The sequence below is a fragment of the Mesoplodon mirus genome, assembly GCF_964341445.2.
Source record: "Mesoplodon mirus genome assembly, chromosome: 7".
Taxonomy (NCBI): domain Eukaryota; kingdom Metazoa; phylum Chordata; class Mammalia; order Artiodactyla; family Ziphiidae; genus Mesoplodon; species Mesoplodon mirus.
This window is the reverse complement of record NC_138983.1, coordinates 90,667,005-90,739,093: the sequence shown is the minus strand read 5'-3', so window position 1 is coordinate 90,739,093 and position 72,089 is coordinate 90,667,005. Positions and strand designations below refer to the sequence as shown.

Genomic DNA, 72,089 nt, shown 5'->3' with positions numbered 1-72,089 from the left:
CAAAGATAACACTAAAAAAAGCAAGTAAGAAGAGAAAACATAGCAGAATACTCTATGAGGTTTAAGAACACTTAAAAATGTAGCCTAAGTAGAAAGACATCCATGCAGTGATGGAGACCAAGTTCAGAAGAGTGGTCACCCAGGGTCAGCTGGGGAGTGGCTGTGTTTGGGCAAGTGGTCACAGCAGGCTCTTCAACAGGAATGGTCATGTTTCAGTTCACACGCTGGCTGGAGGACGGAGGAGTGTCTGCGATGTTATAATGTGAGCACGCTGCATGTGAAAGCCATTGCTGACCACATCTAGGGGATCTGATACGCGGGAGCTGGTAGTGGGTGGAGGCATCCAGCAGGTGGTGGTAGAAGAGGAACGTTGTATGCATAACGCCTAAGGCCTCACCAGAGGACGACCACTGTTCTAGAAACTGGACACAAATCCAACTTCTACGGCCAATGTTAAAAGACAAACTGAGGCATGTTTAAAAGAAGACTTTACGTGAGCAAAACTAGATTCAATTCAGGCACCGCCAAAGCGGAAGTGGTGAGGAGCACTCCAGCCACAGGAGCTGCAGAGATTTTTAGTTTCAAAGGGCAGAAGCAAAGCAAGGAAGTGACTGACTTGCTATCGCTTTAAAGCCTAGTTGGTGGTTTGTGACTGGTTGTCCTCAGCGGTGTGCGTCACCCTGAGGCGTTGACAGGCTTAGATTTCGGTTGCTTTACGTAGGCGGCCACATCACTAGAGCCACCGCAGGCTAACGGCCTCCTTGCAGGGTTCATTTACTAACACCAATTGTCTGAGTCCTTACTCTTACTCGGTCACTTCACTTCCTACGCCTCACTTTCTCTTCTGTAAAGTGGATATTCAGTAGTAAATTCTCTGTGGAGTTGTCAGTACAAAACAAAGTGATTATTAGTAACCACGATCATGTCCTGAATGCATGGAACACGTCACCATTTGCCAACTACCGTGTCAAGTTAGCAGAAACGACAGAAATTAAGAGCTCTCCGCATAAATTCACACACCCGTGCACCAGGTAAGGGACCACAGGCAGACGTTCACTCAGCCTTTCGTGTGTCCCTCACGGAATACACGCTCTCTCCTGGGCGGGGGGAGCACAGACACTTACGGGAGTTTACTTTTCAAATGCGTTGATACAACCAGGTCTCACTTTTGTTTGGATGAGTCAGCAAACGCTTTTTGGAAACCCCAAAGTCTCCACACCTCCAACGTTTCGCGCTGCCTTAGTCTCAGAGCTCAAGCCCCTACTCTTCAGGCCGCGTCACCATGGGAGACAGGCTGCATGCGGACGCGACGCACGGCGAGCGTGCTGACGTCCTCGAGCCCCGCCCCCACGGTCCCGCCCGCTGACTTAAACAGCAGCCCCGCGGCGTGGAGGGCGTAGATGCGTGCGCCAGCACCAGGCCCTGCGGGGTGTCCGGAGCGCGGCATGGGGGGGGGTTTGGCGTAGATGGGGCCCGTGGCCCTATGTCTTCTGGCTGCGACGCCGGTCCTGCGCACGCTGCGGGGCCGCAGCCGCCGGGCGGTGGGCGCCCGAGGGGCCGGGAGGCGAGCCGGGGCCCCCAGGCGGGTGTGGGCATCGTGTCCGCAGCCAGCGTCCCCGAGGCCGCGCTCGGGCCATGATCCCTTGGTGAAGCTGCGCCGGGACAGCGTGGCCGATATCTTTCCGCGCTCTGAGGACCTGTGCGCGCTGCAGGACTCGGTGCCTCTGCCCTCCGTGCGCGCTTCCCTACAGGAGGGCCTGCTGGACTTAAGGCCGACCGCCTCCGCGGGGTGCACTGGGCGCCGCTCCTGAGCACCCGCTGCCCCTGATCTGTATCCAGAGCTTCTTCCAGCCACGGCTTGTCGAGACAGGTTTGTACTTCCCGCTTCCAGGGCCCCTCGTGTGGGCGCTGAGAAGCGGGGTTTTAAATGGTGCAAGGTGGAGGGTGGGCACTAGAACCAGTGCCCAGTGACCGGGTGTGCGTGCACTAGACGGGGCGTGCGGCCTAGGACTCCTGCCAGCTCGGTGACCCCGGCCGAGTGCCTTAAGGCTTCAAGGTCTCAGTGTTCTCATCTGTAGCGTGGGCTTAACAGGACCCCATCTCTGTGGCGGTTACAAGGATGCACTGTGTTAATGCTTCTAGACTCTACAAAGTAGAACACTTAGCACAGTTTGGAGCATCGTTAATTGTTGCACAGATGTTACCTGGTCTGTTGAATGACTTTGCCTGGTACACACCAAAGCGATTAGGAAATGGATATATCCCAGCTTCATTTCCTTTCCATTAAAACAAGGCTCAGGGAAAAAAAAATCTGTTTTTCAGTACTCGTATCATATAGTGGAAAGGGCACTGGTGTGAAGGCAGCCTAGGGTTTGAATTCCAGGGCTTATGCTGTCTGTGGCCTGGGCAGGTTACTTTTGCACTACAATCCCCACACTTGTAAAATGACATTAAAAACCACTCTTTCTGTGGGTTCTTAGAATTAATTAAGCAGGTTATGTGTGTAAAGTAGCCTGGCACTTGAATGAGTTGTCAGAACCAAGGGCTGCTGGAGACGATGCTTCTGCCCTAGGTAATCTTCCCTTCTACTGGGCGGTAGGTAAACACAAGCACAGTAGTCAGTGCTCTGGAAGAAGTGAGTTCTGGTGCTATAGAGCACAGAATATCTTTTTTCTTTAATTTTTATTTTATATTGGAGGATAGTTGATTTACAATATTGTGTTAGTTTCGGGTGTACAGTAAAGTGATTCCATTATACATATATCCATTCCTTTTCAGATTCTTTTCCCGCACAGTTTGTTCCAGGCTATGGAGTAGAGTTCCCTGTGCTCTGCAGTAGGTCCTTGTTGATGATCTATTTGATATAGAGTCGTGTGTCTATGTTAACGCCAAAGTCCTAATGTATCCCTCCCCCTCCCACCTTTCCCCTTTGCAGAGCACAGAATCTTGGAAGGGGAAGTTCAGGGTAGGATTCTTGGAGGAGGTGCCATCCTTTCTAAGGATATGTAGAAGCTCCTGGGGTGGCAGGAGAGAGCAGTGTGTGTTGAAGTTTGAGAAATATAAGAAAATATGGCAAAACTACTGTACAGGACTGGAACTCAGGGTTTGGGAAAGAAATGAGAGTTGATACTGGAAACTTAGTGGGGCCCAAGAGAAGGGGGCCTTGTTTGTCCTGTCAGAAGTTTGGATGTTTATCCTGAAGGCTGTGGGAAACACCAAAGAACAGTGAGATGAACTTGTGGTTTAGAGGCTCACTCGGACCTCCATGTTGGGAGGCAGTTGATCTGGTGCAGGGTGAATTGTAATCTGAGGGTCCCACTGAAGTTATGAAAGGTGGGACTGGGTTTTGCAGATCTGAGAGAGAATGGGTAGGGCCTGGTGACCAGTTAGAAAAGGGAGGGCAGCAAGCGTGGGTGACAGTTTACAGCTGCATCTTTTTGAGAGATACAGAGCCCAGTAGGAAGGGATTGGGGGTGGCGAGAGGATCTTACTTCATCTTCAGTGCTTTAGAGGGGCCTGGTAGATGGGTCTGGACCCAAGGTACAGATCTGGGCTTTTTGGGAGGACAGGTGTTTGAAGGCATGGTAGAGACTTAGGTTATCCACAAGAAGATCCAAAGAATCATAGGTCTGAGAGATTTTTAAGTGGGTGTATTTGAGGATGTTTATAAGCTGTGAGAAAGTAGCCAGCAGAGGAAGGGTGTAAAGATCTAGGACAGGAAATGATTGTTCATTTGATTTTGAAAAGCTGAATACTTATCGTGTGCCTGGCCCTTTTCTAGGATCTGGGGTTCACACCATCTGTTATCTCTTCTGCAAGGATAGTTCAACTCCTCCCCTGGTGAAGAGAAGTCAGATTATTCTTTGCGTCCCATTCAGGTATAAGAACTGTTCTGTACCTCTGAAGGGACTTGACTTAACCAGAGTAATAAGTTAGAAATCAAAAGAAATTAGAGCTGGAAGGGACCTTAAAGGCCACTGTACTTAATTTTGCCTGATATTTGACATTGAATGTAAGAAAAATTTATTGTAGAGCCCATTCTCTTCAGAGTTCCTTCACTGAACTTTCTTTATGTCTTGCATCCAGTGGGTCTAGCTTGTAAATTTTGGCCTCCTCCTAAATTTGCTTCTTCATCCATATTACATTTTGCCCAGGCTATGGCAGAAACTCCTGGGTGGTTTCACGGCCCCTGGGTTCAGTTCCTCTAAGTTCATCTGCCTCCTCGGGTTAAGTGATCTTCTAACAGAAAAAGATGTGCTTAAAATAATGCTGCTAATGGCTTTCCCACACAGAGTTAGTGCATACTAGCCGCCCAGCATGTGCTCTGCACGGAGGCGAGTAGTATGAACTGTGCTCGGCCAAGCCTTATAGGGCTCTTTGCCCTGAGGAAGGGGAGCTTTTTGTGATCACTCCCTTTATCTAGTCGGTCCTTCAGCAGCGGGGAGCCTTTTTCTAATCAGCAGAGAGCCTTTTTCTTACTCAGCTAGTGGTAGCCCCAGGTCTCACCACCTGTGGGATACAAGCCATGCTCTCTCCCAGGCTTGCTTGGACCAACATCTCTATTTTCATTTCTGTCTCTTCTCACACTTGGACCCCTGGCCTTTAGTCATCCCCACCTGCAGCATTTACAGTGCCCAGCAGGAGTCAGGCTTGAGTGTCTTTTCACACATGTTCCCTCTGCAGCTAATGCACCTCCTACTCCACCTCTGCATAGCCTCATCTTTCCAGACTGTACTTCAGGGTTATCATGAAGCCGTCACTTAGATATAACTTTTTGCCTCCATAGGAAGCTCTGTGCATAAAGGTTACGTTTATTTATCTCATGTGATTGAAATTTTGAGTTTATACATCTTCCTCCTTAATGAAGGCTTTAAGAGCAGGAGTCGTTTCTAATCCTTAGCCCAGAGCAGATGCTTTTGTTTTTATTTAGATACTTTTTAATGATGATAAAATGTATGGTTTAAATCACTCATTTTACAATAATTTTGCTTTAGGTTGTGACAGAAAAAGAGTTTACAGAAGTCGTGTTCCTGCGATAAGAAATAAAAATGTGACCTTTCAGTTGTGTAAAGCTCATAAATGCTGTGTATGTGCGTCGGGTGCTCTAAGGAACATGGAGCTAAGTGGGCTAGTTGTGTGAGAGAGAGACTTCACTATGTTAACAAACGTGAGCCTTCATTGTGTCCTGCCAACATTTGATAGTTGCTTTTGGGGCTAACTAAGCCAGTAAAAGTTTAAACTGTTCCTCCCCATTAAAGGGATTGAATAATTGGCTTCTTTGGTGCACCTGTGTCTTGTGAATTGTCCAGTTGGGGATGGAGGTTTAGAAAGTGGGTTTCAGTCTTGTTTAAGTGTCTTCCCATCAGACTGGTCTCGTGATTTCCTACACACCATGTCTGTCTACCTTTTCCTGTCTACCTTTTGTTGGTAGTGTTCATGCCTGGATTGTCTCCTGTACCTGCTCAAACCTTGGTCCATTCTCATTTGTACCACGGAAGTTTGTCATGCTGGATACTGTCAGAATTAATCTTACTTAAGTTTGTGTTAAGCCACAAACTACATGTTTTGTATATTTTCTGTTTTCTCTGTTTGTTTATATTTTTATGGTTTCTCTTCAAGAAGTATTATGGGAAGGGAAATAGCAAGATGAAGAGCAAAAAAGTCATCATTCTCTTTCAATTGTTAGAACATCTATCTGCAGTCATAATTATGATGCACCGTGGTATGTGTTAAAATAAGAAATATATGTAACGTCCCGTAGGAGCAGCAAACTCAGTGGTGTTGGTGAGGGTGTGTCATGGAAGTAATCACAAAGCAGGTGACTCTTGATTAGGGTCCTGAAAGATTAGTGTGCCTTCCCTGTGTCCAGTAGTGGTCTGGAGGGGTCAGGAAGCCTGCCTTTCAATCTGAGGGAACAGAGAGTTTGAGGTCCTCTCTCTTCTATTGCTCTAGTATACTGCATAGCAGCTAATAAAATACTGGGTTTATAGTTGACATTTAAATCGCTGATTGATCATCAAGATTGGCATGTATCATTGGAAATGAAAATCGGAGGAGTCTTATGCTTTTTAGGTTTTTCTTTTTTTTTCCTTTGTCTCAAAAGTATGTAGTACTTTACTGAGTGGTTGGGAATAAAGTTTGCAGTATTCAGTGTATTCAGTTTTCGTACCTAAATAGAATTAAACTGTTGCTGTAAACTGGAATAACACTTTGTTACTGATGAGTTTTAGGATGCATCAGTTCATCAATTACCTGTTTGGGAAGATTGTAGTTAATGATTTTAAGAATGTGGCTATAAACCTCCAATTGACTCAAGAAAAGCAAATAAGTCAAGATTGACAAATGTATAGGCTCTTCATCTTATTGTGTGTGTGTGTTTTTTTTCCTTTTAGTTACTTGTCAAGGTATAAAGAACTCTATCACTGTTAAGACAGTAAACTTCACAGGGTATAATCTGACATGGCAGGGAACAGATCACATGGTCAAGATCTTAAAGGTGATTTGATGTTTAAACTTTCATGAAAACATATGTGATTGAAGCACAGTAACATATTGATACAGATGGCAGTTAATTTTTGTCTTTTCATACATGTGAGTGCAGCTTTTGTTTTGTAGAAAGAATATGACCAAATGGTGATGTGAATTGCTGTTGCCTAAACTATAGTGTTGAATCCCCAGTGTTTGCACTTGAGTTTAACAACTCTGTGGTTTCCTATCTTCTTCCTGAGACACTTAATCTCAGGTCCATCCTCGTTACACAGCGTGGTAAATTAGAGAACAATTAATACCACCATTTAAAGAAGTGAGACTGAAATCTCAACCATCCTGAACATAGGAACTGAAGGGGGCTCTCAGCCGTTCAGAGAGTTATTACCAAGCCAGTCGGCTTAATGCTGTTCAGTTTTCTCCATAGCAGAGCCTTCCAGGTCCTTCTTTTGAGCTTATTTATTTTTATACACAATTCTGTATGGATACTGTACATAATACTAAATAGTTGTATTAACTGGGTTTAACTGGTGATGTATTTACATGAAGATCTAACTTCGTCTTGTTGATATCTTTTTAGGGGCTTTCCATTCATCAAAGCTTGTGATGTATGTAATCAGTTGCTGGTGTGTAGCTATCACATTTATGATATATAGGGCTTGAATTGGGAAAGGTGGATGGTCATTCTTCTTGCTTTTTAAACTGACAGAGCCTTACATGAAGCATTTCCCTCTCTGAAATAAATCCATGTAAAACATGTTTGGTCGCTCTCCCAATGCAACTGTGTAGTTGTGTGGATTTGGCACACAACGGGCAGCCTTGTGGTGATGTCTGTAAACAAGGAAGCCTGTTTTCCAGTCCGCAAATCAGCTGTTACCCAGTGAGACGAACTTGACTGCCATTTCTGACCCCTCACATGGAGCTGTCATACTCAAGAATGTTCACATGTTTTCAAGAAACGTTGTTTGAGGGCTGTATGTACAAATTCCTGATCTGAAAGCCAATATAAAGCAACATCTCCCAAACCTCTGCTCTCTCGCCAAGGCCACACACATTCCCTCGCTTATGGCCTCGTGGCAAGTGAATACTGTCAGTATCAGATTCTCCTTCCCAGTGGTCTTGGGAGACTGCATAGTTGCTCTGTGAAAGGCACCACTGCTGAGGTTGAGAGAAGAGCATCTTGGGTGTCAGTCCTGGCCTTGCGTTCCCGGAGAGAGGGGTGTGCACCTCGTTCTCCTTTAGGGTTTTCCTAGGCTGCAGGGTTTGCTGCTTGTTGTCAACATGATGTCCTAGTGACTTGTCTTCTGCGTGGTTATATAATCCCAGCACAGCTCTTTATGATGTGTAGACTTTTATGGGGTTGTGGCCAGGTCAGTTTTAAATGTTTGGAAATGTCCTCTTGAACAACACTGCAGTGGCAGTGAAGCTTGCTGGGAGAATTGTTGCCCTGGTTTTGGCTTAAGGGTGGTGAGAAGATGAAGTTTTTGATGGGTCAGTTTTAGTTGTGTGTGTGTATGTGATTTATCTTTTAAAATTCTAATGTCTATTATTCACAGCTTAGATATGTTGACTTTCTGATTATTCATCAGTCCCTTTACTGATGTATTTTCCTCTGAAAAACTACATTTTCTTCCAGACTGTTTTTTTTTGCCTTATTTTATTTTATTTTATTTATTTTTTTAATTAGTTTCTGCTTTATAACAAAGTGAATCAGTCATACATATACATCTGTTCCCACATCCCTTCCCTCTTGCGTCTCCCTCCCTCCCACCCTCCCTATCCCACCCCTCCAGGCGGTCACAAAGCACCGAGCTGATCTCCCTGTGCTCTGCGGCTGCTTCCCACTATCTATCTACCTTACGTTTGGTAGTGTATACATGTCCATGCCTCTCTTTCGCTTTGTCACAGCTTACCCTTCGCCCTCCCCATATCCTCAAGTCCATTCTCAAGTAGGTCTGTGTCTTTATTCCTGTTTTACCCCTATGTTCTTCATGACATTTTTTTTTAATTCCATATATATGTGTTAGCATACGGTATTTGTCTTTCTCTTTCTGACTTACTTCACACCGTATGACAGACTCTAGGTCTATCCACCTCATTACAAATAGCTCAGTTTCGTTTCTTTTTATGGCTGAGTAATATTCCATTGTATATATGTGCCACATCTTCTTTATCCATTCATCCGATGATGGACACTTAGGTTGTTTCCATCTCCGGGCTATTGTGAATAGAGCTGCAATAAACATTTTGGTACATGTCTCTTTTTGAATTATGGTTTTCTCAGGGTATATGCCTAGTAGTGGGATTGCTGGGTCATATGGTAGTTCTATTTGTAGTTTTTTAAGGAACCTCCACACTGTTCTCCATAGTGGCTGTACCAATTCGCATTCCCGCCAGCAGTGCAACTTAATAAAATAATATGGGCAATTCCCATTACTAATCCTAACCACGTACAACAGAGGTCTGTACAGTAACATAGCAAAAATAAGTTCCTGTACTTTTACTTAGTCATTGCCTGTTTTAGACTAAGGAGCAGTGAGAGACATTTATAAATAATGATACCGCAGATCACTTTTGTTAAATGCCCTTTCATATTTGCATATTTGGATCTGGCTTGTGTTATCTATTTTACAATCTTGTCTTCTTTCTTTGCACTTTAGTGTAACAACTCTGTGATTTCGTATCTTCTTCCTCAGACACTCAGGTGCATCAGAATTTCCTGTGACTGTGGCAGTAGAGAGTCCTTCCTCCTCAGAAATCGAAGAGGTCGATGATTCCTCAGAACGTGTTCAGGAGGAGCCAGAGAAAATCCGTTTGAAACAAGAAGCATTGCAGGTACAAAGTTATCACTTTAAAGCTATAGAGAAGATTATTTTTCAAACGGAAGGCTGATCGCAACACAGCACAGCTTGTGTGAGGGTTCTGTTTTCTCCTCCCACCTGCATTGTATCCCCTTGAATGGTTCCTTAAGCTTAGACCAAGGTGAATGGTGGACATTTGAACTCTAAGAAACGGAAATCAAAACATGTCGTTAGTAATATATTTTCCTTTCCTTAGAACCTTAGTATATTAGATTTAGGGAGAAGCTTAGTGATCATAAGATAAGGAAATTGAGTTCTGAATGAATACAGTCAGCTGATTCAGTGCTCTTGTTTTACAGATGAGAAAATTGACAGTTCTAGTTGAACTCTCTTTTTTTTTTTTTTTTTTTTTTTCTTTTTGCGGTATGCGGGCCTCTCACTGTTGTGGCCTCTCCCGTTGCGGAGCACAGGCTCCGGATGCGCAGGCCCAGCGGCCATGGCTCACGGGCCCAGCCGCTCCGCGGCATATGGGATCCTCCCAGACCGGGGCACGAACCCGTATCCCCTGCATCGGCAGGCGGACTCTCAACCACTGCGCCACCAGGGAGGCCCTGAACTCTCTTTTTGTAAGAGGAAAATATGGCCTCATTTTAAATAAAAGTAAAGTTGAAAAACGTTTTGATGTTGATATTCTCCTTTCCTAAAATCAAAAATATCAAGAAGCTACATTCTTTTTTTTTTTTTTTTATAAAGGTGTCACATTTTATTTATTATCTTCGGCTGTGTTGGGTCTTTGTTTCTGTGTGAGGGCTTTCTCTAGTTGTGGCGAGTGGGGTCCACTCTTCATCGCAGTGTGCAGGCCTCTCAGTGTTGTGGCCTCTCCTGTTGCGGAGCACAGGCTCCAGATGCACAGGCTCAGCAGTTGTGGCTCACGGGTCCAGTCGCTCCGTGGCATGTGGGATCTTCCCAGACCAGGGCTCGAACCTGCGTCCCCTGCATTAGCAGGCAGACTCTCAACCGCTGCACCACCAGGGAAGCCCCAAGAAGCTACATTCTATTACCAAATAAACCTGACCTCTAATGTCATTCCATACTTTTGTTTGTATAGACAGAAAAGAAAAATGGATTTTCATAAGAAATTTTTGCACCTCAAAATTAATATATTTATTTTATTTCAACTTCAATGCAGAGCTGAACACTTCTAGTAAATAAAGCAATACCATTTGGGGGGACCCTGTCTTTGTGCTACAAAGTCCATGTTTAATTTTTAAAAATTATTTAAATTTAATTATTTAAATTTAAAAATTATTTAATGTGATTTTCTTTTCATATGAAACATGAAACTTGACAGGTTTCAGAACTAATTATCCCATTATTGTAGGACTATGGGAATTACTCTTTGATTTTCAAAAGAGAAAGTTAGATTTTTATTTTTTTATTTTATTTAATTTTTTTTTGCAGTACACGGGCCTCTCATTGTTGTGGCCTCTCCCGTTGCGGAGCACAGGCTCCGGACACACAGGCTCAGCAGCCATGGCTCATGGGCCCAGCCGCTCAACCGCATGTGGGATCCTCCTGGACCAGGGCACGAACCCGTGTCCCGTGCATTGGCAGGCAGACTCTCAACCACTGTGCCACCAGGGAAGCCCGATTTTTATTTTTTTAATGAAAATTAATGATAATATAGAGAAATTTTAAGAAAAGAACTTAGAAAATTATGATTTAGAGCAGGAGAAATCTTTAGTTCATGTAGAGTTACCCCCTTTCGTTTTATAAATGAGCACCTACAATTTGTAGCACGTAAGTGGTTTATTAGTAAATGGCAGAGTACGACGAGACCCTAGAGCATGTAACCCGCATTCCTTGTCATTTTAGATGTGGTGTATTCATTTCCTTCACGAGTAGACCAGGAGATTGTATTTCTAAAAGCAATGATAGACACTGGGGAAGACCAAGAAGTTTAAACACTGGGACCACAGAATAGCAGATTCAGAATGCACTGAGAACCCTTTTAGCTCTTCTCCATTTTGACAAGACACAAAAATGATGGTATCAAAGTGTTTAAGTATATAAGCCCACAACAATCAAGAGATTTCAAAATAGTTTGGAAAGACGGAAGACAGGTGGAAGAGGGTGAAACTGAAGCAGTAGAACAGAGGAAAAGCATCACCTAGAATATGCACAGGGACCACGTGCAACTGAGGAGGATTCTGACCCCACCTGCAGAAGTATCTCCGTGCTTTGATGCGCATGTATGAGAGAGGGTGGAGTTAGTTAAAAGTGTGACTGAAATAGGGGAGCTCATTGAAGGGTTGTGTTTGGAGGAGTGGACACCCAGCCCCGCCCTCACCCTCCTGAAATGAGATGATTTCATTTTGAAAACAGTGAAACTGGCGAGATCTAGGGCAGCTAGTGTGAGTTTTTACAGCCGAGAAAATTGTGTTTGGGGGGGATCCTGTTACAGTTACTCCCCGCTTCTTCCTGCATAAGAAGCCAATCAATCGTTGACTTCAGGGAGCTTTCTGCACTCATTCTTTTTTTTTTTTTTTTGCTGTACGGGGGCTTCTCACTGCTGTGGCCTCTCCCTTCGCGGAGCACAGGCTCCGGATGCGCAGGCTCAGCGGCCATGGCGCACGGACCCAGCCGCTCCGCGGCATGTGGGATCCTCCCAGACCGGGGAACGAACCCGTGTCCCCTGCATCGGCAGGCGGACTCTCAACCACTGCGCCACCAGGGAAGCTCTCTGCACTCATTCTTAAATAGAAAATAACTGTCATTTGCCTGATAGCTGAGTAAAGCTTACAACATCAGAGAGGGGGAAAAAGAGTGAAAACATATCCTAGTAGGACCAGGGACAATTTAGGGAACAAAATAATTTAAGGAAAAACCTTAATTAATATCCTGAGAGAGGTTTAAAAACAGCTAGAAACTATAAAATAAGACTAGGGAGTTAATTAAAAAGAGAATGGTCAGAAATCAAGAGAGGTCTCCTGGAAATGAAAATATGGTTGCTGAAATAAATTCAGTAGGAATTTAAAAAATTTCTCAGTGTATAAAAAAGAAAGACACAATGGAAAATGTGATAGAAATATGTTAGAGAGGCTGCATCTGGGAGATCCCACATGTTACTATTAGAAACTCCAGACCCAGAAAAAAACTGGAGGGAAGCTATCAAAGGGCAACAAAATTCCCCACAGCTGAAAGTAGACATCAGGCCTCAGACTGAAAATAGTTATACAAGACGAGCAAGAATAGCCTCATACCTAGGCACCCTTCCTTGTGAAACTTTAAAATACTGAAAAAATAAATTAAAATAGAATAAAATACTGAGAGGATACATCCATTCCAGAGAGAAAAATACTGGCCACCTAAAAAGAAAATTTAAAATCTGACTTTATCATACTTGTCATGAGCACCATGGATCCTGGAAGGCATTAGAAAGATACCTCCAAAGTTTTTCAGGCACATACTTTTCACCCTAGGGGTTTGTATCCAGCCAAACTATGAGTCATAAGTGGAGGCTGAAGAAGATATTTTGTACAGAAAGAAATTTGAAAAATTGACCTCCTGTGCTACACCTTAAGCTATTAATAGAAATAATCCAGCAAAATGAGGCAATAAACCAAGAAGGAAGGTAATAGGGGATTCAGTGCAGATTGCAGCTAGTCTAGAGTGGAGAGGCTTCTATTGATTGTGTGATTGAGAGCATAGAAACACCTTGAGGCATATTGTACTTACTAGGTATTAGGCACTGTTGGAAGGGAGGAGGGAGAGGAAGAGGAGAAGGAACTTGAACTCCAGAGGAGAAAAGGCTATACGGACATAAACATAAAGCCAACTAAACTATGGTTGATTTTTAACCTAGTATTGGTGAGGAAAGGAAGAATCCACTTCCACGTGACACTATAGATGTCCCCCTTTTCAGTGACACACAGGGGTAATGACCACGTATCTAATTTGTTGTCCAAACCAGAACTTGTCCAAACTCCTTACACTTCAATAGTGTAAGGAGGCACTCTAATGCTGTAACATCAGGACAACAGGTATAAACTGGAACAGCCCAAGGCGGCTTGGGGTATGTGGTCACCCTGCACAAGGGCAGTGACACTGGCACAGTATGGAACGAGGTGTAGTCTATACACAGAGACACAGTACATCTGCAGTGGGCAATATTAATTTCATTGTAATAATGGCAATACTGTCTTGGTTTGCAGCTTTTATTGTCAATTTGCATGTAAACACAAATAACTAAAGTAAACTGTACTTAGTATGTATGAGTATTAACTTGGTATGTACTGAAATGTATTGTATACTGGTATGTACTTAGTATATATTAGGCTCTAAGTGTTTTTGCATATATTAACTCATTTAATTCTCTGAATTGCCTTATGAGGTTGGTGCTAATATCATTCCCACTTTTGAGAACAGGAAGCTAAGTCAGGGAAGGAACTTGCCCAGGCTGTACCTAATTTAAGGTTGGATCGAGCCTTTGAGTTCAGGCTCTCCGCCTGTTCTCTTAAACCTTACTCCGTACTGACTCTCAAATAACAGAAGACTTAATTGCACATAGAACAGAATATAAATTTCAACTTTGACAACTAGGTTTGGAAGGTAGACAGGAGGTCGAAAAAAGGGAAGATGGTATGAATGTCCTCATTTTACAAAGTGTGACGTTGAGAGAGTTTCTAGTTGATCAACAATGTAGGTTTTTAAGTATATGACTACAAGTCAAAGAGATCATGAGCAGTGGAATAACTCACGATGACATAACTTTACTGAGCAGTGTGGACATAGGAAAGAGTGTAAAGGAACTAAACCCTTACTTATTAGTAAGTTAGAAAATGAAGAGATAATGCCTCCAATTTAGTGAGAAAATAGTCATGTAAGAGTATTACTTGGAAATGGAGAAGAATTCAAAATAACAATAGTTGGACTTCCCTGGTGACGCAGTGGTTAAGAAACTGCCTGCCAAGGCAGGGGACATGGGTTCGAGTCCTGGTCCAGAAAGATCCCTCATGCCGCGGAGCAGCGAAGCCCATGCTCCACAACTACGGACCCGGCGCTCTAGAGCCTGCGAACCACAACTACTGAGCGCACGTGCCACAAGTACTGAAGCCCGTGCGCCTAGATCCTGTGCTCCCTAACAAGAGAAGCAACCTCAATGAAGAGTAGCCCTCGCTCGCCGCAACTAGAGAAAGCCTGCACGCAACAACGAAGACTCAACACAGCCACAAATAAATAAATAATAAAATAATAAAAATAATAAAAATAATAATAAAAAATAACAATAGTTGATGTAAACCTCATAAAAAAGGAAATCCAAACAGCCAGTAAACAGAGAAAAGCGTACGACTTCGTTAAGTAATAAGAGACAAGTGAGTCAAAACCAAGGAAACTACATGCCAATGAGATGGACAAATACATACAATCTGGTAGTATCAGGTATTGTAGACCTCGAGTACTATGGGAATCTTCTACCCTACTTATACTGGAGTATAAATCGACACAACTACTTCGGAAAGCATTTAGCCCTCTCCATCAACTGAAGGTATATAAATAGCCTGTGAGCCAGCAGCCCTCACCCCTGCCCTGTGTAAATGCACCAGAATAACCGGTACAGCAGGATTCCTGTCCATGATTTGCATTAGCACAAACTGAAAACAAACGAAATGTCCATTAAGAGTCAAAAATTAAAGATGATACAAATAGATGGAGAGATATACCATGTTCTTGGATTGGAAGAATCAACACTGTGGAAATGACTGTACTACCCAAAGCTATCTGCAGATTCAGTGCAATCCCTATCAAACTACCACTGGCATTTTTCACAGAACTAGAACAAAAAATTTCACAATTTGTATGGAAACACAAAAGACCCCGAATAGCCGAATCAATCTTGAGAACGAAAAATGGAGCTGGAGGAATCAGGCTCCCTGACTTTAGACTATACTACAAAGCTACAGTAATCAAGACAGTATTGTACTGGCACAAAAACAGAAAGATAGGTCAATGGAACAGAATAGAAAGCCCAGAGATAAACCAACACACATATGGTCACCTTTTCTTTGATAAAGGGGGCAGGAATGTACAGTGGAGAAAGGACAGTCTCTTCAATAATTGGTGCTGGGAAAACTGGACAGGTACATGCATGTAAAAGTATGAGATTAGATCATTCCCTAACACCATACACAAAACTAAGCTCAAAATGGATTAAAGACCTAAATGTAAGGCCAGGAACTATCAAACTCTTAGAGGAAAACATAGGCAGAACACTCTATGACATAAATCTCAGCAAGATCCTTTTGGACCCACCTCCTACAGAAATGGAAATCAAAACAAAAATGAACACATGGGACCTAATGAAACTTCAAAGCTTTTGCACAGCAAAGGAAACCATAAATAAGACCAAAAGACAACCCTCAGAATGGGAGAAAATATTTGCAAATGAAGCAACTGACAGAGGATTAATCTACAAAATTTACAAGCAGCTCATGGAGCTCAATACCAAAAAAACAAACAACCCAATCCAAAAATGGGCAGAAGACCTAAATAGACATTTCTCCACAGAAGATATACAGACTTCCAACAAACACATGAAAGAATGCTCCACATCTTTAATCATTAGAGAAATGCAAATCAAAACTACAATGAGATATCATCTGACACCAGTCAGAATGGCCATCATCAAAAAATCTAGAAACAATAAATGCTGGAGAGGGTGTGGAGAAAAGGGAACACTCTTGCACTGCTGGTGGGAATGTGAATTGGTACAGCCACTATGGAGAGCAGTATGGAGGTTCCTTAAAAAACTACAAATAGAACTACCATATGACCCAGCAACCCCACTATTGGGCATATACCATAAACCATAATTCAAAAACCATAAATTCAAAAAGAGTCATGTACCTAAATGTTCATTGCAGCTCTATTTACAATAGCCAGGAGATGGAAACAACCTAAGTTTCCATCATCGGATGAATGGATAAAGAAGATGTGACACATATATACAATGGAATATTACTCCGCCATAAAGAGAAACGAAATTGAATTGTTTGTAGTGAGGCGGATGGACCTAGAGTCTGTCATGCAGAGTGAAGTAAGTCAGAAAGACAAATACCGTATGCTAACAGATATATATGGAATCTAAGAAAAAAAATGTCATGAAGAACCTAGGGGTAAGACAGGAATAAAGACACAGACCTACTAGAGAATGGACTTGAGGATATGGGGAGGGGGAAGGGTAAGCTGTGACAAGGTGAGAGAGTGGCATGGACATATATACATTACCAAACGTAAAATAGAAGCTAGTGGGAAGCAGCCGCATAGCACAGGGAGATCAGCTCGGTGCTTTGGGACCACCTAGAGGGGTGGGATAGGGAGGGTGGGAGGGAGGGAGGGAGGGAGACACAAGAGGGAAGAGATATTGGAACATATGTATATGTATAACTGATTCACTTTGTTATAAAGCAGAAACTAACACCAAATTGTAAAGCAATTATACTCCAATAAAGATGTAAAAATAAAAAGTGTAAGCTGTTTTTATTATTGGATGCAAGCTAGTGATGCTGTAAAAGCTTTCAGCAAGTATGTGTTTCTTTCTTATATAAAGAACTGCCATTAAGGCTGCCCTAATATTTTTTAGATTACATTTACCTATAGATTACTTACAGGTTCAAATCTACAGTGGAAATAACTTTTTTTTTTTTTTACTAGTTTTGGAATGATGTTTTTAAACCAGTTCCTTAGAAGACTCCTATGTGACCCACACTAGTAAAATATACCTTCAGGTGCCTCCTCTGTCTGTAGGGAACAGCAGTGTAAAATATGTAAACAAATGAGTGTCCTTGTTTGCTAAAATTTAGTCTGTTGATCATGTTGTATTATTGCTCTTCCCCAAATTCTTTCTCTCCATCAGGTAACATTCCTTATTATTAGGAAGAGGAAGTTCCTTAACATGTTATTTCGACAGCATAATTTACCCAGATGATGGTCATTATGATGATGCTTCATTTGTTTTTGATTTATTTTACTTTTTTTGATGATGCTTTAGATTCATTTAGAGTCCACCATTCAGAGAGGAAGAATAGCTGGCCTACATTATTTCTCATACTTATTAAAAATTGCTGCATTCCCATTTGTGAGTTTGTTGAACGACTGGGTAGCATACCTCTTTATAAAGCTAAAATGGAGAGTAATAAATGAAAACACTCCCTAGCTATACTATTGATTTAATTGTTTATTAAAATAACCTCATATTGGACTTGTATTTTCCTCTTAGAAAATTGGCAAAGTGCTAATCTATTTAGTTTAACTGGACCAAGTACATGTCTTATTTAACTTTGATTCCCCAGCACAAACTCATTTATTAAGAATAACTGCTTGGGACTTCCCTGGTGGTGCTGTGGTTAAGAATCCACCTGCCAGTGCAGGGACACGGGTTTGAGCCCTGGTCTGGAAAGATCCCACATGCCGCGAAGCTGCTAAGCCTGGGCGCCACACTACTGAGCCTGCGCTCTAGAGCCCGTGAGTCACAATTGCTGAAGCTCACACACCTTAGAGCCCGTGCACCGCAACTACTGAGCCCACATGCTGCAACTAATGAAGCCCGTTCCCTCTAGGGCCCATGTGCTGCAACTACTGAAGCCCACATGCATAGAGCCCCTGCTCTGCAACGAGAAGCCACCACAATGAGAAGCCTGCACAGTGCAACGAAGAGTAGCCCCCGCTCGCCACCACTAGAGAAAGCCCATGCGCAACAATGAAGACCCAACGCAGCCAATAAATAAATAAAATAAAATAAAATAGAATAAACAGTCGAGAATATTGGACTTTATTTTAAAAAAAAGAGTGAATGCCTGTTGAATCGAATTAATCAGCCAAACAGTAGACAAATGAAAGTTGTGGTTAATAAGATGGGCCAGACTGAAATAGTATTCTTGTTGAGAAGCTTGCTTTAATCACCTTCTTATTTTCCAGCCTTATATAATCATGTATTAATGTGATAGAATATTTCTCATATTGAGAAAATAATAGTTTTGTATTACGCTGAATCTGCCTGGGAATAAAATAGACACCTTATCAAATTCAGTGGAGGTGTCATGAGAATTGATACCTAAGGGTTGTTGTGGGAACACATTTAAATTTTAAAAATATACAAGATTTTTGATATTGTCTCATGCCCACTATATTGTTTGGGAATCATGCAGTTTCAATTTATAGACTTGCATCATGTATTTTAGGGCTGGAGAGAAACTTGATAAGTCCTGCATTGAACCTAAAGAGGAATGCATTGCCATAAGGTGCTCATTCAAAAATCAAATAATGATGTGAATAATGTTGATCATCTCTGCTGGAGGAAAAACATGCTACACATTAAAGACATTACTTGTTATATATTTATTTAACAATCTTGGACTTTATTACTACAGTGTTTTGTAGTATGTATGCCTTATTTCTTTTCTTATAGTTAAATGTCTGAATTCTGAGAAATTTCAGCATGCTTTGGTGAGAGGAACAGTCATCTTATTTTCAAAAAGATTCAGGCACAGACTGTTTTTGACCAAAAGGTGTATTACTGACCAAAATTCAGCCATCTAGTCTGGAAAATAAATGAAGAATTCTGCTGCTGGTGAGATGAATGCATAGGTAGAGGGAGGTGAAGAATATAAACTACTTAGCAGCCTTAAAGTTTCTCTTGACTTTGATATAAGTGCTGGAGAAACATCAATGTTATCATTCCCAGAGACCATTCATTTAGAAATGGAAATTATGGAAAAAATGGAAAAATACAGTGTTGGGAGTTACCTATCAGGAAACAAAATGGATGTGTGTGATATCTACCCACTGTCATGGTGAGGGCCCTGCATTACACTTACTGTCTAAAGCTTACTGTGCTGAAACCTTCACAGCAAAGGTTCCCGTTCCTCATAATGACCTCTAAGTGAAAGTGAATGAGGTTTAGCTACCAGGTGTGTGCTTCTGGAACAACACACGAAGGGCCCTATTTTTTTATTTTATTTTATTTTTATATTATTTTATTTTTTGGCTGCGTTGGGACTTTGTTGCTGCATGCGGGCTTTCTCCAGTTGCGGCAAGTGGGGGCTATTCTTCATTGTGGTGCATGGGCTTTTCATTTCGCTGGCTTCTCTTGTTGCGGATCATGGGCTCTAGGTGCACAGGCTTCAGTAGTTGTGGCTTGCGGGCTCTAGAGCACAGGCTCAGTAGTGTGGCACATGGGCTTAGTTGCTCCGCGGCATGTGGGATCTTCCCAGATCAAGGATCAAACCCATGTCCCCTGCATTGGCAGATGGATTCTTAACCGCTGCGCCACCAGAGAAGCCCACAGTGGGACCTTTTAACGTTGTTCCAAAGCTATTTTCTTTGGAATACTGTTCTGTGAGATTTGGTAGAAAAAGAATCCCATGATCAGAATGTTTGGGAAACACTGAATATTTTATCCCCACGTTATACATTCAAAATGTATATTTTTTACATCAGACCTAAAATTCCTAGAATAAACAAAAACTGAAAAAACAAACCAAAAAATCCTGCTAATTCGATTAATACAAGTTTTCCACTGAACACTTGTGAATGTTTTTGAGGCACTGGCTGATACTGAACACAGTCTTGGGAAGGTTGATCTAAGGAATTAAAATTCTGTAAATTATGAGGAAAACACTTTTAGGTGAGAAGAGATGCATATGGTAGCAGGCTTCAGTATTCTGTATTTCCATTCGGGAAATTGTTCTTATTTGATCCCTTCCACCCTTGATCCTTTTTCCTTTCAGTGGACTCTGTAGTAGGGATAAAGGGGAGAATGTCATTTACTACCCTAGAAGAGCTATTTACTCTAGTGTAAATACAGTGGAGGCTGGTAAAAGTGTGTTGATAATAAGACATATTAGCTTAGGTTCTCTTGGTAGCAAAGAACAAAAACTAAATCAAAGTTGGATATGTGAAACCCAAGGGCAGAAATACAGCCAGGCTCAGGAAAGGTCTAGGAAGCAGCTATATCATTTCCAGTAATGTGATCGCCGAACTGCTTTTCAACAAAGGGCGTCTTCCTAATGAACTTCAAAATGAGCTCTGCTGCTTGTTGGAGTTAAAATATATATATATATATCTATATATATATGTTTATACATATATATACGTATACACACACACACACAAGCATGCATATATACATATGATACAAAGAAAGAAAACATATATAAGTGGATGTTTTGTTATTACAACATGCATGCCAGGCATTGGTGACCATGGGAGGTCACCTCCGTGTTTCTGAGCAAGACAGCCTAACACTCATTTTTCCATTATCACTGTTGCCCAGAGTGAACTTGTCAAAGAGATACTCCACCATTCAGACTTCCAAACCCCTCCACCCCCCATCTTGCTACTCATACTTAACCATTAGTATTTGCATAATTAATGCACATAAACATTTCAGGTGAAACTGCAGACACCCTTTATTTTAATCCCTGCCCAATCCCATTCCCTTCACTTGTTCCCCGGAGGCAACTGCAATCATGATTTTCAGGCTATGGTTCTATACTTTCACTATGCACATGCACCCACGTTCACCAGGTACCCCTACCTCACCCCACCCCACCCCAGTCTACCCCCATATACCTACATTATTTATAAGGGGAAGACTGATTTTGTGTTTTCCAGGGCCCCATGGAACACCTTCTCCCTCCCACTGTGGAGATCCTGAGCTGCATCTGGTTGGGGTATGGCTGTGTTCAGAAACTCCTGGATACCTGTTTTAAAACTTAAAAAATGAGAGATTTGCCCACATGAATCAACCAGAGACCTTTATTTATTTATGAACCAATAACTTTATTGGAAGAAACGGAAAAACTGGAAGAAAAAAACTTAAGTGATAAAATAAAGTCCAGGAAAAGAGAGTCCTGCCCTTGTTGCCAAAAAAAAAACCAAAACCAAAACTTAAGTGAACTTCTTCTGCAAGGGCACTCTTGCCGTCTGCATGGCAGGCATGGTGACCAGGGCTCTGGTCACCCCGTGGCTCTGGGGAAGTCCAGTCCAGGCTCATTTCTTCTTGTCGCTGTCGCCCAGGGTGAGCTTGTCAAAGAGTTACCCTGCCAGCTCGATGTCTGGGGCCCCCATCATGCTCAGGGTGGTGACATGACCCTCCAGCTGTCTGATGAGCGCCACCTACTGGCTGAGGTAGTGAGTTGCCAGGAAGTGGAGCAGGTGGGGGTCGCACTTGTCGGTGGCCAGCTGGTGCAGTGGAGCAGGCTCCGGGTCGCTAGCTTCTCCAGGAACAAGGCGCACTTCATGGCCTTGAGGCCGCTCTTGCACTCGTCACTGACTGGCTTCCTGATGTCTTGGAAGTTGAGGCGGCCCCCCGCGCTGGTTCTGCAGGCGCTTCAGGCCCCGGGCCCACAGTGGCGCAGGAAGAACCGGCTGAAGTGCTTCAAGGCCACGTCGTCGCGGTGGAGGTAAAAGGCCACGGCCAGGCACACGAAAGAGGCGTGGAGCTGCAGGGTGAAATGGCTGTTGACGGCGGCCTCGCAGTCAGCGTGGTAGCTCTGGCGCACCTGCGAGGGCGGCGCGGGCAGCGTGGTGGGTGTGAAGGCCAAGGTGAAGGCGAAGCCGCGGGGCCTGCGGTACCTGTCTCGGAGTCCCTTTCACGTGATTTAGCAATTTCCTTCGTCTTGGGTAAGTGCAGACTTCTCTTTTGTTTGTCAGAAAACAAAAGGCTTAGGTGTATTCTTAGAGAAAGAGCTTAACTGTGTGGATGTATTTATCCCCTCCAGCCTCATTTGTCCTTTCACTGCCACTCAGCAAGCATTTTTTTTAACCCCTCAATGATGTTGTATGGAATGAGCCACAGTGGTAGGAAATACCATTGATCTCAAATTATCTTTCATTCATTCATTCAGTAAATATTTATTGATTACTTAGTATGGCCCAGGCACTGGTATGGGATTTGGGCATATATTAGTAACAAAGAAAGACAAAGTCTGTTCCCATGAGGTTTGTATTCTAGTGGAGAAGCAGACCAAAACAAAACAAAACAAAAAACTACTGTTTTTCTCCCTTTCTTGTCTCCAGTAAATACGTATAAGATATTACACATGTATAAGTCAATATTTTCTTAGAAGTTAAGGATGTTATAGTGGAAGACATAAGACCAATCTAGGTATTTATAATTAATTAATTCAACAGCCATTTCTAGACAGTATTTCAAATATGTGTCAGTGTTTGACTCTGGAGATACACAGAAGAATCAGACATGGTCTCTGTTCTCAAGGTACAAGAAAGAGTGATGGACTGTTTTAAGTGCTCTCAATGGTTTTAAAGTTTTTGGATAAAATAGCTGTTTTCACTTACAGTTTTATTACCATGACTTTGACTAATGTACTTTTTTGGGGGGTCCCTTTATTTCTCTTTGAAAGCTCATGCTGTGCTATAATCATTGTTTATGAAGGAAGCAAAGGATCAAATATCAACTGTCACTTTGTACACTTATCTGAGCAATTTTAGAGGCATTTAATTGTTGAGTCTGTAAAGAAATAGAATAATAACAATGTCTATTTGATAAGTTGATGTTAATGATAGGATCATACATTAGAGATGGAAAAGAACTACATGATCAGTTTCTCAGTGAGATAAAATTGTATTCTATGTTTGCTTAACACCAGTGTTTAGTCTTAATATAATTGCAATCTTTCAAAAATTTCCTTGGAAGAGTCCATTGTAGACTTCACTGGAAGAATCTATTTAAATAGAAGAAATCTTGATTTTGTAGAACATTTTCTCCTTATGTCCCAAGATCATTTAATAATTAATTTATCTGGACAACTTTACTCTTCAAATATTAAAATAATACTATTGAATGGTTGTATGTCTACTAAGGGGTGATAATGGTGTTTCTCAGATTTTTTATCCCTCATCATTACTCCCTAGGTTAGAAGATAATGTTAAAATACATGTTATAACTAAGAGAAACCTAAGGTTTAAAATCTAACTTTTTAAAGGGAAATCAATAAACTAGCATGAACTGGAACCTCAAATTTCCATGAAGGAAATATACATATATCTAAACAAAAACATTGCATCCAGTTTTTCTTTAATGAGGAATGTAAAGCTAAATACAAACACAGAATGAAAAAACTTCAGAGCAGATGATGTTTTTAGAAAAATTTTAAATTTTATTTTTTAAATGTATTTATTTTATTTTTAAATTTTTGGCTGCATTGGGTCTTTGTTGGATGTGGGCTTTCTCTAGTTGCAACGAGTGGGGGCTACTCTTTGTTGCAGTGCATGGGCGTCTCATTGCAATGGCCTCTCTTGTTACGGAGCACGGGCTCTAGGTGCTTGGGCTTCAGTAGTTGTGGCATGCCGGCTCAGTAGTTGTGGCACATGGGCTTAGTTGCTCCGTGTCATGTGGGATCTTCCCGGACCAGGGCTCGAACGGATGTTCCCTGCATTGGCAGGTGGTTTCTTAAGCACTGTGCCACCAGGGAAGCCCCCGAAATTAAAAAAATTTGATAATCAAATTTTATAGTTTATAATTTGGTCTGTGCTAAGATAATGTCTTTTAAAATATCAATATAGGACTATAAGATGAAGGTTTCTTTGAAATGTTTGTGGTCAGTGTTGGTATTATGTTAGGATTCTCCAGAAAAACAGAACCAATAGAAGATATATTTGTATATTATATAAAATAAGGAATTAGCTCACGTGATTATGGAGTCTGACAAGTCTCAAAATCTGCAGTTGCTGTACTTGAGACCAGGAGAGTCCATGGTGTAGGTCCAGTCCAAAGGCCAGGAGGCTCAAGACCCAGGAAATTCAAGTTGAAGGCAGGAAAAAACAGTGTCCCTGCTCCAAGGCAGTCAGGCAAGAGGAGTTCCTGCTTACTCAGAGGAAGGTCAGCATTTTTATTTTATTCAGGCCTTCAAATGATTGTATGAGGCTCATCGACTTTAAGGAAAGCAATCTGCTTTACTTAGTCTACTATTTCAAATGTTAACCTCATGGAAAAACACCCTTTCAGGCACAAACGATAATATTTGACTAAATATCTGGGTACCCCCTTTGAAGTTGACATATAAAAATTAGCTATCACAGTATTATGAGAAATGCAGAGTCAACAAATAAAAATTCTCATGCTATAATCTGCAAAAACTGTTTTGACTTTCAGTTCCCTTCATTAATTTACAAATGTTACAGAACTAATAGTTACACAACTGATATTAGACAATAAGTTCTGACTCCGTGTCAATGATTAGCTCTCATTCATTCATTCAGCATATTTCTATTGAGCACCTATTATATGACAGGTATTTTATAGGTACTAACATAAAAACTTGTTCTATAAGCTCCTCATATTTGTATTTCTTTGGTAGCTAAGTGCGAGTAAATGTTACATATAATTCCTTCTTTGAAAATTAATAGATGAAGTAGGATCAATGGTATAATCTTAAGGAAGTAGACCATAAGTAGCAGCAGTCGGTGGCTTATCTCACTCTCTGTGTTGTGTGTGTGTATACATATGTATAAATCAATCATTTAATGAGAGGTAGTGAAAAGTGATACATCAATATTCTATATCTCTGGGCTATTCACTCTGCATTACTTCATTATTACAGATACTGGATTATATTTGATTATTATTACCCATATTTTACAGATAAAGAAATTGTGAATTAAAGTATGTAACATGATCAAACACAGAGCTTATAAATAGCAGAGAGTGACACTCTGAATTGGATTCCGCTCTAGGTAGTTTGGGAAGTTTGGCTGGACCATGAGCTCCATTAGAACAAAGACTGTTCAACTTGTGATGCTAAATTTCACATAGTAGGGGCTCAAGATTATAAATTAAAATATTGAGTGGCCTATGAAAAGCTTTAGTCTCATTATTTCTCCAAATTAAAAAAATGAGTGGGAGTAGATGTTGAATATATATTTAAACTCTATTTCCTTTAGAAGGAAAAAAAAATCAAAGACACCCAATGGTGATAAATTAGTATTATAATTTTACTTTAATATGCATAAACATAAAACCAGGCATAGAAATTGGTATGCTTTTATAACTGTAAACCAGACAATTTGTAAATATATGCAAATACAACTATAAAACTCTTAACATTAAAGTTCAGAAGTTCCAATTATGCATCCGATTATGCTTTTTGTCTTAAACACAGTCCCTTGTCACTGAGAACATACTAGTTGACAAGATGCAGGTTGCCTTTCGAGTGCGCCGTGTCTGTGTCCCGACATCCGTGAAAGATCTTAGCGCTCTACCACCCTTCTTTACTGAAGACATGACGTATTTTAGCTCATATGATGATTCATAATATACTTTTGCTTTCAGGTAGTGGAAGTCATCATTCAAATAGTGTCTGTCCATGTTCTTTTTCATTAGTTTGTGAAAAGTAATTCTGATGCAGTTTGTTGATTTCATGAAATACCATTAAAAGCCTCAGTAACTTCAATAACTGAAGAGGCTGTTCAAACTGGGAATTGAGTGGGAAGAGAACTACGGACAGAATTTTAAGGGATAACACTCTTCCCTTTGAGTTTCATTCTATTAAACTATTTTTCACCTCCCAGTCATCACTTTAAAAGGAAATTTTAGTGTTTGCAGCTGGTAAAATGTGACTATAAGGGTGGACATGCGACAGTTGTCCTTTTTACACTAGAACATGCCAGCCTAGCAGCAGTCACACTCAGTGTGATTCGGAACACACACACAGGCATGGACAGTGAGTTTGTGCTGCTGCATTGAGCTATAGACAGATCCAGATAATTCTGAAAATGCTTCCAGTCATTTTTCATTTGGATGTAAACACAAGAACAGATCCATGGAATTCACCAATACAGGTAGAGAACACTGAGTTAGAATGGCATGGACACACCGTATATCTAGTCAATAACTATCTAGGACCTAACATATTCCAGCTTTGTGCTAAATGCTGAATGATTGCAACAGGCGTTGACTTTAATCTCATGGGCCCTAGAGTCGGTTTCAGTTCACTATGTTCACTGACAGAATGTATATGTGATGAATGTAAAATTAGATGCTAATGAGTTGATAATAGAATATGTATATATATATTGAAATATTCATATATATTCAATAATATTTTGTTTGAAATCTTTACTACTATCGTCACAGATACAGAAATTGCTACAGACGTTCTCATAGCTTTTCCTACATAGCAATTAGGTTTAGGGAAAATAATTTTGGTGGAATGGTGTTAGTCAACCTACAAATCCAGAATGTCTTGGTTGAAGGTGTAGATACTTTGTTTCACTAAAATCAAGTGTAAGTTTTTCCAAACAAGTTAGGAAAAAAATGCAAAATCCTTATAAAATGTTCCTTATGATTCCATACCTTACTATACTATTAACCCAATGTGTTAATAAGCTTGTATTTAATGTAATCATTATTCTTCATAATTTGACATGAGTAATGTGCTCTCACATTTTACTTTTCTAACCTTTTTTTTTTTTTGTGGGACGCGGGCCTCTCACTGTTGTGGCCTCTCCCGCTGCGGAGCAGAGGCTCCGGATGCACAGGCCCAGCAGCCATGGCTCACGGGCCCAACCGCTTCGCGGCATGCGGGATCCTCCCGGACTGGGGCACGAACCCATGTCCCCCGCAACGGCAGGCGGACTCTCAACCACTGCGCCACGAGGGAAGCCCTAATTTTCTAAACTTTTAAACCATATTCTCAATGACTTATTTGCTGATTTCCTTTTTTATAAAAATATGATACATCAACCAACCACTGTTAAACTCAGCAAAAAGCACAGTTTCCAAAGTAAATGTTTTGTAAAGTGTTTCCTGTGTATTATTCACATTTATTACTTTTCCTCTGACCTTGTTATATTTCAGTTCATACATGAAAAATAAACAATGTCCTTTTGACTTATTTTCTTGAAGTCTTTTGCCATTTTCCAAATATATCTGAGTAGTTAAGGTCAGTTAAACCTATTTAAAGTTTCAAATTTCTAGGAAATATCTGATATTTAGTAACTTTCTGCCCAAATGATTTTAAATCTCATTTATTATAAAGTGAATTAAAAGATTGGCATACATTCTTTAAATAGAAAGATTGTCAACCTGCTTTTGCTAATGTAGATGGTGCTCTTAAGTTCTGATTTCATACATGACAAACAACCCAGGATTAAAGGCTCATTAATAATCTGCCAAATACTGTCAGCTGTATGACTCAATGCTCCATTAGTAATGTAATCCCTTGATTTTCTTCTGCCAGAAAAGTGATTCTTTGAAACCACTGGCAGTAATATGAATTTATACATTATGTGTGTGTGTGTGTGTGTGTGTGTGTGTGTGTGTCTTGGAAGAGAGACTGAACGCCAAGACAAAACCTTGCATTCCTTTACAGGACGTGCAATGCAGATCTATTGTGGAGTAACTGCTGGATCTGGGAAGGAAGGTGAGGCTAAAGGCAGCCCATTAGAAAGGGAAGAGGCTGTTGGAACTGGGAGTTGAGGGGAAGAGAACTACTGACAATTTTAAGGGATAACACTCTTGCCTTTGAGTGTCTGTGTGGTAGAGTCCGTGGCCTGGAGTAGAAGGGGGAAGCTGTACTAGAGCAGCTTCTGGTGGCGGGAATATTATTTTCTTATACATGCAGCTATTGAAACATTGCTCAACATTCCTCAGATCTTAACTGTCAAGGACAAAAAACAGTAATGATAGCTGAAAATGTCAGTTCCACATCCACAATAATCTATTCACAATTGCTTCCCTCTTTCACGAGTTCTCTATCAATTATCCACGCTTTTATCCCCCCCTAAATCATCACTTTTTCCTTAATCACATGTATTCCTCACTTATGCTGTAGAGAACTGCAATTTTTCCTACATGGCCCTTCCCCCTTAATCCTTTTTTTTATTTTCCACATTAACAGTCCCTAATTTTTAGAAAAAAGACAATAGCATATAAATGAATCAAGGTGCAGAATTCCTCAAATTATAAAAATCAATTCCTGGAGCGTTATTCATTGGTAACTGTATTGATCACATCAATGTAGTATTTTAATCAGTCTGTCTACAGAGATTGCAGCTACAAGATAAAAAAAAAATCAGTTTATTCAGTTGTTACAAATGTAGGAGGCGGAAATGGAAATAGGATTAACAAGATTTTATGCAGAACCAAGAGTCCACTTCCTTTTCTTTCCAGAGACACTATTCTATAAACCATGGTATTGCTTCTCCTAGCCAGACTATGAAGCATGTTTGGTTAGATTACATTTTGAATTATACCAGTTCCTTGGAGTAAATGTCTCTATGGGACACTTGGGTTTATAAAACTCTGTTTCATAGCTGGATGATGTAGAGCATCCCTCAGACTATCTTGTTGCAAAAGAATGCTGTTGGGTCAAATGAACAAGAGAAAACAGGTAATAATATAATATTAGAACTCTCTACAAAATAACATCTCAATTCACATTTTGCGCTACGTTCAATGACATCTTAGAAAACCATTCTGTGTGTATGTATGTATGGAGTGCACAGATTCGTACGTACATACTGGGCTTTGATCACGAATGTTAATGTTCGCTAAAATTTGTACCTTAATGTGGATTGTAGTATGAATATATATGTAGTAAATTATTATAAAGAGATATGATTATTAATATAAAATAGTATTCTGTATTTTATAATTAGGGTTAGAGTGGTATAATTTAAAAATAATAATAATATTGAATATTTTTGCCTACCCTTCCAATATTGGACGTTAGTTAGGTAAAGCAGACACTAGTGGAAACATGCATCTTAGCTGATTGTGTATGTATATGCTTTGTCAATTTTTAATTCTTTAAAAAATACAAATGTTGTATTAGAAGCCATGGAGTATTAGAAGTCAGCGGTAGTGGAAAACTGAGGTTATTGATTATTTTGTGTTTTCATATCCACAATATGAAGTGATTTTGGAAGTTTTTTGCTAGCTACTAGAAAATAAGCTAAGATTTATGTTAGCTCTTTGAATGCATCTACCGAAGTTCCATCACTAGGAAAGTGAGGTCACCCTTCTTTGATTAAATCATCAAACATAACATAGTACCATTTACATGTCCTCAAAGTTTTATTATGACACAATTAATAGCCAAGATTTTAGCTATTTACGAGGTCTTCTAACTATATACCAGATAGTTTGATGTGTACATGGCATGAACTACCTTATAAAATAGAGCTGCCTCTTTTTATTTTCTAAATATTATAATCTATCTATATTAGTGAACTGGAGCTGTGGATCAGATGATAAGATATGCATAACTGTGTGCACTGAGTGATTGGAATGCCACTTGTTATCTTTTTTCTGGAAATGTCTATATAAGAAAATAAAAGGTACTTAATAGAAATATGAAAAACATAGCAGCCTGATACTGTTCATTCTTACCCTTTTTGGGAATTTGAATAAGTAATTTATTCTCCCTTAACCTCAAGTTCTCTATTTAAAAAAGTGACCTTGGACTAGATCCTGTTGCAGATACTGTGGTCAAATGATTTTATGCCCAGGGATTCCAGCCGTTGGCTGTGAATCAAAATCAGTTGAGGAAATTCTGATTCAGCAAGTTCGGGGTTGAACTCTGGCATATGTACAGTTGACCCTTGAACAACTTTGGGGTTAAGGGTGTGGACCCTCACACAGTCGAAAATTCAAGTATGACTTTACAATCGGCCTTCCGTATCTATGGTTGAACATCTTCATATTCAGTCAACCCCAGACTGAGTAGTACTGTAGATTAAGTGAACCCACCCGGTTCAAGTCTGTGTGGTTCAAGGATCAACTGTACTTTTAAGAAGTGCCACAAGTGATTCTGATACTCAGCCAGGATATGGAATATTGATTCTATGCTATTTGATGCAAAGAACAAAATGGGAATCTCTCAGTCTATATATTGATTATAACTTATCTAAATATCATACCTTACTAAGAAAAAATATCATTGGGTGTAGCAATGGTAAAATAGCTGCAGTGTATTTCATTATAAGAGAAGATGGTTACAGTGTTACTGGTAGAAAAATGATCAGAATAGTGTATTAGTTAGGGTTCTCCAGAGAAACAGACCTAATAGGATATTTATATTATATTGTATTGGATTGGATATATAATAGGTTATTGTATTTTATATAATAGGGTAAGCTATCGTATTGCGGTTGACCCTTGGACAATATGGGTTTGAACTGTGTGGGTCCACTTATCCACGGATGTTTTTCAGTAAATACTGCAGTGCTACACGATTCGTGGTTGGTTGAATCTGCGGACGCAGAACCGGATTATGCAGTTTTTAACTGCACTCTAACCCCCATGTTGTCCAAGGATCAAATGTATATATGTGGGGAGGGGAGATTTCTTTTAAGGAATTGTCTATTGGCTTTGGTTTATGTGATTTTGGGGCTTGGCAAGTCAGAAATCTGCAGGGTAGGTCAGCAGGTTGGAAATTAAGGTAAACGTTCATGTTGCAGTCTTGAGTCCCAAAGCTAGAAACTCAGACAGAGTTTCTCTATTGCAGTCTGGAGGCATAGTTCTTTATTCATGGGAGGACTTCAGTCTTCATTCTGAAGGCCTTCAACTGATTGGATGACGTCCAGCACACTATGGAGGAATCATCTGCTTTTCTCAAAGTCTACTGATTTACAAGTTAATCACATCTAAAATACACCTTGACAGCAGCTTCTAGACCAAAGAACCAGGCACCATAGACTAAGTTCACATGTAAAATTAACCATCATAAATGGTAAACATGAGTGAGGGCTAGCTGATGCAGGCAGAAGAATGCCGAAGTGGGTTCATTCAGAGGGAATGTGATTGGGTGTCAGAGGAGGACTGGCATATGCTGTGTGGGTGGAGGAGGCAGCAAGGTTGTGGACTACTTGAATCTGTTGGGGCTCAAAACTGGTGCCCTGAGCCAGCATGAATTCTACCACAGTAAATGTGGTAGGCAACTGAGGGTGGGCAGAGACACACAGGATGTCATACTTGAGACCAATTAGGCTTCATTTAACCAGTGAGTTTCATCACGTTGATTTTCATAGTTTATTCTCATTCCCTTGTTCATCTGTTCATTATAGAACACTCCAGTCAGAGCCTTTCAACTTGCTTGAGCATTTGTTTATTAGCTTAGTGGTGTTGGTTTTGGTTGTCAGTACAGCACTCTTCATTTTTGGAGTAGTATCACTTCATACTAAGGCAGTTGTTGCCTATTGATTGAACAGGCCCGTTGTAATTTCTCTGCACTCCATAGCAATATCACTTTTCTTCAACCCAGGAAGGGTTGATTGAATAAGCAAGTTGCTTCCACTTTTAGTCTTTGAGCTGCCACTTGGATACTTACCATACTTTGAATCCACTTGCCAAACTATCATGACCCTGTTATCCTGTGTGCCCACCAGTTATATACATATTATCTTTCCTTACTATCTTGCATATGCTGAATTTTGACTTTCTTCAAATTTGGTTACCTTGGATAATACCATTACTACTTTGGTTTTTAAAGCCTTTAAAAGTCTTTTGGGACTATAAAAGGCACAAGGCTCTAGAAATGGAATCCTCAGATTTTGGTGTGCATAAGATTCACCTATAGCTATATGAAATGCAGGTTCTTGGCTCCATTTCTAGAAAATTCTGATACAATTTATATGGAGAGAGGGGGTTTTGCAAATCTGCACTTTACAGGAGCTACAGTTTCTACTATGCTTAATAGCTATTCTGTGTTGATTCATCATAATGCAATGCAACTATGCACTTAAACAAAAACTAAACCTTCTTTTGAGAATATTAGATTCATCAAACAGTTGCAGAAATAGTACAGAGAGTTCTCATATACTCTTCACGCATCTTACTCTAATGTTACTATTTTACGTAGTACATATGTTAAAACTAAAAAGACAGCGGTGCATTACTTTTAGCTAAACTCCAGACTTTATTCAGATTTATCGATTTTTTTTTACAATTATGTCTTTTTTCTGTTCTCGGACCTAATCAAGTATATCACATTGAATTTAGTTATCATCTCTCTTCTATGGTCTCTGACAGGTTCCCAGCCTTTCCTTGTTTCCCATGACCTTTATAATTTTGAGAAGTACTGGCCAGCCTTTTGTAGAATGGCCCTGAATTTGGCTTTGTTTGCTGTTTTTCTCATGATTAGACAGACCAGGGTTTTGGGGGTTTTGGGGAAGATTACCATAGAGGTGAAATGTCTTTCTCATCACCTTGTGTCAGTCATGACTTACTGGTGATGTTAACCTTGATCACTTGGTTAAGGTGAGGTCTGCCAGATTTCTTCACTGTGAAGTTACTATTGTTCCCTTTCCATAATCTATTTTTTGGAATCCAGCCAATACTCCGAAGAGGGAGCTTAAGCCCCATCTCCTGGAGGGAAGAGTATTTACATATGTTATTTGAAATTCTTTGTAAGAAAGATTTGTACCTTTTTCCCCATTTATCTATGTATTCATTTATTTCTATCAGTATGGACTCATGAATATTTATTTTATATTTCTCTATAACTTTAAAGTTTAATTAATTTTATGACTCAAATTGTTCCAGCTTAGGCCATCAGGTGCTCCTTCAGTTGGGTTCTTGTGTCCCTTTGATCTGCCTGTATCCTTTTGATTTTTGAGTGCTGCCTTATTTCCTGTCCCTACATAATGCTCCAGGCTGATCTTGTGTTTTCATTGCCCCAGGCCTAGAATTAGTCATTTCTCCAAGGATGTCTGGTTTTTGTCATTTTGGAGAACCATGTTTAGAAACTAAGGCCTGGATGCTAGCTGTGTTTGTTGCTACTTGGTGTCATTGTTTCTAGTCTCTCCGCAGAGTTATGGAATATATGCATGTATATTAACCAATGTATACACATATCTATAATCCTTCCTATAGGTGTCTATCTCTATACCTATTAAACTAAACGTGAGTTCATACTAATGTCTGACTCTAATCCAGTATCACATGGTTCATTCTAGCTTTTGCCTCTTGCTTATTTGTAACTTCTGTTACTAACAGTGAGAAACCTGACTCAAAGTATTTACCATTTATTTACTTATTTGTTCTACACTAGTGTAAATGTGTTTTCATATTTCTTAACTGTATTCCTGTGAGAAACAAACTTACCAACTAAAATGGTGTTTATGTACAGTTATTTTTGCACCTAGTCTTAGATTTACCAATCATAACATCATTTTCCAAAGTCACTTATGTCAGTTCCTTTTTCTCCACCCCCTTCAGTGCCGTTTTATCATATATTGGGAATACAGTTAAATTTATTTGTCCCAGTATGCATTACATCCAGGATACTCTGATTAAAAATTGCATACATTAAAGTTCACCCTTTGATGTACTATTCTACGTGTTTTGACAGATGCGTAGTCATGTATCTTATGCCTAGTACCATACAGTACAGTTTCATCAACCTAAAATATTCTCTGTGAGTGGCCTTTGTAGTCATTCACTCCCAACCTCTGACAAATGCTGATTTGTCTTCCATCCCTATAATTTGTCTTTTCCAGAATGTTGAATAAACGGCATCATACAATATGTAGACTTTTGAATTTGGCCTCTTTGACTTAGCAACATGCATTTAGGATTCATCCATGTTGTTCTGTGAATCTATAGTTTCTTCCCTTTTATCCCCTGAAGTATCCATCATCTCGAATACCAAGTTTGTTTATCCATTCACCTGTTGAAGGATAATATGATATGATTATTTCCAGTTTGGGACAATTAAAGAAAAAGCTGCTATAACCATTTGGGTATAGGCCTTTGTGTGAATATAGGTTTTCAATTAGCTGGGGAATATGATTGCCTGATCCTATTGTAAAACTATGCTTAGCTCTGTAGGAAACTGTCAAACTGTCTTCCCAAATAACTGTATCATTTTATATTCTCACTAGCAATGAATGTATGTTCTTGTTGCACTTCAACAGCATTTGGTATTGTCAGTTATCGGATTTTAGCTCTTCTAATAGGTGTGTAGTTATATCTCATTGTGGTTTTATTTGTATCTCTCTAATGACATATGATGTTGAGCATCTTTTCATATGCTTATTTGCCATCTGTATATCTTCTTTGGTAAAAATATGTGTATATGTATTTTTCTTTCTTTTGTTCTTATAGATTGTGTGTGTGTGTGTGTGTGTGTGTATACACACATATATAAAGTTAGGTTGCTTGTTTTCTCATTGTTGAGTTTTAAGAGTGCTTTATATATCCTAGATATGAGTCCTTTATACAATATATTCTTTTGGAAAGTAAAAAAAATGAAATGGATACAAGGTACAAATAAAAGTTTTAACCAACAGTCATATGAAAAATTTTGAAGCTGCCCAGTTGAACTTTAGGATATTTTAGAGAAGTGAATACTCATTAGCTTGCTAGTTACAGTATTATTAAGGGAATGGTTGAAACATTGGCTCTTATATAAGTTCCTCAGAATTTTTCTAAGTAAGGAAGCTAAAATTATACCCTTATGAAAATTCTCTTACTATATAAATAAACATGAAATCTACTAAATGTCTTGAGACTTTAAAGCATATTCCTATAAATAAATGAAAATATTTGTGAGATATAAGAAGATCTCTGTGACTTTTGCTTCCCCTTTATGCGTTGAATATAGTTTACTTCTGTTTTCTAATTCTAATTATACTGTATGAAATAGCAATATTATACTGGATGCTTATTCTGAGACAGATAACATGCAAAACCATGTTACATAAATTATATTGATTTACAAATAACCCATTTGTTTGATTTCATACGAAATTTAGAAAGAATCTATATTGTGTCCAGTTTACAGAGGAAGAGCCAGAGGCAAAAGAGGCATTTATCATTCCTCATTCACAAGGAGAAACTAAGGCATACTTGTTAGTTAGGTAGAAAACATCATTCAGCTACATCTAACAAAGGAAATGATAAATATTCCCTTGACAAGTTAATAAACATGTTTAGAACAATTAATTCTGTCATGAAAAATACTGTGATAAAAGAATAATCCAAGATGAATCAAATCTTTAGAAAACAGCTTTTTCATGGGCATTGTTGTAAGCACCATGAAAGAGATAAAAATCTAACTGTTATTATTCATGGAAAAATCAAGGATTGCAGTTGGATCTATAGAGTAACAAATATAAATCTGTGATGTTAATCACCTACTGCTTAAGAGGTAAATGTCTCAGTTTCCAAAGTCTTGTGTATTTATTTATTTATTTTCTTTATTTTTAAAAATGTATTTATTTATTAATTTATTTTTGGCTATGTCGGGTCTTTGTTGCTGCATGCGGGTTTTCTCTAGTTGCAGCCATAATGTATTTATTTTTATTTCTTTGGAGATTTATTTTCTTCTTACAGATCATATGGTATCACCACTGTTTAAAATTCTCATATTATTCTTTCATTTAAAAATTATTTTGCTAAAGTACTTAAAATTTTTATACAATATTAAAGGTTACTTTCCATTTACGGTTATTACAAAATATTGGCTATATTCCCCGTATTGTACAATATATCCTTGAGCCTGTCTTACACCCAAGAGTTTGTACCTCCCACTCCCCCACCCCTATATTCCCCTTTCCCCTCATGTCTGGTAACCACTAGTTTGTTTTCTATATATGTGGGTCTGCTTGTTTCGTGTTATGTTAATTAGTTTGCTGTATTTTTAGATGATACATATAAGCAATATCATACAGTATTTATCTTTCTGTCTGATTTATTTCACTTAGCATAATGCCCTCCAAGTCCATCCGTGTTGCTGGAAATGTCATTCTTTTTTATGGCTGAGTAGTATTCCATTATATATATATTTGTATATATATATATTGTGTATATATATATATATATATATATATATATATATATATATATCACATCTTCTTCATCCATTTATCTGTTGATGGACACTTAGGTTGCTTCCATACCTTGGCATTGTAAATAACACTGCTTTGAATATTGGGATGCATGTATCTTTTTGAATTAGTGTTTGTTTGTTTGTTTGGTATATACCCAGGAGTGGAATTGCTGGGTCACATGGTATCTCTGCCATTCGATTTTTGAGAAAACTCCACTGTGTTTTCCACACCGATTTACTTTCTCAACAACAGTGTACAAGGGTTCTCTTTTCTGCACATCCTCACCAACATTTGTTATTTGTTGACTTTTTGATGATAGCCATTCTGACAGGTGTGGAGTGATATCTCACTGTGGTTTTTATTGGATGGGCCAAAAGGTTCGTTCAGTTTTTTCTGTAAGATGGCTCTAGTAGCACTTAGTTGTCTTTAACTTTCTTCAAAACAATTTTGTTAGATTGTATGTGACAGCTGTCATATCAGCATGCATATAAAGAAAGACTTATCAAAATTGGTAAATTTTTGTGTAGCCATTTTAATATTGAAGATGGAAGAAAACATTTTTGGCATATTATGCTTTATTATTTCAAGAAAGGTAAAAACGCAACTGAAATGCACAAAAAGATTTGTGCAATGTATGGAGAAGGTGCAGTGACTGATTGAACATGTCAGAAGTGGTTTGCGAAGTTTCGTGCTGGAGATTTCTCGCTGGATGATGCTCCATGGTCAGGTAGATCAGTTGCAGTTGATAGCAATCAAATCGAAACAGTAATTGAGAACAATCAACATTATACCACGTGGGAGATAGCCAACATACTCAAAATATCCAAATCAAGCACTGAAAATCATTTGCACCAACTTGGTTATGTGACTCACTTTGATGTTTGGGTTCCATATAAGTTAAGTGCAAAAAATCTTCTTGACCATATTTCCACCTGCGATTCTCTACTGAAACGTAATGAAAACGTTGCATTTTCAAAACACATTGTGATGGGTGATGAAAAGTGGATACTGTACAACAATGTGGAATGGAAGAGATCATGGGACAAGCGAAATGAACCACCACCAGCCACACCAAAGACTGGTCTTCATCCAAAGAAGGTGATGTTGTGTATATGGTGGGATTGGAAGGGAGTCCTCTATTATGAGCTCCTTCCAGAAAACCAAAGGATTAATTCCAACAAGTAGCGCTCCCAATTAGACCAACTGAAAGTGGCAGTCAACAAAAGCATCCAGAATTAGTCAACAGAAAATGCATTAATCTTCCACCAGGATAACACAAGACCACATGTTTCTTTGATGACCAGGCAAAAACTGTTACAGCTGGGCTGGGAAGTTGTGATTCATCTGCCCTATTCACCAGACATTGCACCTTTGGATTTCCGTTTATTTTGGTCTTTACAAAGTTCTCTTAATGGAAAAACTTTCAATTCCCCGGAAGACTGTAAAAGGCACCTGGAACAGTTCTTTGCTCAAAAAGATAAAATGTTATGGGAAGATGGAATCATGAATTTGCCTGAAAAATGGCAGAAGGTAGTGGAACAAATGGGTGAATATGTTGTTCAATAAAGTTCTTGGTGAAAATGAAAGATGTGTCTTTTATTTTTCCTTAATAACTGAAGGCACTTTTTGGCCCACCCAATATTTGCATTTCCCTGATGATTACTGATGTTAGGCATCTTTTTATATGCCTATTGGCTATCTGCATTTCTTCTTTGGAAAAATGTCTATTCAGTTCTGCCCATTTTTTAATTGGGTTGTTTGTTTTTGATGTTGAGTTTTATAAGCTGTTTATACATGTTGGATATGAACCCTATATTGGTCATATCATTTGCAAATATTTTCTCCCATTCAATAGGTTGTCTTTTCATTTTGTGGATGGTTTCCTCTGCTGTGCAAAAGCTTTTAAGTTTAATTAGGTCCCATTTGTTTATTTTTGCTTATATTTTCTTTACTTTAGGAGAGGAATCCGAAAAATAGAGCAGAAATAAATGAAATACGGTCAAAAAAAATCAATGAAACTAAAAGCTGGTTCTTTGAAAAGATAAACAAAATTGATAAATCTTTAGCCAGACTCATCAAGAAAAAAAGAGAGAGGGCCCAAATCAATAAAATCAAAAATGAAAAAGAACTTACAACGGACACCACAGAAATACAAAGGATCCTAAGAGACTACTATGAGCAACTCTATGCCAATAAAATGGACAACCTAGAAAAAAATGTACAAATTCTTAGAAAGGTACAATCTCTGAAGACTGAACCTGGAAGAAATAGAAAATATGAACAGACTGATTACCAGTACTGAAATTGAATCAGTTATTTAAAAACTTCCAACAAACAAAAGTCTAGGACCAGATGGCTTCACAGGTGAATTCTACCAAACATTTAGAGAAGAGTTAACACTGATCCTTCTGAAACTAATCCAAAAAATTGCAGAGGAAGTACCACTTCCGAACTCATTCTTTGAGGCCACCGTCACCCTGATACCCAAACCAGACAAAGATACTACAAAAAATGAAAATTACCAGCCAATATCACTGATGAACATAGATGCAAAAAGTCTCAACAAAATACTAGCAAACTGAATCCAACAATACATTAAAAGGATGATACACCATGATCAAGTGGGATTTATCTCAGGGATGCCAGGATTTTTCAGTATCCCAAATCAGTCTGACACACCACATTAACAAATTGAACAATAAAAGCCATATGATCATCTCAATTGATGCAGAAAAAGCTTTTGATAAAATTCAACATCATTTATGATAAAAACTCTCCAGAAAGTGGGTATAGAGGGAACCTACCTCAACATAATAAGGGCCATATATGATAAGCCCACAGATAACATCATACTCAACAGTGAAAAGCTGAAAGCATTCCCTCTAAGATGGGAAACAAGACAAGGATGCCCATGCTTGCCACTTTAATTCAACGTAGTTTTGGAAGTCCTAGCCACGGTAATCAGAGAAGAAAAAAAAAAAAAGGAATCCAAATTGGAAAGGAAGAAGTAAAAACTGTCACTGTTTGCAGATGACATGATACTATACATAGGAAATCCTAAAGGTGTCACCAGAAAACCACTAGAGCTCATCAGTGAACTTGGTAAAGTTGCAGGGTACAAAATTAATATGCAGAAATCTGTTGCATTTCTATATGCTAACAATGAAATGTCAGAAAGGGAAATTATGGAAACAATTCCATTTACCATTGCATCAAGGAGAATAAAATACCTAGGAATAAACCTACCTGAAGAGGCAAAGACCTGTACTCCAAAAACTATAAGACATTGATGAAAGGAATTGAAGATGACAGAAACAGATGGAAAGATATATCGTGTTCTTGGACTGGAAGAATCAATATTGTTAAAATGACCATACCACCCAAGGCAATCTGCAGATTCAGTGCAATCCCTATGAAATTACAAATGGCATTTTTTCACAGAACTAGAGCAAATAATTTTAAAATTTGTATGGAAACACAAAAGATCCTGAATAGCCAAAACAATTTTGAGAAAGAAGAACAGAGCTGGAAGAGTCATGCTTCCTGTTTTCACACTATACTACAAAGCTACAGTAATCAAAACAGTATGGTACTGGCACAGAAACACACATAGATCAATGGAACAGGATAGAGAACCCAGAAATAAACCCACATACTCACAGTCAATTAATCTGTGACAAAGGAGGCAAGAATATATAGTGGAGAAAAGACAGTCTCTTCAATAAGAGGTGCTGAAAAACTGGATAGCTACATGTACAAGAAAGAAATTAGAATGTTCTCTAACACCATGTACAAAACTAAGCTCAAAATGGATTAAAGACCTTAGTTTAAGAGTGGACACTATACAACTTCCTAGAGGAAACCATAGGCAGAACACTCTGACATAACTTGAAGCAATAGTTTTTTGTAAAAATACTTTAATAGAATTTTAAAAATATGAACATGTGGTGGGAAAATTTTCTTCGCATTTGCATTTTTTTTCTTTTTTCACAGAATTGGTCATCTGACTGGGTATAAACTATTGGTATAAAATAGTTTTTATCAGGCATTATTCTGTTGACGTCTAGTATCCAGCAGTTCTGGTAAAGGGTTAGATGTACATCTGATTCCTTAGTAGGTCCCTTGTTTTTCTGCTCTGACATCTTTTTAGAAAGCCTTATACTTAAGTTTCTGAAATTTCATCAGCGTATGTTTCGCTATGAATCTTTTTTTAACACTTTGAACTCTGTACATTACTCTGTGGACCTATTTCAGTCTGAAAACTCAGATATTTGTTCAGCTAAGGGATATTATTTTATTAATGTCTCTGATGATTTCTTCTCTGTTTCTTATGTTAACTGATTTTAGAACTTCTGCTAGTTTTGTGTTGGACTTAATCACCATATTTCTTAATTATCCCTCATATATTTAATCACTGTAACTTTTATTTAACATTCTGTAGTATTTCCTCAATTTTATTTCCCTTTTGCCTGATTCATTGCATTATTCAGTTCATATACTGAAGATTTAAATTCCAGAAAGAGTATTTTAGTTATTTATTTATAATATATAAATGTAATATTGTGTTAATTTTTATAACTTGCTTAATCTGAATTGTAAACACAGATAATATTCTCTTATCTGGTGTATTTCCAAAGGATGTTCCACTTGATATTTGAGAGTTTAATAGGTATTACTTGAAAAAAAAATCTTTTCTAAAGTCAAATGAGTTTAGGAAACACTGCGCTTAACAAATATTAAATTTATTTCTTGAATCCGTTATTGTAAATGGCATTTAATGAACTCATGGGCATTGGGAAACTCTAAGAAGTGATTTTATAGGGCGAATTTTTCAGATTTATTTTACTAAAATATTTATAAATTAAAGAACATATTAAGGCACAGGGCCGTTTAAGAAATGGAACCATGTCACTTTAGAATATACAGCATTGGAAATACATTTTTTACAATCAAATTTTGTTAAATTTAATCTGGTATATTATTGGAAATTTCTAATATCTTTGTATTAAATAAATAAATTAAGAAGTACTTTATGAAGATAGGAGCAAGGGAATATCATTTTTTCCTCCATGCCCATTTCATTTCCTCCTCCAGGATTTTGGAACTAATTTATCACATCTTTATTTTGGTGACAGGTTAAAGTTTGGTTGTCTTTTTCTAGATGATAGTAATTATATTAAATGAAGGGAATTAAAGTACTACAGGAAGGCTTGACTAAGTTTACTTTAGCTTTCCTCCTTATCACTATTAGGAAAACAGTATTCAATCAAGATCTGTCGGTTTGGAGACTAACTGTTGACAGGGTCTAAAAAAACACTGTGTTAAGATTATTTCTGGTATAAAATTTATTATAATCAGATCAACAGTGGGCCACAGAAATAGCTTTTTAAAAGTAAAACCAATCAGTCAACATATGTATTGACTGCCTATATATTTGTAATAAGAAGAGCTGTATTGTATATTGACTGTTTTGTTGCCAAATTACAGGAAAAACCACAGTTGTTTACAGCAGTGACTTTTTTACCCAGCAGGATGGACAAAACATTCTCAGAAATGTTATACATATTTTCAATGTAGTCAATTTTGTGGTTGCAACTGTATTTATTTTGATTGATTTAACTCATGGTTAAGTGTTTGCAAGGCCCTTTGTATGTAAGTCTGTGGTGCATTATTGTGCATTATTGAACTAGAGTTCATTAGGTAATGGAGTTTTATGAACTTTATTAACTTTTTCATTTTCTTACCCAGGAGTAAATAAATAAGGTTCTTGCTCTAAATAATAATTTCATGAACTATTGGTAAGATGACTTTAATTTTAAAAAGGCTAGCAAAAATAAATGAATGAAAAGCTTGTTGCTGTGTTCTGTCATCATCATCTTGCAGAACACAACTTTCATATTCACATTAAAAAGACATATTGCTCAAGTTGATCATTAACTGGGAAAATGAGCCATAGGGTATACACTATGCTAAAGAACAGTGAAGTGAGAAAAATTCCCAAGACATTTGCCTCTTGAAAACAGCCTATAAGTAAAACCTTTTAAGCACCATGCTGTCATTTGATAAACTGTTACACTGAAAAGGTAAAAGTCAATACCCAAATTTGAGATGTCACCACACACATATACTGTGTGACTTCACTTGTCTGTAAATTGAAGTCCTCTTTTTAATTTTAGTTATAATAGTCAATATTCTGGTAGTTAGCAGAAAGTTAACAATAATAGCTTAATGATAAAATAGCAGCCCTGGGAATTGAGATAATTCATGATCTATATATATTCTCAGTGTACTGCTCCTTCATTTAAGATATATAGGTACAAAATGAATGCAATAAGCAGTCTTTATTTCTTTCGCAGGTGTGAAAGACTTGGGCTTCTGTGTCAAAAAGTCCTCAGTTGAAAGCTTGTTCCAAGCTATGTGAACTTGCATATAGTGATTTAGTCATCAGAAGAATGGGGCTAATAATACCATATATTATAAGTATTAAGTTAGATGATTCATTTAAAATGATGCTAATGTTACACTTAGCTCATTGGCTTCAATGAATATGTGGTAGCAATTATTTTTAAAAGACTGACCTTGATAAAGTAGTCTATTCATTATGAAAAAACTCAAGTTCATTTTTAAACTTTAGGTTCTTCTGTTGTGAGTTTGGAAGGCTAACATAATACCTTTCCCCCCTTTTTTCTTTTTTTTTTCTTTTCCAGCTGGTCCCTGAAATCTCATTTATATTTTTTCTTGTAGAAGTGTTAGTAGGTAGCACATTTCCAGCATGTGAATAGCTTTTGGAATCAATAAATCCTGAAGATTAGTTTGAGACAGAGGAACTAAACTTCAAAAAGTAGCTTATCAAGGGCTACATTTATATGGCCTTTAGACATTTCTTATATTATTGTCCTGAATTTTTATTTAATTTCAAGAGTAACTGTCTTGTCTCTCTAAAAACAGCAGAAAAGGAACCTTAGATATTGTCTGTGTTTCCATTACAGATGTTTCTCTCCCAGAGGCTCAATAATAATGGTGTAATAAGTAGTAGATCTTATGGAGTTTTTTAGTCCACTGAATACAGATCCACTAAATATTGGTACTGATGCACTGTACTGTACTGTGAAAATTTTGAAGGTTCATCATGCTAAATTTGCTTTTTAAAAAAATTAGAGGAAAGATTGCAAACATACAATATATAGTAGATTTCAGTGGTTTTTATTTTTTATTTATTTTTTAAAATAAATTTATTTATTTATTTTATTTGTGGCCACATTGGGTCTTTGTTGCTGCGCGTGGGCTTTCTCTAATTGTGGCAAGCAGGGGCTACTCTTTGTTGTGTTGTGTGGGCTTCTTATTGTGGTGGTTTCTCTTGTTGCAGAGCATGGACTCTAGGCTTGCAGGTTTCAGTAGCTGTGGTGCATGGGCTCAGTAGTTGTGGCTCACGGGCTCTAGAGCGCAGGCTCAGTAGTTGTGGTGCACAGGCTTAGTTTCTCTGCGGTATGTGGGATGTTCCTGGACCAGGGCTCGAAACCGTGTCCCCTGTATTGGCAGGCAGTTTCTTTTTTTTTTAATTTTTGAATTTTATTTTTTTATGCAGCAGGTTCTTATTAGTCATCCATTTTATACACATCAGTGTATATATGTCAATCCCAATCGCCCAATTTATCACACCCCCACCCCCACCCCCCTGCAGCTTTCCCCCCTTGGTGTCCATACGTTGTTCTCTACATCTGGTCTCAACTTCTGCCCTGCAACCCGGTTCATCTGTACCATTTTTCTAGGTTCCACATACGCGTGTATGACAGTCTCTCGGTCCATCCACGTCTCAAATGACCCAATTTCGTTCCTTTTTATGGCTGAGTAATATTCCATTGTATGTATTACCATGTCTTCTTTATTCATTTGTAAGTCGATGGCCATTTAGGTTGCTTCCATGACCTGGCTGTTGTAAATAGTGTTGCAGTGAACATTGGGGTGCATGTGTCTTTTTGAATTATGGTTTTCTCTGGGTATATGCCCAGTAGTGGGATTGCTGGATCCTATGGTAATTTTATTTTTAGTTTTTTAAGGAACCTCCATACTGTTCTCCATACTGGCTGTATCCATTTACATTCCCACCAACAGTGCAAGAGGGTTTCCTTTTCTCCACACCCTCTCCAGCATTTGTTGTTTGTAGATTTTCTTATGATGTCCATTCTAACTGGTGTGAGGTGATACCTCACTGTAGTTTTGATTTACATTTCTCTAATAATTAGTGATGTTGAGCAGGTTTTCATGTGCTTCTTGGCCATCTGTATGTCTTCTTTGGAGAAATGTCTATTTAGGTCTTCTGCCCATTTTTGGATTGGGTTGTTTGTTTCCTTAATATTGAGCTGCATGAGCTGTTTGTATATTTTGGAGATTAATCCTTTGTCCGTTGATCTGTTTGCAAATATTTTCTCCCATTCTGAGGGTTGTCTTTCATCTCGTTTATGGTTTCCTTTGCTGTGCAAAAGCTTTGAGGTTTCATTCGGTCCCATTTGTTTCTTTTTGGTTTTATTTCCATTACTCTAGGAGGTGGATCAAAAAAGATCTTGCTGTGGTATCTATCAAAGAGTGTTCTTCCTAGGTTTTCCTCTAAGAGTTTAATAGTGTCCAGTCTTACATTTAGGTCACTAATCCATTATGAGATTATTTTTGTGTATGGTGTTAGGGAGTGTTCGAATTTCATTCTTTTACATGCAGCTGTCCAGTTTTCCCAGCACCACTTATTGAAGAGACTGTCTTTTCTCCATTGTATAACGTTGCCTCCTTTGTCATAGATTATTTGACTATAGGTTAGTGGGTTTATCTCTGGGCTTTCTATCTTGTTCCATTGATCTATGTTTCTGTTTTTGTGCCAGTACCATATTGTCTTGATTACTGTAGCTTTGTCGTATAGTCTGAAGTCAGGGAGTCTGATTCCTCCATCTCCGTTTTTTTTCCCTCAAGACTGCTTTGGCTATTCGGGGTCTTTTGTGTCTCCATACAAATATTAAGATATTTTGTTCTAGTTCCATAAAAAATGCCATTGGTAATTTGATAGGCATTGCATTGAATCTGTAGATTGCTTTGGGTAGTAGAGTCATTTTCACAATATTGATTCTTCCAACCCTGGAACATGGTATATGTCTCCATCTGTTGGTATCATCTTTAATTTCTTTCATTAGTGTCTTACAGTTTTCTGCATACAGGTCCTTTGTCTCCCTAGGTAGGTTTATTTCTAGGTGTTTTATTCTTTTTGTTGTAGTGATAAATGGGAGTGTTTCCTTAATTTCTCTTTCAGATTTTTCATCATTAGTGTATAGGAATGCAAGAGATTTCTGTGCATTAATTTTGTATCCTGCTACTTTCCAAATTCATTGATTAGCTCTAGTACTTTTCTGTTGGCATCTTTAGGATTCTCTATGTATATATCATGTCATCTGCAAACAGTAACAGTTTTACTTCTTCTTTTCCAATTTGTATTCCTTTTATTTCTTTTTCTTCTCTGATTGCCATGGTTAGGACTTCCAAAACTATGTTGAATAATAGTGGTGAGAGTGGACATCCTTTTCTTGTTCCTGATCTTAGAGGAAATGCTTTCAGATTTTCACCATTGAGAATGATGTTTGCTGTGTGTTTGTCATATATGGCCTTTATTATGTTGAGGTAGGTTCCCTCTATGCCCCCTTTCTGGAGAGTTTTTATCATAAATGGGTGTTGAATTTTGTCAAAAGCTTTTTCTGCATCTATTGAGATGATCATATGGTTTTTCTTCTTCAATTTGTTAATATGGTGTATCACATTGATTGATTTGCATATATTGAGGAAACCTTTCATCCCTGGAATAAATCCCACTTGATCGTGGTGTATGATCCTTTTAATGTGTTGTTGGATTATGTTTACTAGTATTTTTCTGAGTATTTTTGCACCTATGTTCATCAGTGATATTGGTCTGTAATTTTCCTGTTTTTGTAGTATGTTTGTCTGGTTTTGGTACCAGGGTGATGGTGGCCTCATAGAATGAGTTTGGGAATGTTCCTTCCTCTGCAATTTTTTGGAGGACTTTGAGAAGGATGGGTGTTAGCTCTTCTGTAAATGTTTGATAGAATTCACATGTGAAGCCATCTGGTCCTGGACTTTTGCTTGTTGGAAGATTTTTAATCACAGTTTCAATTTCATTACTTGTGATTGGTCTGTTCATATTTTCTATTTCTTTCTGGTTCAGTCTTGGAAGGTTATACCTTTCTAAGAATTTGTCCATTTCTTCTAGGTTGTCCATTTTATTGGCATAGAGTTGCTTGTAGTAGTCTCAGGCTGCTTTGTATTTCTGCAGTGTCTGTTGTTACTTCTCCTTTTTCATTTCTAATTGTATTGATTTGAGTCCTCTCCTCCAGACTCTTGATGAGTCTGGCTACTGGTTTATCAATTTTGTTTATCTTCTCAAAGAACTAGCTTTTAGTTTTATTGATCTTTGCTATTGTTTTCTTTGTTTCTATTTCATTTATTTCTGCTCTGATCTTTATGATTTCTTTCCTTCTGCTAACTTTGGGTTTTGTTTGTTCTTCTTTCTCTAGTTCCTTTAGGCGTAAGGTTAGATTGTTTATTTGAGATTTTTCTTGTTTCTTGAGGTAGGCTTGTATAGCTATAAAGTTCCCTCTTAGAACTGCTTTTGCTGCATCCCATTGGTTTTGGATCGTCTCGTTTTCATTGTCATTTGTCTCTAGGTATTTTTTGATTTCCTCTTTGACTTCTTCAGTGGTCTCTTGGTTATTTAGGAATGTATTGTTTAGCCTCCATGTGTTTATGTTTTTTACGTTTTTTTCCCCTGTAATTCATTTCTAATCTCATAGCACTGTGGTCAGAAAAGATGCTTGATATGGTTTCAAGTTTCTTAAATTTACTGAGGCTTGATTTGTGACCCAGGATGTGATCTATCTTGAAGAATGTTCCATGTGCACTTGAGAAGAAAGTGTAATCTGCTGTTGGAGGGAATGTCCTATAAATATCAATTAAATCTATCTGGTCTATTGTGTCATTTAAAGCTTCTGTTTCCTTATTTATTTTCATTTTGGATGATCTGTCCATTGGTGTAAGTGAGGTGTTAAAGTCTCCCACTATTATTGTGTTACTGTCGATTTCCTCTTTTGTAGCTGTTAGCAGTTGCCTTATGTATTGAGGTGCTTCTGTGTTGGGTGAATATACATTTATAATTGTTATATCTCCTTCTTGGATTGATCCCTTGATCTTTATGTAGTGTCCTTCCTTGTCTCTTGTAACATTCTTTATTTTAAAGTCTATTTTATCTGATACGAGTATTGCTACTCAGCTTTCTTTTGATTTCCTTTTGCATGGAATATCTTTTTCCATCCCCTCACTTTCAGTTTGTATGTGTCCCTAGGTCTGAAGTGGGTCTCTTGTAGACAGCATATATATGGGTCTTGTTTTTGTATCCATTCAGCAAGCCTGTGTCTTTTGGTTGGAGCATTTAATGCATTCACGTTTAAGGTAGTTATCGATATGTATGTTCCTATGACCATTTTCTTAATTGTTTTGGGTTTGTTTTTCTAGGTCCTTTTCTTCTCTTGTGTTTCCCACTTAGAGAAGTTCCTTTAGCATTTGTTGTAGAGCTGGTTTGGTGGTGCTCAATTCTCCCAGCTTTTGCTTGTCTGTAAAGCTTTTGATTTCTCCATCAAAACTGATTGAGATCCTTGCCGGTTAGAGTAATCTTGGGTGTAGGTTCTTCCCCTTTCATCACTTTAAGTGTATCATGCCACACCCTTCTGGCTTGTAGAGTTTCTGCTGAGAAATCGGCTGTTAACCTTATGGGAGTTCCCTTGTATGTTATTTGTCGTTTTTCCCTTGCTGCTTTCAGTAATTTTTCTTTGTCTTTAATTTTTGCCAATTTGATTACTATGTGTCTTGGCGTTTTTCTCCTTGGGTTTATCCTGTGTGGGACTCACTGCCCTTCCTGGACTTGGGTGGTTATTTCCTTTCCCATGTTAGGGAAGTTTTCGACTATAATCTCTTCAAATATTTTCTCGGGTCCTTTCTCTCTCTCTTCTCCTTCTGGGACCCCTATAATGCGAGTGTTGTTGCATTTAATGTCGTCTGAGAGGTCTCTTAGGCTGCCTTCATTTCTTTCCATTCTTTTTTCTTTATTCTGTTCCGCAGCAGTGAACTCCACCATTCTGTCTTTCAGGTCACTTATCTGTTCTTCTGCCTCAGTTATTCTGCTATTGATTCCTCTAGTGTAGTTTTCATTTCAGTTATTGTATTGTTCATCTCTGTTTGTTTGTTCTTTAATTCTCCTAGGTCTCTGTTAAACATTTCTTGCATCTTCTCAGTCTTTGCCTCCATTCTTTTTCTGAGGTCCTGCATCATAATCTTCACTATCATTATTCTGAATTCTTTTTCTGGAAGGTTGCCTATCTCCACTTCATTTAGTTGTTTTTCTGGGGTTTCCTCTTGTTCCTTCATCTGGTACATAGCCCTCTGCCTTTTCATCTTGCCTGTCTTTCTGTGAATGTGGTTTTTGTTGCACAGGCTGCGGGATTGTAGTTCTTGTTGCTTCTGCTGTTCTTGTTGCTGCCCTTTGGTGGATGAGGCTATCTAAGAGGCTTGTGCAAGTTTGGCATGCAGATTCTTAACCACTGTGCCACTAGGAAAGCCCAATTTTTATTTTCTTAATTAAAAAAATTTTCAACTTTATTGAGATATAATTGAGAAATAACATTGTATAAGTTTCAGGTATATAATGTGATGATTTGTTACCTGTATGTATTATGAAATGATTACTACAGTAAGGTTAGTTTATCCATTGCCTCACATAATTAAATGTTTGTGTGTATGTGGTGAGAACATTTAAGGTTTGTCTTAGCAACTTTCAAGTATATAATATGGCACTGTTAACCATAGTCACCATGTTGTATTTTAGGTCCCCAGAACTTACTCACCTTATAACTGGAAGTTTGTACACTTTGACCAACATCTACCCATTTCCCTCACCCACCAGTACCTAACAACCACCATTCTGCTGTTTCTGTGAGTTTTTTGTTTTAGATTCGACATATAAGTGAGATCATAGAGTGTTTGTCTTTCTCTGTCGGGCTTATTTCACTTGGCATAATGTCCTCAAGGTCCAGCCCTGTCACAGATGGTAGGAGATCCTTCTTTTTTATGGTTGAATAATATTCTTTTATATTTAGGTATATATGTATGTGTGTGTGTGTGTGTATATATATATATATATACGTATATATATATATGTATGTATATATATATATATATATATATATGTATGTATATATGTATGTATACGAGATAACATATTCTGCAAAGCCACTTGCCTATAGCCGCAGGATAACAACATGGCAATGCTGGACTATGAACTCATTTCTGCCTGGCTCAAAAGGCTGGGCTTTTAATGCTGTTTCATGCAGAGTGTCAGAAATGAAAAGCAATTTCCTTTTTCTTTATTAAACTACATATTCCTAGAACAAAATTCTCCAAAGGTTTTGTTACCCCTTATGTGACACTGTAATACAACTGATTATTATAATATTTGTATAATATACCAGCAACTTTAGGCACGTGGCTGGCTTAAAGTGGAGGCTCACATGGACACACGTACCACCAAAGGGAATTTTAACAGAGAGAAAGTTTGCTCCACCCTACTGCAACCTATTTTCCTAACCTCAGCAAATCTTTATTTTAAAGAATTTTAATATGAGCATAATTAACCTGGTTAGCAATGTTTAATAATTACACAGTGTTTGTTTTCACTAGGGTTGTAGCAAATAGAAAATATATGTTTCAAAAAATAGGATGAGGTATAATATTTTCCCTTTTTTAGTAGGATACAATTTGATGTAAAAAGTTAAGTGCTGTGCACTTGGCGCAAAAAGAAGCAGTGAAAGGGCGATAATTAAGAAATCACAGGTTTCCATTTTGTAAGACATTAAATAACAGGAGTGGCTATTCATTACCTTTCAATTCTTCCATGTACTATCAGTTTCTTCCTCATGATGGAAATATGTGTTGAATAAATTATGCCATAAATATTTGCTTACTTAAAGGCATTGTCTTTATTATGCACAATAAAAGTTCCTTATTTACTCTAATGATAGATTGAAAGAGAACAATATCCTTAACTTTTTTTTAAATGGTGAAAGATCAGGAGAGCATGATACGAGTATGAGTGGCCATGCAGTCCACTTCCACCTTGTCTGTGGCTTTTACATCCAGAAAGGAATTTATCCCCCCTCCTGCCACATAACTGACCAACAACAGGCAAGATGAAAAGCAGGGTACAACTCATTCCAGAAAATGAAAGTATATCTTTGTGTTTTCTTTATTAGAGGCTCTGGTACATATGTTATTGCCCTAGTTTCAATAGTTGGGGTCCAAGGTTTCAAGATGTATATTTCATTTTTCATAATATTGCTGAATGTCAGTGTGGAAATAATGCACACAATTAGAAGACACTGACTCAGATCTCACACTTTAGGTAACTCAAGTTATCTGGAGTTTTCTCTGTTATTAAAATGAAGACAATAATACCCTCTGGTTTCTCTATATCGTTAACCTCAAAAAAACCAAAGATGGGCTTCTCTGGTGGCGCAATGGTTGGGAGTCCGCCTGCCGATGCAGGGGACATGGGTTCGTGCCCCGGTCCGGAAGGATCCCACATGCCGCGGAGCGGCTGGGCCCGTGAGCCATGGCCGCTGAGCCTGCGCGTCCGGAGCCTGTGCTCCGCAACGGGAGAGGCCGCAGCGGTGAGAGGCCCGCGTACCGCAAAAAAAACCAACCAAACAAACAAACAAACAAAACAAAACAAAACAAAAAAAACCCCAAAGATTGTGAATGGGCTTTGAAAACTTTAGGAGGCTACACTAACACAGATATATAAGGCTCTCCTGGTTTCTCTCTCCTAAAAACTACAGGTTTGAGGGCAGGTTATTTCTTAAAGTCTCATTGATGCTAAAAAAAAAAATCCAAAGAGATCAAACATTGCTCCTGTTTATTTCTATATGACAACTTATACCAATACAGGTAATTACAGCAATGGAAAAAACCACATAATTTCTCCAAGGAAAGTTTATTTCACTGGAAGTAGCCATCACCAATAAGCAATAGGAAGCTTTTCTAGTGACTCTCATTTTGCAAATACATTTTTTTCATCTTAATAGATAAGATTGACTGAGCTTTAATTGAAGGCTATCACACAAGATAAACCCCATTAAAGCTTTTTTTTTCTTGGGTTCTCTGTACCTTTTTGGAACTCTCCTTCCTTCCTCTCTCCCTCCTACTCTTCTACAAATATTTGCTGAGTATCATTCTGTGATGCTTGTAATATTAGGGACTTATGTAAAGTGATCATTTAATTCTCACCAAAGTTTGAGTTTGATGATATGGTTTCCACTTTATAGTTGAGTAAATGTGTTCTGTGAAATGCAAGGTCACGTAACCAAAATGTGGAAAAGCAGATTTTATGGGATGGAATAGTGTAAGGGTGAAAGCTGCTTCACAAAGTCAGAGGCTTGAATGAAGAGCCACAGAAACCAGATAATGCTGAGCCAGAGGGCATAATATTGGCCTCTTTGATGTGTGAGTAAATAAGTTTTTCAATTTCCTAGATTTTTTGGGGGGGGGGTACGCGGTCCTCTCACTGTTGTGGCCTCTCCCATTGCGGAGCGCAGGCTCCCGACATGCAGTCTCAGCGGCCATGGCTCACGGGCCCAGCTGCTCCGCGGCATGTGGGATCTTCCCGGACCGGGGCATGAACCCGTGTCCCCTGCATCGGCAGGCGGACTCTCAACCACTGCGCCACCCGGGAAGCCTCAATTTCCTAGATTTTGAAGGCGTTAGTTACTCATTTGTCTGGAGTATTAGAATGAATTCTTCAGTAGAAGGCAACTGGCAAATGAGGGTCCTTGTCTAAAAACATAAGATCTTAATAAAACCAATCATAAAATTGGCCTCGAAGGAGAGAGCATTGAAACAAGATCACAGTGGCCTGAGTGAAACCCTAACAATAGGGAAGATCATGTACAAAGACATAGAGGTATGAAAAGGACATGTTGACTGGAATCTGGAATGTAAGAGTGTGTTTGTGTGGCTGTGTGTGTGTGAGAGAGATGTGTTTATGTGTATAGGTAAGTTTAGATGAGCCTGGAGAATTAACAAGCATATGAATTTGACCAGATTTGCATTTTATAAAAATATACTTAAGAAGAGAGGCTAATTTGGAAATCATTGCATAAATAAGATACAGCAGTGATATGGACTTAAGGTTGTGGTGAGAAATTTTAGATTAGAGAGTAATTCTAGGCTTTGGCTTCCAAAACTACATAGAAAGGACCTGGTTCTTCAGGCACACGATGCTCACAGGCAAACTTCATTTGAAATAGAATATTTGCACATAAACAGATATCCTCTCCTATAAGGATGAAATATATACATATACTTCCATTTATAGATGAATTCCTTCATTAATGGAAACAGAAGTACACTTTAGGTCTGCACTATGAATTTTTCTAGCTACAAATTTTCCTGTCCCAGACAGTTTTAGCTGTTATTTTGGAAATGTAAAGGAGTTGCTTGATTTCTTAATGAGTGAATTTTAAATTGCTATTCATGAAATGCAAAGCATATGAATAGATTTCTGAGGATATTTGATGTTGCTGTGTAGTTTTGATCACAGATGTCTATTTTGCAAACTACATTTGCCAGGGAGTTGAAGCACCCTGCTGTTCTGTATCTGTGACATAGGATATGGAAATATTCCTTTGTGGTGAATTTTTATGAATATTGTAAAATTTAAAAATTATATTTAGTTGGGAGATAAGGTAAAATGGCATAACTCAAGTTTTACCTACAATTTAAGTAAGTAGTATTCAATCTGGTTTTGGGGGCTTGATGGAATTGTAAAAGGGGAGTTAATAATTTCATTATTAAGGAGAGTTAACATTGTTTTGACCATAGGTTTAAATTTTTGGTTAACAAAATAATTGTCATAATTATTTCATTACACTCTTAATATAAGTGGAGCTATACAATTCTCTTTTTACTCAACACTATTATTTTGAGATTCCTCCCATGCTGTAGTGACTTAGCAAGATCTTTTTTTTTTTTTCTTTGCGGTACATGGACCTCTCACTGTTGTGGCCTCTCCCATTGCAGAGCGCAGGCTCCGGACACGCAGGCTCAGCGGCCATGGCTCACGGGCCCAGCTGCTCCGCGGCATGTGGGATTTTCCCAGACTGTGGCACGAACCCGCGTCCCCTGCATCGGCAGGCGGTCTCTCAACCACTGTGCCACCAGGGAAGCCCAACTACATCATTTTTTTTAAGAGTAATTCTGCTTTTACTTATGGCTTCATTTTCACCAGTAATTGATACAACAGTGTAATGTTCATAACACTACAAAAATATGAGAGGAGTATATATGAATGTTGGTCTCATAGTTGATAAAATATTGATGAATCTGAAGCAAAATTCAACTTCTTTAATAGATATAGGTATATTCACATTGTCTTTATTCTTGAATGAACTTTATTAGTTTGTGTATTTCAAGGAATATATCTATTTCATCTATCTTGTCAAAATTATAGTCAAAGTATACATGTTACTTCTTGTTATCCTTTAGATAGCTGTGGAATCTGTAGAGTGATGTCACCTCTTTCGTTGCTGATTTTAGCAGTCTTTTTTTTTTTTACTAATTAGACTGGCTTGAGGTTAATATACTTTATTGGTCTTCTTAAAGAATCAGCTTTTACCTTCATTGATTTATCTCTATTTTTTCTGTCTTCTATTTGATTGAGTTCTCCTCCCAATTTTGTTCTACTGTTGACATCCATTTTGCTCTTATGTATCTTACAAATTCCATACTACCTAAAAAAATACCTTTCTTTAAATACTGAATCACCAATGATTTTAATATATAGGAAATCTTATTTACCCATGTAGTTATCAATTTCACTACTCTTTATTCCTTTAGATACTTATTTCCATCTGGTATAATTTTCCTTCTGCCTAAATGAAATTATTCAACTCTTTTGGGGGTACTTTATGTCTGCTGGTAATGAATTTGTTCATCTTTCGTATGACTGAAAAAAATCCCTATTTTGCCTTGGTTTAAAGAGATGTTTTCACTGTACATAGAATTCTAAGTTTACCAATTTTTTTTCTTTCTTTAAGGAGGCTGTCTACTTTTTCTCAGTTGCATTATTCAGATAAGAGGTCTGATTTCATCCTGATTTTTGTTTCTTTGTATGTAATGTGTCTTTTTTCCCTCTGGCTGCTTTAAAATTTTTCTGTTTATCACGGTTTTTGAACAATTTGTTTGCTATATGACTTGTCCTTTTTTTTTTTATGTTTCTTGTGCTTGAAGTTTGTTGAAGTTCTTGGATTTGGGGACATAGTTTCCATTAAAATCGGGGAAAAGTTGCCGTTATTTCGTCAAACATGTTTTCTGTCTTGCCTTCTCTCTCCTCTCCTTTGAGACTCCAATTTTTTATATATATACATTAGATTGTTTGAAGTTTTCTTCAAACAGTTTACTGATGCTCTGCTCATTTTGAAAAATCTTTTCTTTTTGTTTGTGTTTTATTTTGGTTAATATTTCTTGCTTAGTCTTCAAGTTCACTAATCTGCAGTGTCTAATAATGTCATGGATGCCATTCAATGTGTGTTTTTTTTATTATCTTACACTTTGCATTTTTCATTTCTAGCAGTTTGATTTAGGACTTTAAAAAATATATTCCATGTCTCTAACTTAACTTTTTGAACCTTTTGAGTATAGTAATAAGAATTGTTCTATGGTCATTTCTGCTAATTCTAACATGTGTGTCGATTATGAGTTGGCTTTGATTGCTTCATTTCTTCATTACAAGGGTGATTACTGACTGCCTCTTTGCTTCCTTGATAATTGATTATTGGATGCCAGCCATTGTAAATTTTACCTTTTTGGGTGCTGGATAACTTTTTATTTTTACAAATATTTTTTACCTTTTTTTCTGGGATACTGTTAAGGTGCTTGGAAATGGTTTGATCCTTTTAGGTCCTTTTAAAGATTTGGTAGAAAGAAATATAGAAGTCTCCTGTTATATTATATGGCTAAATAATGTTCCTGTATTGTTCTTTTATAATATATGGTTAAATATTCCCAACCACCGAGGCAAGACCTTTCCATGTATATTGTCCATTGCCCTGTTAATCTTGAGGTTTTACAGTCTGGCTGATAGGAAAAGTCAGTATCTCAGGCCCTATATGAATACTAGGCACTCTTTTCTATAGTCCATTTAAGTGGTTCCTTTCCTGCCCTCTAGTAATGTACTCACACACATAAGCTGATCAGTAATCAGCTGAACAGTTAGCTGAACAGTAATCAGCTGAACAGTTAAGATTGCCAATCAGTGAACAGTAAACAGCTGAACAGTTAGGTGCAAGATTCTGGAGTTCCCTCTCTGTGAATCATTCTCCTCTCTGGTACTCTGTCTTGAAAAGTCTACCCACCGTGTTCTGTAGAGTCTCTCAGCCCTTTCTCCTTTATTTAGTGAGACTGCTGGTCTCTGCCTGGGATCCCCCTCCCTGAGCTGTGGCCTGGAAACTCAGGTAACATGAAGCAACCATAAGGCTCACATCATTTATTTCCTGTCTCTCAGGAATGAGTCTCTGCTCCTTGATGTCCAGTGTCTTGCAAACTGTTGTCTTATTTCCCTACCCTTCTTTTTTTAGGTGTTCCAGAGGGTAACTCTGATCCCTGTTACTCTATTTTGGCCAGAACAGAAAATGTAATTGACTTTTTCTTGCTTTGTCTCCACCTATTTGTCAATCTACCTTCTCAAAAGTCACCAATGACTTCCAAATCATCAAATATCGTCAGTCCCTGACTTACCGTGGTTCGACTTTGTGATGGTGTGGAAGTAATACACATTCAGTAGAAACCATACTTCAGATTTTGAATTTTATCTTTTCCCAGGCTAGCGATATGTGGTATGATACTCTTTCGTGATGCTGGGCAGCAGGAGTGAGCTGCAGCTCCGAGTCAGCCACGCTATCATGAATGGGAACAACTGGTACACGTAAAGCCATTCTGTACCCATTAACCATTCTGTTTTTCACTTTCAGTGCGGTATTCAATAAATTACATGAGATATTTAACTCTTTATTAAAAATAGGCTTTTTGTTAGATTATTTTGCCCAAATGTAGGCTAGTGTAAGTGTTCCAAGCCTGTTTAAGGTAGGCTAACAAACTATGTGGTTTGGTAGGTTAGGTCTATGAAATGCATTTTCAATATATGATATTTTCAAGTTACAATGGATTTCTCAGGATATTACCCAATCATAAGTTGAGGAAGATCTGTACCTTATTACATTCTTACTGATCTCCATCCTTAGAAATTGTAGCTCACACTCACATCATTGAAACCGAGTTCTCGCTTAACATCCATCCCATTCTATTTTCCTTTTCCCCCAATACTCATGAAATTTATCTAGTTTAAAATCCATGAAATAAATACCAAACTCCTTAGCATACAACATTAGGTGTTTTACAAGTTTGATGCAGCATAGCTCTTCTTTTGCCATAGCCAGTAATACTCCAATACACAAATTACATATTAGATATAATTCTTCAACCATGGCTGCAACTCGTATCTCTTCTTAAAATCCATTTTTTCTTCATTTGTTTGCTCAACACATGTTTGTTAAGTTCCCATTTTGTGTCACAGTGTGCTGTATCCTCAAACTATTGCAATTAAAGATACAAACATTATGTTTTCCTATAATAAAATTTCTACCAATTCTTTGCCAGATGAAATAAATTTTGTCATATGAATTATTTCAAAGATTTTGTTCAAACTTCATCCTTGAAGTACATTCTTTTGGAGTAAGTTTTGAGTGGGGCAGGTTAAGATTGCAAATCAGTGAAATAGAATTAGATGTGTCAGTACAACCAGGATGACCTAAGATTGGTGTGTCAGAAGCTAAAGTATGAAGCAAAGGAATAAAAATTTAGGTGACCGTGATTCAATGGGAACTTGGTTTAGTCTAGTGACCATTGTGTGTAACTGTTATTATTATTATTATTCCCTGCAGTATGAATCACAGGCAGAACATCTCCACTTAAGGTCAAGGACAACGTGACATTTTCATTTAAAGAAGAAAAGATGATTAGCAAATTGCCTACAGTTAATGGCCAGTTAGGAAAACATCTGATAATCAGATACCTTTGAAAGTTCACTATCTCCCCACTTTGTGATATGGCATATACTTTTTCCATATGATGAGAGATGTACAATTAAAATTACACACACCCATTATTACAATTATCAAGTGAAATGTAATGAATCAGCATCATGTGTTCCAAGTAATGCTTTCAGAGCTCACTTCACTCAAATGAAAGAGATTACATTACTGTATGAAAATCAGAGTCTTCCAATTATCCATCCTACTCTGGCCATGGAAGTCAATATCAGGAGATAAGGCTATTGAAAAGGAGCCTGCTGAGGTTGTTTAACATCTCTCAAAGCCATATTTCTGAAAAGTGATTATCGATGTAGGATCCCATCTGTTTGCTCAATTGCCCCATGTTTTGCTTCTTGAAGTATTAGGGAGCATGTTAATGTTGTATCTTAAAGGTAATTGTTACCATAATTTTGGTTTTTTATACCAACGCACAATAAAAACATTTTTGACACCTTGTTGTCTAGGAAACCTTTTCAATATCAGATTATTATACTAGCTTCCTCTTTTAGTTTTCATTTTGAATTTCCATTTTTTTATCAACATGACATTGTTAATTCTCTATATGCTTGGCTTCTATGTGTCACTTCTCTCTCTTTTGATATGATCAAATATTTGTATATAATGATGTTTCTACTTAGTCATCTGCTTTTCCAAGTTTTCCAAATTTCGTCTCCCTTGTTTAATATTTCTTTATAAATCATTCCAGGCATGCATCATTATGTTCATCTTCTCTGAACTTCAATTTCATCTAATTTTGCCCTTAATTTTCACTGTGGAAGCATGCAAAGTTTGTTCTTCCTGAAATATCAAGAAACTTCATATTTTATTACTTGAATAATCACATGAAAAGAACATGACTGTGAAACTGTAGATTCATTTCTGACCTAGCAAACGGAAACACAACCAAGAAGCTGTGTTGTGTAAAGTTTAACTATATAGGAGAAAAGTATCAGCCATTATAACATTGAAAGCATAATGTGACTAATCACAGACCAAAACTTTGTGAATTTTAGAAATTAAAGTGTTAAAAGATGAAGTTCAGCATTCAACTATCATGAGAGGCACTGATTCTTTCCTGTAATAATGTACTTTATATAGGGAAAAATAAAAAAGTACAGACTCATTTCTGATTCCTTAAAGAGGAAACACCTTTTATCTTTTCAGAAATATAAGTCTGATACATGTTAGTTTTCCTTCATTTTCCTGGATCAGATTTTCAGTGTGTCTCACCACAAAAAAAATACCATTCTCATGCTCTCTCTTACGTCAGGTTTGTACCCTCCACTTTCTACACTGATGGTAGAATATTACTCTTCTGTTTTTTAAATAACAGCTTTACTTTGATTATGATTCACGTACCATACAATTAACCCATTTAAAGTGAACAATTCAATGGCTTTTAGTACGTTCACTCAGTTGTGCAGCTATCACAACAGTCAATTTTAGAATATTGTCATCATCCCCAGAAGAAACACTATATCTATTAGTAGCCACTACCTTTTACCCCCATCTCCCTCAGCCCTTGGCAACCACAAATCTACTTTTTGTCCATAGATTTGCCATTCTGGACATCTCATATAAATGATTACATAGAATATGTGGTCTTTTGTGGCTGGTTTATTTCACTTAGCATGATGTTTTCAAGGCTCATCCATGTTGTAGCATATATCAATACTTCATTTCGTTTTATTGCTAAATAGTATTCCATTGCATAGATATACAATATTTTATTTTTTCTACTGTGAATAAGGCTGCTATAAACATTTGCATATACTTTTTTTATGTGACATACATTTTCAGTTCTTTTAGGTATATACCCAGGAATGGAATTTCTGGGTCATATGGTGGTAACTGTATGTTTAACTTTTAGAGGAAGTGTGAGATTATTTCAAAGCAGCTGTACCATTTTACATTCCTAATAGCAGTATATGAAGGTTCTAATTTCTTCACATCCTCACCAACACTTGTTGTTATGTCTTTTTGATGATAGCCATGTCAGGGTGTGTGAAGTGGTATCTCGTTGTTGTTTCAATTTGCATTTCTCTGATGGTTAATGACATTAAGCATTTTTTCATGAATTTACAGACCATTGTATATCTTCTTCAGAGAAATGCTTATTCAGATATTTTGCCCATTTATAATTGGATTATTTGTCGATTATTGATCTGTAAGAGTTCTTTATATATTCTAGATTACAGGCCCTTTATTATATATATGCTTTGCCAATATCTTCTCCCATTCTGTGGATTGTCTTTTCATTTTCCTGATGGTGTCCTTTGAAGCACAAAAGTCTTTTTAAAAAAATTTTTATCAAGTTTGATTTATCTATTTTTTTTCTTTTGTTGCTTGTGCTATGATTTTGGTATCATATTTAAAAAGTTACTGCCTAATCCAAGGTCACAGAGATTTACCCCTAAGAGTTTAATAGCTTTAGCTCTTACATTTCCATTTTGAGTTAATTTTTTTCTATGATATGATATGAGAGATGGGTCCAACTTCATTCTTTTGAATATGAATATTCAGTCATCTCAGCTGCATTTGTTGTAAAGACTATTCTTTCCCCCATTGAATTATCTTAGCAGTGCTGTTGAAAATCAATTAAATGTAAATGTGAAGATTTATTTCTGGGCTCTCCATTATATTCCACTGATCTATATGTCTAGCCTTATGCCAGTACCAAACTCTCTTGATGATTGTAGCCTTGTTTTAAGTTTTGACGTATGGAAGTGTGAGTCCTCCATTCTTTTCAAGATTGTTTTTGCTAGTCTGGGTCCCTTAAATGTCCATATGAATTTAGGGTCAATGTGTCAAATTGTGCAAAAAAGCTAACTGGAATCTTGATAAGGATTGTGTTTAAGGTGTAGATAAATTTGAGGAATATTTCTCCCTCAACAATATGAAGTCTTCTGATCCAAGATGTCTTTCCATTTCTTTAGGTGTTTAATTTCTTTCAGCAAGGTAATGCTACTTTCAGAGTATATTCTTTTGTTATAAGCCTCTGCCCTATGAGTAGAGGCTTTAAGTGGTTTTAAAAAAAATCATTTTCACCAGCTATGATTGTTTTGCTGGGGAATGGGTCTGCTTTTCATATCATCATTCCATAAGTGCTAACGTGAGAATAATCTTGAGGTTGATTCTGACTGCATCCATTTCTTCCTTGAATTATATTGCTTTCTTATTACCCTCTAAACAATGAATGATCATTTTCTAAATATGGTGATGTGCCATCTGCCTTACAAGCATTGTTTTTCATTTTTTCTCCATGATAATCTGGACATAGAGAATGACTCACTATGTCCTGAAAACCCCTGTACCTTTTAGTAATTTTACCTTTACAATGAACCTTTTTACATGGCTCTTTCCTCTACCTCTGTCAAAGAGTTTTCAGTCTTTGAAGGATCCTTCAAGTACCACCTTCTCCTTCATGAATCGTTTTGCATTCTCAGGAGGCAAAAGAAGCATTTCCATCATCTGCCTATATTAGCAATTTGAAATTCTTCCATAGTCCTTATCCCATTAAACTTTGCTCTAGAGTCATTTTATGTATACTTTTCTAATATACTATTCCATGAGCTCTTTGTAGGCAAGATTTCTTACCTTTTTATTAGTTCACTTCCACAGTACTTAGCCCAATTCCTTTCATATAATACGATCTCAAATTTTTGCTGAATCCAAGTGAATGTGTTCTGTGTCAAAGTACTATGCAGCTTTTATTCCCTTAAAGAATTCTATATATAAAACATTCAAGGGGCTTCCCTGGTGGCGCAGTGGTTAAGAATCTGCCTGCGAATGCAAGGGATGCAGGTTCGAGCCCTGGTCCGGGAAGATCCCACATGCCGCGGAGCGGCTGTGCCCATGAGCCATGGCCTCTGAGCCTGCGCGTCCGGAGCCTGTGCTCTGCAACCGGAGAGGCCACAACAGTGAGAGGCCCGCGTACCAAAAAAAAATAAATAAATAAATAACAGCAAAAAAAACATTCAAAATTGATCATGGAGCAATTTAAATTTGATCTCTTAATTCTTTTACTGGACCATTAAAGCGCTATATTTCATCTTCTAATTAAGGGATCTAGCAAAAGGAACAAAGCTGGCCTTTCAGTCTTTACTGTGACTGCAGCAACACCATGGATTACAGTGTAGATTACACTGATTTACTGCTAAGTAAATGGAGACTTGTGGACTAGTCAACACTGTGTATACTCTGCTCATTGGTCATATTAGGTCCCAGTATTGCTTCTATTTGCAATGGCTTCACTGACTTATGGGGAAAATAAAATCTTTTCCTCCTAGGAGCTTTAACAGATTATATTTACATTATTTTGGTTAAAATAAATACTTATGAAAAAGTAAAATTTCCAAGGAGTGGGTAGCATTAATAGCACTGATTTGCATTGATTTGATAATTTAGGAGCATGAAAAGTGGTTTGAGAAGTGTTATGAGCATTCATAGTCATTTAGATATTTTTTTCTAGAGCTTTTTGGAACTGTGAAATTGAAAACAGATGAGATTTGGACTTGATGGTAAACAGCCCTTAGATTTGCCATGAGATGGCATAGAATCCATTTTCTTCTTTAATACAAAAGATAATGGACAATTTGAATATCATACTTGCACAATCTTATAGACTTGTTTTCCGATCTGTACATTTTGTTTCTGTGATAAGGCATGATTCATTTCAAATTTATGTTATATTTTGTGATGGCTTTTTAAAAATTCTTGTTTCATATTGGTTGTTTTGGTTTTTTCCATCTACTAGGATATATATAGGACAGAGAATTTTATATATATATATATATATATATATATATATATATATATATATATGACAGAGAATTACAACAGGGCATATGAGTACATATATATTGAGTATATACACACATACAGAGAAAAATACAAATAAGAGAAAATAAGGAAATTCTTAGGATCTTCCTAATATTATTCTAATGTCATTTTTCTTATTTTAACCTAAATCTGTGCTTGAACAAATTCATCAAATAAGATAGAATACTTCTTTAAGATGGGATCATATATTCTTTTCTACTTTAGTGTCTTATGACAAGAATTTTGCACTTACATTCCCAGATTGCCTTTCTGAAATTGGTAATTTTTATTAGTGGCATTTAATTGAGTTTTAAAAACGATTAAAACTATGACTTTATAAATAAATTATTTGAAATTTCTCACAACACATGCTATGTATGTAATCCATAGATACAAGGCAACAATAAGATGTGTGGGCTCCGGTAAAGCTCAGATTTCAATTTAAACAATTAATAGTTTATTTTCTAAAAGAATTTCTAAATATCTTTAGGATAAATGACACAATACTAATAAATTCTGTTGTTTGTATTTGTATGTATGTATGTATTTACTTATTTTTTACAAAGAACTGGAAGTGATACAGCATTGGTGGAGTTGTTCCTTTTTGAGCCCCTAGCATCTAATATGAGGGAAATTCTGCTCCGTGCCTCTGTTACCCCTAATTTCTTAGATTTATTTGACCGAACTTCCTATTCTTTTTCCTTTTCACTGCTCCATTTGTGTTCTTCTTGAAGGTGAGATCTTTAACAGGATAAACTTTGTACTTGTTCAAATAGTCTTTAATTCAATTAAAATAAAATTACCAATTGAAAGTCTTCATCACAAGAAAAAAAACTTTTGTAACTATGTATGGTGGTGGATGTTAACTAGACTTTTTGGGATGATCATTTCACAATATATACAAATATCAAATCATTATGTTATACACTTGAAATTAATATAATGTTATATCAATTATACCTCAATAAAATTTTTTAAGTATTGAAAGAAAGAAAGAAAAATCTGGACCTCAGTAGTCTCTATCATCAAGAAACTTTTCTTTTTGTGATACTTTTTGTGTCCCTGGAACTGCCTTTCAGAGTGGCTGATGTCCCTCACCTTGGACAGACCTGGGAACCTGCTGTGGATGCTTTGGTTGCTGGAAAGAGAGAGTATGATGAAGTCTAAAGTTGGCTAGATTGTGTCAGAGTGATCATGGAACATCCAACTAGGTAAAGAGGTGCCAGAAGAAAAGTTTCCAAATAACCAGCATCTTTCCTTGTCTTCCACAGAAAGCTTCCCCCTTCCTCAGTGCTGAATAGTGTATCTAGAGCAAAATGACCTGCACTCAAGTGCCTGCTTATTAAGAGAAGAGGTAAATATGCACGTTCAGGGGTGAGAATATAGGTATTAAGCATTTAAAGATGAGTTTCAACAATCCCTTTCTTGATCTTTTGCTTAGCAACAAATGGCTTTGACAAAAATCTCTGGGTACACACACATGCACGCGCACGCGCACGTGCGCACACACACACACACACAAAGGGTGGGGGGGAGAGAGAGAAGCGTTTGTGTTATTGCTTATTTAGCCTTATTTAGAAGACTGTAAGAAGACCCTGTTTTTCTCAAACCTCACTGTCGAAAGAACCAGGATTCAGGTTATCTGCTAAAGAGTTCAGTATTTAATTACAATCAACCATTCAGTTAGTTAAATGTATATTTTGCTCACTAAATGCAAGGGGTTTTAGATACAACTTCTGGGTTGAATATTAAATTTCCATATTTAAGCTTTCTTCTTATATCTTGTATTCATTATTCAAAACTTTATCCTCGTTGTGTTGCTTATACTTAGAGTTATCCCTATTGCAAATTTCCTAGACTTTTCTTTCCCACCTCTACCCTACCTACTCCTAATTTTCTTCTTTCTCATTTTCTTTCTATAAATCTGTTTTGCAAAGGTGGGGTCAGAAAGCAAAGTAGATTTTGGAATCCTAGAGGTCTATTTCAAAGTTATTATAATTATTATATTACTATTATTTTTACTATAGTTTTTTGAGCTCATGCTATCTGCCAGATACTTTAAAAATGTTCTAAATATATTAGTTCATATAATCTCCATAAGAAAAAAAATTATCATCAAAGCAGCGTTCTCATTTTACAATCAATCACTCTCATAAATATAGTTTCTCTGGATCTGTATTCATCAGTTTAGTAAATAAATAGTTCGTGTGTTCATTTTGTACCGTGTAATGTATAAGTTACTGTTGTTAAACAGTGATTAGCCTCATAATCTTTTTCTTAATGAGGATAACAAATAAGCAAAGAAAAAACTATAATAGCAGGTAACAAATGCAGTGGTACAGATATCCTTGTCATCTCATAAGATAAAGATAAGGATGTCAGGGGAATGTTTTAGAGAAGGTAATATACTTTTCTTCTTGAAAGAGGAATTAATCAGATACACAAGGTTGGTGTGGACATGACCATGGAGAGAGTATCCCAGGTGAATGGAAGAGAATGTGAAAGATCTCAGAGACATAAAACCTATGATATTTTCAGGTAATTTAAAGAAAGTCAAGGAAAGGAAAATCAGAAAGAACAGAAAGTACCAGATCTTGAGAGCTGGCTAAAGCAGAGTTTCTTTTATTGAGGTATAATTGACCAAAAACATTATGTAAATTTAAAGTGTACAATATGATTATGTGACATACATATATATTGTGAAGTGGTTACCACAATAAAGTTAGGTAATGTGTTTCAGAAGTTGTGTAGCCTTAGTTCAAATCCAAGTTCTGCCCGCTGTTACCTTTTTGTGCCTCAGATTTATATCTGTATAATTGAGATAATAATATTTTCCTTATAAAGTTATTTAGGGGTTAAATCAGTTAATAGCTGCAAAGATTTTACAGTAGCCTCTATCATATAACAAATGCTATATGAATGTTGGCTGCTATTATGCTCTGCTAAAGAGACTGAAGGGACAGGTATATATTTAGATTTTCTTTAACAGGATCCCTGCAGAATAACTGAGATGAATGGATAGTGGGATGCATAACTGCCCTCATTGAGACCAGTATATAGGTTAGAAATATTGCATGAACCAACTAAGATGGTACCTGTGCCTATGGAGAAGAGGGCATGGATGTAGATTGTCCCTGACTCAGGACCTTTATTATATGGAGAAGGAAAATCTGTTTTGAAAAACTGGCTATACTGTGGTTCTGCTTACAGAAATAGGAAAAAAAAAGTAGGAAGAGGTTTTTCAGTTGAACACCTTAAGTTGCCTATCATGCTTTGTAATGGAGGTATCTGGTAAGTGGTTGAAAATGTGTGTCTGGAGCTTACATTTAGATTTGTAAGAGAGTCAGCATGAGAAAAATTGGTAAATTTTTGAAGTATAGTTAGAAAAATTATGAATCATAAGTGCATAGCTCAATGAATTTTCACAAAATAAAACACCCATATCATCAGTATATTTTAATCTGAAGATAACTCACTTGAACACATGAAACATATATTCTAGTCTGAGAGTGGCATTTTAGTATAAGAAACAGACCATAAACTAAATGAACTTCAAAATAATTGGAGTTATTTAATTGTTTACAAAACATTAGCAAAGATATATGGAGTTTAGAGAAACCCTTATTAAAATGCCATTTTCCTTCTCTTATACTTCCTTTCACCCATAAAATTTCTCAGCTATCTATTCCAAACTCTTCAGTAGAACCCCAACCCTCTCTACAGTTCTTTTTAAAAACTCTGACAAAATATCTTTTCTTTAAGCAATAATATATTTCTTTTAATTGTTTAACTGTTCCTCTTGCCCTAATTTTATGTCCCATGCAACTCAAAGAACTAGGCTGTGAATGTTCAAACCCTTTCAGAGAATGGATATCAGCAAAAACACTAATAAAGAAGAATCAGAACCTCTTTTATAGGAAATTATTGGGAATGCTCACAGAACAATATTTCTTTTATATTGACATTTAAAAAGCTTTGAGAAGGAAGCTCTGGAAAACATCAAAAGTAGACATTGCAGCAGGAAAAATAAGCAAGGGACATCTGGAGAGGAGTCATAGAAATCAAAGGAGGAAGAAATTTCAGAGAAATGGAGGGTGGCAATCAGTATAGTAGGTTTCAGAAGTAATGTAGATGGTTTCCAAAAATTTTCAATTGGCTTTGACAAATTGGAAGTTTTGGTGATTTTAGTAATTCCTTCTAGTGGAGTGACTAGAGAAGCTAAATTCCAGTGGGTTGGGAAGTGCATGGGGATTAAAAAGTAGAGGTAGAGGGGCTTCCCTGGTGGTGCAGTGGTTGAGAATCTGCCTGCCAGTGCAGGGGCACAGGTTCGAGCCCTGGTCTGGGAAGATCCCACATGCCGCGGAGCAACTGGGCCCGTGAGGCACAACTACTGAGCCTGCGCGTCTGGAGCCTATGCTCCGCGACAAGAGAGGCCGCGATAGTGAGAGGCCCACGCACCGCAATGAAGAATGGCCCCCGCTTGCCACAACTAGAGAAAGCCCTCACACAGAAACGAAGACCCAACACAGCTATAAATAAATAAATAAATAAATTTATTAAAAACAAAAAACAAAAAACGTAGAGGTAGAGAATTTAGATGACATTTCAAAAGAACTAAAGTATGAGGGACATGAAAGGAATAGTAAGATTTCTGGCAGGGTGAGGGAGATGCAGAATAGATGGAGAGTTGCTTTTGAAGATTTGAGTGGCTTAAATGAATATTTTCTTAAATTCTGAAGAGGAAAGAACCAGTAGATAGGAAGCAGATAATGATATATAAATCAGATGAATTATGCTGATTGAAGAAATGAAAGCATATGGAATCCAGAGCACAGATGGAAGGATTGTCACAGTCATGAGGAAGAATACTTCCTTTAGTGGGACAGGTAAGAGAAGTGGATATGACTGTAGATACATTACAGAGGGATCAGGGAGGTGAGCTATGCCTGGCTGAAAAGGCAGTGTTTCTTGCTGAAACACTTGAAATCAGGTATGTTACTTCCATGAGAAGTGATTCAAGTCCACTTTCTGACCCTTTCCTAATCCCTCACATAACACGTCTGAAGGGAGAAGGATAGTTTAGGAATTGGTTAGAATGAATGTCTTGTTTACTTTTGGAATTGGATGTGTTAAATTTTAGTTTATCATAGTAGTTCTTTCTCTTTTACTCAAATGGCTGGAACATTAAGCAAACCGATGACCTACTCTGTTAGATAGTCCTTTTTTTTTCTTCTTCTGCCTCTTCTTGCCACTCAAATAGGAGATAGAAAGTAAGGAGGATTGAGTTTGGATGCATGCCATGTCATCTACATTCCTGCTTACCTGTTTTCCCCTGGTACCTTCCTCTGCCTAATTCCTGTTGGTAGGACCTGGTGAAATTCTCCCTTCTTCAGAGAGATTGCTAACCCCACATCTGAATCATGACCAGTGTTATATTTATGTGTCTCATAGTAGCCCATTTTTTATGTCAAACAACTGTTGATATTTATAATTGCATATTTTTGGTATTGTTGTTTAAATGTTGCTTTCCCATAAGACTGTAAGCTTTGGAAAGGTAGGTACAAAGTATATTATAACTTTACGTTCCCATTGTTCCTTTTACAATGATCTGTTTAGAGCACCTCCCAGCCAAGGAACCATATGTCTGTGGTCCACAGCAGGATTAAGGTAACCTTGATTCTCTGAACAAGCACTGAAGTGTCACTATAGCTTGTATACTAGTTGGAGGTAAAGGCAGTTGATTATTAATGATCTGGCTGACATAATGGAAAACATACTCATTAAATTTTAAGAGGACACTGACAATGTATTATTGGGAATTTTAAATGGTCCAGTGTCATTTGTTTCCTTTTTGTATTCTAACTTGATTCACTGTTTCTTAGTTAAAAAGAATGCAAACATCTGATTACAGACAGCCTAACCAGCTAAACACCAGACCAAACAGGAAAAGAAATGAGAAACAGATTAAAATTAATTTTTGATGTCCAACACATCATTAGTCAGTAGGCACATAAGCAAGTGATTATTTTCTTAGTTAATTCAGGAGTGCTGGACCAAAGAAGTTAAGAAAAAGCTCTTTAACTTTTTGTGTGTTTCTGTTTTTAAAACTTTCAGAGCAGTGCAAGTAAACCTCAAAAGTGACAGGTAACTTGGTTCAGAGGCATAAGCCCTGCTGGAATTAAGCCTAAGGTTACTGTTAATCTTATAATAAAATTGTATTATATGTGTGTTTAAAGTGCTTCCCGTTATGAATAACTCAGAAGGCAAGGCAAAGCTTATTTAAATAAAGCATAAAAATAATTCCAAGCGTACAATGATTGTTTCTGACCTCTGAGTTTCTATAGGATGATAGCAGCTTCTTAAATCCTAATCTTTCCACACATGCTCTAGAACCCATAGAGGTCAACAAGGAAAGAAAATAAAACCATGAGAAACTTATGCCAAAAGCATAGAAGTCAGAGAATACTACAACTTGGGTTTATGTCTAATAGGAAGACATCTGAAACCAACAAAACTCATTTTGAAGCCCAGGGTGAAGGGGAGATTCAGATGAGACTGCTGAAAATCACGAGCATGCAGCAGGATAAAACTGGTGCCAGAACGCAGATAAATTTCTCCTAGAAAAATGAGGTCTTACCCTGAGTGGAAAAATACCAAAAACAAGTAAGAGACGAGAAGAATTAGAAAACACTGGGTACTAAGAATCCAAAGGAAGGGACCTAAAAGTGTGGGACCAGAGGTAACAGTCATAGAAAGGCACTGCTTCTGGGAGAAAGGGAGCAACTTGGAAGGGATGAGCATCCCCTGGACTTTTGAAGATGAAGAGAAAGAAAAAAGTATATGGAGGAGATTAGAGGTCCTACAGAAACAAAATAATGCATAATCAGAATATATAACCCTCTTTTCATTGTGTCATTCATTAAAGAAACTGTACTTCACTATAGCAATTCTATTCTAACTCTAGAAAGTAATTAGGAAGAAAAAGAGAGAGTTATACATGATTATAGGGTTTTGACATTTTGACCTGCCAGTAGCAAAGAGCATAAATAATACTGAGATCTTGGTTTTTAAAAATCATTCCTTGCTGAAAGGAACCAGGATTCCTTGGAGATATGGCCTGTTGTAGGAAAGGTCAGAGAAAGTACAGGGTAAACCAGAAAGCAAGGAAGTGCTCAAACACAGATGAGACCATATCCAAAAAATTCAGTAGTTGCCTTGAAGTTGGGCCCAATGAATACATTTGGTACAGTGTGAGCATTACAGAGAATAATGATGGTAGTACATTAAACAATAATAAATATCTATGAATAAGAGTAAAGAAAATTTCATAATTATTTTGGAAAGAGAGGAGAGGGATAGGAAAGATAGGAAATGATCTCTTAAATATAGGATTTAAGATCATACCAAATGATCTCAGCAAGTAAATGTAAAAAGAATTTCAGAATTAGAAACTCACTGTTTTGTAACTCCTGATGTCATAATATTTTCAGTTAAGGGTCAATGGCTGAAACCATATGGTAAAGAAATGTGGAGAACAGGGTCTTTACAATCCCTTAAATTACGAATTAATTACAAATGGAAAATATGTCTTTACAACAGAGAAATCAGTGGCCCTCTCATAAATCACTATGATATGACCTGGCATTAATGAAATGCAGAGAAAGTTACACAATATTACCTACGTGGTGTCCTTGCCAGAAATATTTTGTCTGAATTTAAACATGGGAACACACTCTGATGAATCCTGAAAGTATAACATACTGAAGAACAGCTGGCCTTGACTCTGCAAAGTATTCAATGTAATTAGAAGTACAGGACAATAGATCAACTCTTCCAGATCATGGAAGATTTCCCTGATCATAGCAAAATACGATGGTTGATGGTTGAATTAGATTGAATCATGGGGAAATTCACGAGCAGTAAAGAGTACATTTTGGGGAAAATAAGAAAAGTTTTAGTGTTGTATGGGAGGAAAAATAATTTTCCCTTTACCCTTCTAGATTCTTGGCTAAGATGCTATAAGGGTAGAAAAACTTTCCTCCTATCCTTCTAAGTTCTTTGGCTGGTCTAATAAACAAATAGACATAATACAGATTAACAGGAGAAAGACAAATTTAATTTCGTATGTAAGAGAGTCCCATAAAATATGAGACCCAAAAGGCAGCCAGGTAATTGAAGCTTATATAACATCCTGAGCTAAGGAAAGGAGTAGGGGTCTGGGGATACAAAAGGAAGGAAGGCATTCACAGGAATGCAGAGGAGATGTTTAGAAAACAATGGTTATCCTATTATGCAGGTAAGTTTCTTAGGTAAAAAGTTATCTCTGGTAATAGCTCTCTTCCTGTATAGGCTCCCTTTCCAATGTAAATTTAGGAACTTGAGGTAGAGGTAAAGAGCTTTTCCTGAATCTGTTGGGTTTTGATTGTTTATAGCTCAAAATAATCCTCCTGCCAAAGCAGCATATTTTGGGGTGGCAAATGTTGCTCCCCTTAAGTTCCACCTTTGAAACTTCAAATAAGTTTCACAACCCAGATGCTAAGTTGATAGATTGCTGCCTATCTCGTTGACCCAGTCTCAGTCTTGAGAATAGGTCAGTTGAGTTAACAGTTGTGTTTCATTTCAGGCGGTGGATGATGCAGGTGGGCTCCCAAAGTTAGACTTGTATTGCATAAACAAGGAAACAGATATTTAATCAGAGGATTTCCATGGAATAGAGAGTTTCTGTGGAAGAAAAAGAAAAACGAAGGTTAATGGTTGGAGCAAATTATGAACCCAGTGTCTGAGTCCTGAGAGCTGCCAGTCAAGAAGACCTCTAGATCTAGATATCAGGCTTGAAACATCTTCAGATGGAGAGAGGGCAGACAGACAGTGGGAATCTGATGGATTTTCCTGGTTTGCAGTTTGAATGTCTCTGATGAGGGTACTGGGTGTACCAGTCTGAGTGGCCCATGCAGTAACAGGCACAAAGGCGATTGTCTAAACAAGCTATTGTGGTGATTCCTCTGAAGTTTATATCAAGTCATTCACGTTCTGTTTGCAGGGGTGCAGGAAAAAGCTCTTGTTCTCCCATCTAAGGATGGGAGAAAATCAGAAATATTAGTTTGGAGAGTTGTAGCCAGGTATTTGAGGGAACTGAAGGAATTAAAGATCCAGTCCACTTTACAGGCAAATAATAAAACCTCAAAGACAAGAAACAGCTCTAGAATCTAATATCCACAAAGGTGTGTTGCTGAAACATACTTTTTCTCTCTAAAAAATTTCTACACCCTCATTTTTACAAAGAAACCAAAATAAGACTAATTTGTTTGCAAAGTAAGTCTAATTTCAATAAAACTTGTCCTGACTTTGTACAGAAGTGCAACAAGAATAGTGATTGACCACATAAGCTCTTTTAAACATGCTTTGCTGGAATTTTTCATAGGGAATCTCAGATTGAACTTTTGAACTTTTTTTTTTTTTTGGCTATGCCCTGCAGCTTGTGGGATCTTAGTACGCCAACTGGGGATCGAACCTGCACCCTCAGCAGTGAAAGCACGGAGTCTTAACTACTGGACCGCCAGGGAATTCCCCAGATTGAACTTGTAAAAGCCTCTCGAGGGTAGGAAGCCAAACCAAAGACTTCCTATCTGACTTCACTTGCAATACCTATAGATATAGGTGAATTCTTCTCTTCTCGAGGTTCCCCAATTCTCCTGAGATTACTGCACCTGTCAAGAAGTTCATTACTCACCTGATTAGGCTGTTGGGAACCCTGTAAGCAAGGTTCCAGGCTGTCTTTTCAAGGTTTTTTATTCGCTCCATAAAGTCACCCTTAATTTTTTAAAGTTGTCTGGTCATATTTGATTCTATGTACATTATTCTCAAATATTACATTCCAGTCAAAGCC

The 72,089-nt window shown here is 37.7% G+C and overlaps 1 pseudogene across 1 annotated transcript; it reads right to left on the bottom strand.

Moving 5' to 3' along the window:
• Positions 1-21,338: 21,338 nt before the first annotated feature.
• LOC309808868 (ferritin heavy chain-like) lies at positions 21,339-56,227 on the bottom strand (annotated as a pseudogene). The gene is made up of 2 exons: positions 56,138-56,227; positions 21,339-21,937 (listed from the first exon to the last, which is right to left on the bottom strand). The product of its transcript is annotated as a ferritin heavy chain-like (transcript).
• Positions 56,228-72,089: the final 15,862 nt, after the last annotated feature.